Raw genomic sequence first — 72,089 nt, 5'->3', positions numbered from 1 at the left:
CTTTTTCAAAATGGGGGTTATATTTCCCTTTTTCCAGTCATCAGGAACTTCACCTGACTGCCATGAGTTTTCAAATATGATGGCCAGTGGCATAGCAACTTCATTCACCAGCTCCTTCAGGACCCATGGATGGATTTCATCAGGTCCCATGGACTTGTGTGCGTTCAGGTTATGAAGATGGTCTCGAACCAGATCCTCTCCTACAGTGGGCCTAGGGTCTTCATTCTCACAGTCCTGCGTTCACCTTCCAAGACCTGGGTGGTGCAGTCAGAGCCTTTGCCAGTGAAGACTGAGGCAAAGAAGTCATTAAGAACCTCAGCCTTCTCCAAATCCTGGGTAGCCAGTTCTCCTGATAGCTTCCGGAGGGGGCCTACGTTGCCCCTAGTCTGTCTTTTATTCGCTATGTGCCTATAGAATTCCTTCCTGTTATCCTTAACATCCCTAGCCAAGTTCAATTCTAACTGGGCCTTAGCCTTCCTCACTTGGTCCCTAGCTTCCCGGACAACAGCCCTGTATTCTTCCCAGGCCACCTGTCCTTGCTTCCACCTTCTATAAGCCTCTTTTTTCCTTTGAATTTTCCTCAGCAGCTCCTTATCCATCCAAGGAGGTCTCCTGGCCCTCTTGCTGCACTTCCTTCTAGTTGGGATGCAACACTCCTGAGCTTGGAGCAGGTGATCCTTGAATAACAACCAAGAGTCTTGGGCCCCCCTGCCCTCTAGGGCTCTATCCCATGGAACCTTACTAAGCAGGCTCCTGAAGAGGCCAAAGTCTGCTCTCTTGAAGTCCAGGGCAGTGAGCTTGCTGCATGCTCTTCTCACTGTCCTGAGGATCTCGAATTCGACCATCTCATGGTCACTGCCTCCAAGGCTGCCCTGGAGCATCACATTTCCAACCAGCCCTTCCCTGTTGGAGAGCACGAGGTCAAGCATGGCACCTCTCCTTGTCGGCTCCTCTATTACTTGCAGAAGGAAGTTGTCTTCCACACAATCGAGGAACCTCCTGGATTGCTTGTGCCGGGCCGTACCTTCACTCCAACAGATGTCAGGGTGGTTGAAGTCCCCCATGAGAACAAGGGCCTGTGAGCATGAGGCTTTTCCTATCTGTCTTTATGTTGCGTTTTGGTACCCTGTATGCCTGTACTTTTTAGGAAATAGTTAATTTTTGTTGTGCAGGGGACATCCAAGTTTTCCCCTCTGGCCTCTGAAGTGATTGCTTTTTGCTGCCTTTGCAGATTGCTGGGGGTGGCAACTTGGTAAAATATGGCTTGCAGCTGAACAGAGTCTGTTCTCTTTATGCCTGTCCCTCTGCTTCAGGTGCTGATAGCATCATTCAGTAATCTCATCTAGATTGCTCCAGTGTGAGTCTGAGTGTTTACTTGCATGATTATTTTCCGGTAGAAGAGCCAACCCAGCTTTCTCGTGGCAGAACATACCATTCCCATGTGGAATCAGAAAGTCCATGCATTATTGTTCAGTGACTGTCTGTGGCTGACTCAGGATCTCCCCTGTAACAGATTATAGAGTGATTTGCATCCAGCTTGTCTTTGCTGGGAGAACAGCTCAGGGCATTTAAAATAGGAAATAAAAGCTTGGTAAATAGGAAGCTGCTGAATTAACCTCTCTCTCTTGCCAGTTTTTTGGGGGCTTTGTTTTTTGGTTTGTTTTGTTTTTTATTTTATTTTATTTTATTTTGCGCAGCCAGAATTAAAGTAGAAATTAAATGTGCCCATTTCATTCCCTGCAATCAGTGTTTCTTTCTCTCTTTCTCTTGGACACATTTTCTCACAGAGACAGTGCTGTCAGTCTACATTTTTCATTTTATTTGTTTCCTCTCTTATTTTATTTGACTGCTGTGTGTTAGCTCAGAACAGCCTGTGCTGCAACATCATCCTGGATTCAATGCTAGGCTTTGGTATCACTGTTTTAGTCCCAATGACCGAGTTTGTTGCAAATGGGAGAAAATAATGAGGTGTTTTCAATGACTTCAAAATCCTGACTATCCTGTGGATATGTAGGATTTCTTTATTTTTAAAGCACCATGGAGACTGTTCGACAGTTGCTAAAATAACTATGCAATTACTTTAATGGCTAAAACAGATCCAAGCTTGGATTTTTACTGGGGACGTATATTGTACCAGTGAAACGTTTAAGTGCGGTTCTTTTTATAGGTTTTGAATACACTCTGCAGCCTCCTGATTTTTCTCTTTTGGTCTGAAATGCACTATTCACTTAAGAGTATCTGCCAGTGCACCCAAGAGCTCACAGTCATGATTCATCACCCTATGGGTAAATGTTGATAGCTGTGGTCTCCACACAAGTGGGTTAATTGCTTTGCCTTTTTAATCCACCGGAGCTGACTGTGCAGGCTGCTCCCTGGCCAGTGTATGCATGTATGCAGTGTAGGCTCCTGTGGTCCTGCACACTGTTACGTGGGATTCTGGTGGGGGTTTGTGTTGCCTTTCTGAGAAGCACACCAGAGTTCCCAACCCAAGGAACAAGGAGCCACCTTCCTGGACTTTCCCATCAGGACAGAGTGTCTGGGGTACGATTGCAGGGATACACATACAAATAGGCATTTTAGTCAAGTTGGATTAAGCAGTAGAAGCGCTGTGGACTTCAGCAAAGTGAAAGAGTTCCTACAAGAACTTGTGTGTTCATGTCCGTGCTGGAAATATATCCTTACACAGCTTGCTTAAATTAGAGCAACTTGTCCCTGGCTGCTCACAGGCAGCACTGCTTCCAAGAACTGGTGCAGACCATAACCAGTAAATACCCTAACATTCCTCCCTTATCTGTGGCAGACAAAATTTTTCCAACAGTGCTTCAAAGGACTGTCCAATGATAGCCTATGCCAGAAGAATCCACGCCAGCCTTCTTGCTTTTGCCTATTTGTTTGTACTCTGCAGAGTCAAAACCAGAAGGTAAATTCAAGACACATATGCATCTGTCTGGGGCTACTTGCTATTGTGGTAAGAAATGGTCACACTTTTTGTTAAACTGACATAAAGTGGCTTAACCTGACTTAAAGTGCAACGAATCTCCTGTAGGTATGAGGTACAGTAACACTTGTCTTCCAGGTTCTTGAATCAAGCAATGCATCTGTATGAAGTGACAGCAGTTATGCCCATTAATTTTGTGTTCTTCACCACCAGTGCCATCATCTCAGGTTTGTTTCTGGCCTTTTGCCTCTCCAGAATGATTTTCTAAGCAGCAGATTTTTAAGAGTTACTGCCTGTGAAGAGGAACACAAACCAGTCATATTTGACTTCACAAAAAGAAGTTTTTCCTATGTGCAGGTGTTTAAGTTCTGAAAAATCAGTAAGTTTACAACTTTTGAAGCAAAATAAAAACAATCAAATTCTAGCATTTCCAGAATTGGTATGTGTGGTTTACTGTGCCTTGCTGGCTTACTAGAAGTACCTGCATTTACCCCAGCCTCATCTTGTCATCCAGTAAATGCATTCACCATGTGCACACCAGCCTCTCTGCATTGGAACTGGTAGAGTAATTTTGACAGCCTGGCAAGCTACTCAAATGACAACCAGCTGTGTTTCATAGTAGTTAGTGTATATTCCATTTCAGAAGGTGGAATTCTAGGTTAAGTGAAGGAAATAAAATTACCCCAAAGACTTTTTGAGCATTTAACATTTTATTCTGGGTGAGAACTTTGAACTCAGCATTGTTAAAGAGGGGCTGCAAATCTTGGAAATGGTGCGCAGCGTAAGAACACGAGCAAGGAGGAGGACCAAGATGCTGTATCAGCAGTGAGCCAAAATGATCATGTTGTTAGAACATTTATGACTCATTTTAACACACACTTGGGGCTTTCCTGTCATTGCTGTGCAGGAGTTTCTCATGCAGAGCTGCCATTAATGAGAAGGAGAGTTAGCTTCACGCAGATTGCCTCAGCACCTGTGTTAGAAGAGACCTACACTTTGTGACTGAGACATGTGCCAAAAAGGGGTTGAGTTCTTGTGACCATATGGGGAATCTGGCCTTGTGCCTCCTTAAAAGATCAAGTACCTATTCAGGAATGGCTTAATAGCTTTGTGACTGGATACACATGCACTTGCACCAGGTTAGTTAAACCAGTGTTAAACCGGGGCTTAGAAGAACAACCTTTGCCGAATCTTACTGGGGTGATTGTAGAAGGTACCTCTCTCATGACACCCCATCCCCAGTTACAGCCTTTGAAGATACAGTCACGCTTCAGCTGTGCTGGTTCACACTTTGGTGTTTCTAAGCAGAAATATGCTCATCAGTGTTTTAAAGCTAATATACTTGGCTGTGAACTGGGGCAGCTGAGATCCAGATACACATCTGGTTCTGTCACCTCCACTGCAGAGGTGCTAATTCCTGGAAGAGAGGTGACCAGAAAGACCTAGTGTTCCCTTCAGCCAGAAAGACTTGGCAAATTTGTCTGCTGGAGCCCTTAACTTGGTGTAAACTTCAGGGACACAGCTAGTTACCGAAAACCTGTTCCTAATTGAAGTTCAGATGTCCACATGGTATGTTGGAGTGGCTTAACTAAATCCACGAAGACCCTGTTAGCTATATTGGTATGACTCTGCTTGGGAATAAGACCTTGAGTTTGACCTGCATAAAAACTGTTGCTGACAATGCAAAAAATTACCTGCATCTGTGCAGTTACTAACACAGCAGATGCTTCAACCTGATAGATTTAATCTTCTTCAGTCCCATGCAGTATCCTGACAAAGCCTAGTTAATGGAATACGGGAACAAAAAGTGAGCCGATCACAATGTGCATTAATACCTTATTTGGGATTTTTTTTGCTCCATTTGAGCATGACAATGCTCCTGACCCTCCCAGCTGTAATTCATATCGCTTGGAAGCCAGTCAAAATCTGCAATTCTTGTTTCTGTCACATTCCAGGGGTCATATTTTATCGGGAATTCCAAAGTGTAGCTTTTCTGAGCCTGTTCATGTTTCTGTTCGGGTAAGTGTATTGGCCTGAAATCTGCACTAATGTTTGTACTGAAACAGTATTGCCTTGTGGAATCCCTTCTTTTCTCAGTAAGAAGAAACCTGTCTTGTTATTAAAGTATTACGGAATAGCCATTATAGTAGGATAAAAAAACATTAAAGGAAAGATTGATGTCTGTGCTTTGGGAGTTTGGAGGCCTGGTTTTGAATTCAAATATGTAAAAATGTGAGACACTTATGAACTACTAATCTCATGATGGAATGAAAAATCAGCAGCATGTGTTCCTCCAGCAGGAAGTAAAAATCACTGTTCTTCACCGAAGATCGTGTTATAGGGAGTGCTTTTACAACTGAGAGAAATCTCCTCCGATGTTACCTTCCATTTGTGTGCCCAGCTGGTCTTTGCTGCCACTAGGCATGGGCGATTATATGAGCTGCTTGCCTATGAGGCTGTACTATAAGCTCTCTCCCCCCATCTTCCTGTGCAGAGAAAGACACAGAATGCCTGCAGAAAAGTTCAAAGCATACTAAAAATCTGTTAACAATAAATGTTTGAAGAAGGACCTAGGTGTTGTGAGAGCAGAAACCTTCTGCTGGCTACCAGCACCACAACAACCGTCCCTGGTGGGACAAGTAACAGTTAAGTGCTTGACAGTGGTGTGAGATGGTTAAAAGCATCTCCCAGAACTGATGGAGGTGTCTTCTTGCCACAGTGATGTCAAATAAATGGCACCGACAGCTACAGACATCTTTGTCCTCTGCAACTGGACTGGAGTAGGTGCACACAACTGCTATAGTGTCTGACTGCAGGAAAAGTGACTGAAAAATGGAGAGGAGCAAATTCAACCCATGTATTTGGCAGGCAGGAATTAGTGGTTGCGTGTCCAGCACAGAGCGGATAGAAGATTTATCCAAGCATAGCAGTTTTTCACTGCTTCTGGCTTATAGCTTGCCCCTGAGACACACAGTTAAGTGAGAAAAACAACAGAGATGTTGATTGTCTGTAGCTAGACTGAGTTGTTAATGAAATTGCAAATGCTAGAATGGTAGATTAGATGCTCTGTGAAGATTTGCTCAGGGATTCAAATATTGTGGTCTCACACAGGCATTTGGTTAGGTATATATTGCTGAAAATGTGATTTTGCTTGCGGAACCTTTGGAACTGATAATAAAGCTTCAGGAGACACAAACTAGACTGAGAGAGAGCCCAAGATGAGTATACAGAGCTGCCAGGAAGAAAAGTCTCTTTATAAACTGGGCAGGTTGGGTTTGGGAAGTCCTTGAAAGAAATACGGAAAGAAATTGTCATCTCATATGCAGTGAACTGTTTCTAATGACACTGTGCCACTATTATTTTGCAGGTGTCTCCTGTCTTTCCTCGGTGTATTTGTAATTGCAAGAAATAAAAAAGAGGAGCATTTACAAGTTCCTTTTATTGACTGTGGACATATTCCTGGTAAGTAGGGGTTTTTTTCTGTCTCTGTTAAAAGTGAGATATCAGATAATGGATGACTTAGGAGAGTTGAGTCACAAATGTGCTCTAGTCATATTGAATAAATATACTGTTCTCTTAATTTCTATTCCTGTTCCCAACAGATTTTTCAAAGAATTTTCCAGAGTTTTTCCAAGCTATTGTTACAACTGGTCAAATGAAAACAGTGATTTCTGGAGCAAAGAATGTTTAAATGATGGATTGGTGGGGGATTTGTTTGCTTGAAATTCTTCACAGAGTTGTTGTTTTCCCCTTCCCTCCCCCTGTTTCCTTAGGACAAAATTTGACAGGCAAAATACAACCAGATTCTCACAGTTCATACTATGGCACTTTGAATAATGAAGACAACCTGGTGAAAAGTCAAGGCTGAAAGAAGAAAGCGCAGTTAATAGGAGAAATGCCACTGGAACAAGGATCCGCAGCACCTTTTTGTTGGATATATTCAAGTGTGTGTTGAACTCCTATATGTCAGTGAGTCATGGAATCTCACTGAATGTATCCCGTGCCTGTCCCAAATGTGTTCTGAAGATAAAGGAAGCCTTAAGAAAAACTAAATAACAATTAATGAAACAGAACATTCTTCTAGTATCAATGCCTCTTGAGGATATTTTTAGAGTCTTAATTGTCTTGAAATGCAAAGAGGCACAGAACAGGTTTATAAAAGTTCCCTTTTGAAACCTCACAGATCTTTGTAGATGCTTAAAGTCAAAGGTAGGAAATGAGATGAAATTTCGTAAGTGACCTGAAATTATTCTGCTATACCTTTAATACCTTTAAAAATCTGATCCTTCCTGTTCAGGAGTCAAAGATGTGGACACACACATGGACACAAATATGTACATGCAGAGTATTTTATTTCACGTGTAGAGGAAAAATCCTGACTATCTTCTGCCATCAGACTGATTCTCTAATCTTCCAAGGAAATAGACACTTGCGTGAGGTAGGGGAAAGAAGAGAGCAGTTGCCATAAACATAGGCACATGCACACACTTGAGGTGCTCAGTCAAGGCAGAGCTAGGGAACCATACTTGACATTTTACATCCTCCCAGAAGAGTCCTGTGCTGGGCTGGGCTATACTATCTGCTGGTAGCTTAGCCTAAGCTTTAGTTTCTGTTTTCAGTAAAACAAGGTTGTAGTGAAGAAAGGGCAAAGTTTTCCAGTGCGAATGGGATAGCCAGGTTCCTTCGCTTGATGCGTCCTGGGAAAATATTCCTAAAAAAGAAAAGTAGGGCAATTCCTAAACCACTGGTAATGCTGCATGATGAAAGGCTGTAAAAACCGGGATCACAAAGAGTCACAGTAACAGTACAGTTTTTCCTCATTAAATGGTAATGTCTCTGAACACTAATCTGAAAAGCCAGCAGTGGTGGGAACCATGTCAATATTGTTCTGTATTTGGGTTTGCGGTGTCTCCATGCCCCTCATTCCCAGCCTCCTGGCAAGAAAGCTGCTTCTGGACATTCATCATGAGTCCACTTACCCCCCCGCCTGGTAGCACTGCTCTACCATAGCTGGCACAGTGTGGGTCTGACACCTCCTCTGCAGAAACAAGTGAAAGAGCTCTTGAAAAGCATTCGCTTCTTGGACAAGGTATTTAGTTTAGGTTTGAGTTAATCAGCAGTAATGGATAGGGGCCATAGGCTGTATTTCATTTCAGTGGGATATGAGGCAATGAGGTCTCCTTTTTTTCCCCAAATCATTATTTCAGTTAAAAAACACATACAGCTGAAGATCCATACGACAGTTTCACTTCAAACCCTACAAAGCACACACTGTGCTGCAGTTTTTCCTATATGGCAATGTCCCGGGAGCCAGGGAGCAGGGGGGCTTGTGAAGCTGTTTTCCAACATGGATCTTTTCCAGCTGGCACTGGACAAGACTCTGTGTCTGCACCTTACTTGTACCAGCTGCCTGGCTGTGGCCTTCCTTTCCCCTCTTACAGCTTGAGTTCAAGTTTCAAAAGCTTAAAGTAAAAAAAGCACATTCTTTTCATATGCTCTCTCCAAGGAACAGGGGCATGCCTCTATCTTTCTTTTGCAAGTCGAATTTAAGCCGCTCTCTAAGTCTCAAGTGAGAGTGTGTGCTAAAGATGGAAATAGGAGGCCTACAGCTTTTTGTTCTGTGACCTGGGAAAATAATGGGTGAAAGGATTTGGGTTTGTTCCTTTTTTAAAAAAATTACTGGCCTTGGGCATCTTTCTGAAATCTGTTTCCATGACTCAGGAGGTTTGGAGGAGGTAATAAGGGTTACCAGGTGTGGGATTTTCTCTTTAAAGCAAGAAATCAAATGTAAAAACCTGTGGCAAAAGTTATTACTTATTTTAAACTACTGTTTTTCTCTGGAACAAAAGGGATTTTTTCTTCCTATGGAATTGCACAAAAATTTTAAGGGTTAAAATGTTTTCTTTAAACTTGAATGCAATTAAAATGAATTTATGGTGCAAAACACTGGTAGGAATTACGTGCAATTAAAAGTTGTGATTTGACACGATTTTTGAGATGTGAGCACGTTCCAGCTAATTAATGTATTCCAAAATCAGAAAAACTCATTGATGAGAATTCATTACTGTCTGCCAAGAAAAGAACATGATTTGTTTCAAGAATCAGTTTCTAATCAATGTAATTTTCAGATTTGTGTGATATTTAAGTTGCAAACACCACAGACAAATGCCTGCTAAAAGAAAAGCCTTTTCACTGGAATACAAAAGAGTCTCTGGAGCCCTTCTCTTTAATAACGAGTTATTTTCTTGCAATGTTTTTCCTGACATCAAAAATGTGGGCCAGATATAAACTGCAAAACTTGCACCTGCAGACTGAACTTGAACAGATCCTCCATGGGATGTGAGGAAATCAAACTACGGAAGGCGTGGTGGGCAGGCAGTGGCTCATGTGGTCCCCCAGGCTCCAGCTTGGGATTCTGACAGACCAGAACCAGCAGGACTCATTTAGTGCTTGTTCCACTGCTGGTCACGCTGCAGTAAGAGATGAAGTATTAACTGGCTATGGGCCTGGAAATGGGAGCTCTGGAGTAGAGAGAGACCATTTAATTTTTGGCATAAAAAATCAGGATGCTGAAACCAAATGGTTTCAGCTGGCAAAAAATAAATGCATTTTGGGCTTGTATTTCTGCCCATGTTAGAGACCTGGCATTCACTTGGCAGGCTTATTGCCTGCTTCTCACGACAGCCCAGCTTTTGGTGACTTCATGTTTTGTGTATAAGGGCACTGGTCACCCGGAAGCAGAGGAGACAGGTTGGACATTGAGCTTCTGTGCTTTGAAGCTGTATTCTCCTGAACCTGGTAAGTTGCTTGAATGGTTGAGTGCTGATAAAAGTCTCATCCTCTTTTTCCCGTTCATGAGGTCCTGCATGGACTGTGGCTCTCTGTGACTCACTTCAGCTGCCTCAGATAGCACTGGAGCACAGATGATTAGACTGAACTTTCTTATAGTTTGCTCCTTTGTTACTTTTCTCTGAGGCTTGGCCTTTTTCTCTTTTAAATTTGTTTTTCGTTCCTTCTGGAGAAATCAGCTGGACTATGCTAGCAGCTACCCAAAGCTCACAGAGACAAATTACCGCAATTATTATTGGAGGGCCAAGCTGGAAGATTTACAACCTGAGACCACTGCAAGCAAAAGACAGAGAAATGTTTAGTGCTTTGGATTCTCAGGACTTTGAGAAACCCTTTGTAATGTTTATGGATTCTAGGTTAGAATTAGGGACATCAGTGAATAAATAGTGATTCCATATATTCATAGAATCATAGAATGATTAGAGTTGGAAGCAATCTCGATGATCATCTGGTTCCAACCCCCCTGCCATGGGTGTCACTACACCTTCCACTAGACCAGGTTTCTCAAAGTCCCATATATTTTTGTGTGTGGTTTTAGTTTGTCAGGGAATTTTGTTGTTTTGTTGCTTTTTTCTTACTGATTTGCAAGTGAAGGATGACTATTCTCTTCCTAGGGAAGAAGAGAGGAAACAAGGCATTCCTTTGGCAGATGGGAGATGTTTCAACCTTTTGAAGTTGGTAGATGTGTAGAAGCACCTTCCAAGTACTCTGGCTGAAGTAACCATTGAGTTACAACATACAAGGAAGCAGCACTGGCATATGCATCACTACATATAAACCATGAAAAGTCATTTCCCTTTAGAAAGGATCCTGTGCTTTTGTCATGTGTTAAATCTCTTCAGCGCACCTGTAGCTGATCTGGCCCCTTAGGCTGCACATAAACTTATTTTTTAAACATTCTACACAGGACACCTTGAGCATCCTGTCAGTGCCTCTATGGCATCAAGGCTCTTGTCAGGTCCTCCCTGTGTCCTCAGGGTCCTGAGACTGTGTGATGGGTACACACCACAGGCTTAACCCTTATAAAAAGGTACAGTGCTGCCAAGACATTCCCATGATATGGAAAGCATTTATAGAGTATTGCCCTACAAGGAAGTTTTGCAAACCTACAGTCTTAGATTATGTTCTCTTCACTTTGGGGTTCCCACCAGAGCAAGGAGGGGCAGTTTTAGGTACCCACAGATGTAGAATTATTGGCATCTTAGGAACTTCCAGGCACAGCAGATCAGATCCTAAATAGTTGGGTGGCTGCTGAGTAAGTTTCTTATTTAATCTAAATCCCAGTTTCACAGTTAGGCCCCTAAATTTTGTCCAAGTCTTTGAGGAAGAAAGTGTATAGTGTAAATAGTGTAACTCTTCAGTAGCACTTTAATTGTTCATGGACTCAGGCATTGGTGCCAGGGGAATTTCTTCCAGTTCACAAGGTAACGATGAGGGGAATGGTGTTTGGCAGCAGAATCACAAAGATATCGTGGTGGCAGGCGAGTTCTGCATGAACACAGAGGAATGACTCCAGGGGACCACTACCATATGGTGGTCTCTTGGACTCCTTGTTCACAGTGTCAACGGGGCATTTGTTGACAGTTTTCAAGGTAGAGCTACTGTAGAGGAATGATTAAACAGGTGATTCCAGCACTGACTGTTTTACATGAAGTCAATGTATCACTGTAGCCCATGGCACTAATAACTTAAGCATGAAAAGTGGCCTGTGGCCATCGATGAAGGAGCCAATTTCTGTACTCTGCTAGATCACACTGGGAAAAATAGAAATGATTGATTTAAGCCTCCAGCACAAACGCACACTTGCCAGCTCTCCAGTTAGAGATTTCCACTCTTGAAATAGGCATTGCCTTGCCTAGATGAAATCTCTGGAGTCTACTGCCAGGTCTTTTGCCAGAATCATTAAACTGGTTGAAAGAACAGCACTGTCATTTGTCTTCTGTTTGATAGCTGGTGGGCATTAATCCAGAGCAGCATGAACACAAGATCAGGACTTTTCTCTCCATTTAAAAAAAAAAGAATGTTGACTGTTTTTCTCAAGTTTCAATAGCATGTGCACGAGGCCAGAGCTTTATGCTGTCTAATGCTCTATAATGCTCTTAGCCAAGGGTAAGAGCAAAAGCTTGAATGGCACAGAGGCTTCTAAATAGACAGTTCTTACCTGTCACTGAACGTTACTGCTGGTAACACATCATTTGTCAGTAGAGTACAACAACAAAGTACTGGAGATTCTATTCAGTTTTCCAAGAACAGCTGTTCTGTGTTTTACAAGGGAAAGGAGCTGAGGAATATGATTTACCATTACTAAGCATCACAGTTATTCATGTATTTGTTTTTCCCAGACAGTATTTAACAGTTAACTAACAGGCCCATCCTGACAATACTGACTAGTTGCTGGGTGCGTGGATGTGCTGCAGGATTTGATGCAGCAATGTGGATAACAGCAGGTTGCTGTTATGAGAAGGCAGCTCTACGTCATCTGGCCTGGCCTCCTGTACAGCTCCAGTCAGGCAACCTCCTCCAAATGCTTCTGTGTGAACCCTTTGGCCCATCTACAGAAGAAGGGACCCCGTCCTCTCCTGCTAGTCAAAGTAGAGGATCCACCAATGCCATCAGTAATTTGTACTAGCAATGAGTCATTATTTGCTTTTGAACTGCCTTATGTCTATTTTAACTTGTTTGGATTTAACTTGCAGCTATTCGTTTTTTGCCAGTGATTTAAAGCACTTGGTAAGTCCCTCTAGTAAAATACAGTAAGATGACTTGGGCTTTTCCCTAAGCCAAACAGACGGACCTTTTCAGTCTCTCACCATCAGACACTTTAATCAGCCCTTATTTTCTGTGGTTGTTTTCTGCTCTCTCTTCATTTTTATGTTGTCTGCAATTGGTCAAACACAAAGTAAAACTCAGATCCTTGCAGCACTGAAGAAGTAGCACAGAACCAGAACAGACCCAACACGCTGTGACTGGATGCCTGGCTTCCCCCTCCCCATAGCTGCAGCCCTGACACCTCTCCCAGGAGGTGCCTACACTTTCTGTTCTGGCACTGTAATTTAACAGTGGCTGTTTTGCATGCCCAGAGATGCAACAACCTTGATTATTTTCCGTGTTCTGACTCATTGCTGAGTGCAGTGGCAGTCCAAAGAGTAGGACCTCTACTCAGGATAGCCCAGAAAGTAGGACCTCTATCCTGCTCAGAGGTCCCTGGGAGGCTCAGCACAGCAGGAGACCCCAAATCCCTCTGTCCCAAGGACTGGCACAGACATGGTGGCACCTGGTAGTGGTATTAACCAAAAGCTGCCCTTTCTCCGGTGCCTGAGAGACTTGAGAGCTCAGCCTGGATTTGAGAGAAGGGTGATTCATTCAGGGACAGTTTAAAGTGCAGTAAATAAATGGGCACTGGGAGGTGTACCTGGATGTGGAGAGACCCTGCCCAGGTCAGTTGGTCTCTCCGCAAGGATGGTGATGGTGCACCAGAGAGAAAAGATGCTGATATTTATCATATAAAACAGAAAGGCTTCTATGCCCTCTGCCCTTGCTGCTCCCAACCTCATGGCAAGGATGTGCTTTGTAAGCAGCAGTTTGGGCATCTCACATCCAAGAGGATGCAAGCACTTGGTATTGCTAAATGGGGCACCCAAACCTCAAAGAGCAGCAGATGTGTGTGCAGCTCTGGCCTCTTTGGCTCACTTAAGTGATCAGCCTGGGCTGTAGATGTCCCCAGTCTGAGATGCCCAAGGTTCACCTAGGGTCCTGCTTCTTCTCCCTGCATAAAGAATGAGTCTCTCCCACCCCTTTGGGGGAGCTAAGTTTTAAAATACATTTGTGCTGGAGAGAGCACTATGGTGCATTTACAGTCCAAGGTCCAGTGTTATACCACAGAGCAGGCACAGCTATTTTGCTGGTATCCTTGCATTGTGAATCATTTGAATTTGGTGCTTTGAGGTGTTTGGGGTGGTTTTTCTTCATAATTTCAAATGAACAGATCAGTAATGTCACCTCGATTAGCCTGAGGCAATTGGTGGAGGAACTCTTCTTTAAAAAGAATAAAAAAAGCTGCTTTTCCTGGTGAAGTCTTTGCAAATAAAAGGTTGTGCTGGAGCTGGAGCACTTTGAATGTGATTGCAGTGACTCACATTTTTAATGGCTTTTTTTTTTTATCTCAGAAATGGCTTTTTTCCAAGCAAAGTCCTACAAGGCCTCATATAATAAACAAGGGTTACTGGTCTTTTCCACACATAACATGAAAAATATCCTTGAGTGGAGCGAACTGCGGCCCATCTGCTGTAGCTTGGCCTGGTGCGCGGCGCAGCTCCCTGGCCATTACGCATGGCCCTTGGTAAAGCAAACCACCTGCTTCCTGCACGAGGTCCCGCCTCGAGACTCCCCAGCGCTTCTCTGAGGAGGAAATCCATCCAACCCACTGACGGAGTATGACAACCTTGGCATTCCCTTTTGCTGCATTTGTTCTGATGCCATTTGTTGTTCACTCAAGTGCTCCGTGGACTTTCGTCTTCTTTTCCATCCAGACTAGAAAAAGGCAGGCTGTGCCAGAGATAAATAGACTCGTACTTTCCTGTTTATTGCACTCCCTTGCTCTTCAGCTGCAGTCAGCAAAGTCTTCATTTGGGATGCCTCTTTTCTCCTACATTAAAGAGAAAAGAAAATCAGTGCTTTTGTTTTGCTAAGAAATAAACAGTTTTTACCACCTTTTTCTCTGAAGAAGTCACACTATATTGTTAAACCAACTGATCATAAATAACCATCAGTGGCACTCTGAAGTAAACACCTCATATGAAAAATTTCAGGTCAGATGGTATAAATTTGGCAGAATTTTAGGATCAGCTCAAAATGGGATCTCACAGAAGAGAACGAAGCAGTGCTGACAGCTGTGTTTGAGACCAGGATATCTGTCTTCTTGAAATAGTGTTATGTGGAGGAAGAAGCGTTTGTGGACATGTCTGGTTAACAGAGTACTTTTGTGGTATTCATTAGAATCTCACTGGTACCAGCTCTATCATGTGCATGTTAATGGGCAATGTGCTGTGCCACTCAGTACTCAGAGTGTACCTTTTTTTGTATCTTTCTTAGAGACTGAAGTTGTGCAACATGCAGTAAATACCATTAGAACTGGAAAAAATACTTATTTAGTATGCATAAATAAGTCTTCTAGTGTCAAATAAAATCACGGCTTTAATCATGTCCTTAACCATGGGCCAAAATAAAATCATAGATCAAAAAGGTATCATGTCTGGCTGGCCAAAATGCAAGCCTATGTTAACTTGTTTTGTTATGCCAAATGGTGGCTTTAGAAATACCAAGCCATGGGCAGAGCTAGGCTTCAGCTGGGGCTCTATGAAACAGGGTAAAATGTGCAACACCCATTGCAGTAAAGCATTGGTTAAGATGATCTCAACATCAATCTACAAGAATACAGTTGTGCTAAAACCTGATAGGAACAGCCCGAACTCTATTTCAGCAAATGTTGGTGCTCCTAGATTGCAGAAGCCACAGCGGATACCACAGTCCCTGTGTACTTTGCTTTGCCTCCTTAATAACTAACAACCAAACTGCTGGGGTTACTGGCAGGCGTTCAGACCCTTGTCTTGAGCCCACACGTACAACAGACCATGCCCCAGTGCAGGCAAGAGACAATCCTGAATTCCTGTGTGCTTGTGAGTGTGGCAGTGGTTTGGTTCCTTTTTGTAAAGAATTTACATGAGGTGTAATGAGATGAATGAGGTATAGAAATAAACCTGGCCTCCTCCTCTCTGGAGCAACCACACCTGTGATTCCCCATTACCTCAACCTGCCTTTCACAGCAGTACTCTAAGGTATCTTTATGTTCCCTGTGATGGAAGAGACACCAGGGCTGTCAGCAGTCAGGATACCAGTTTGACTCCTCTGCACACATTTGTGTTTGGCATCTTCTGCTCAGTCTTGTCCTGAATCCCTTTGGGTCAGCTCCATACACAGCATTTGTTGGGTGCTCAGCAGCATCTGAGTAGGGCCCCTGGATGTGACCGCAGTACAGATGATTCACTAAGATAAAAGGCAGCATGAACACATGAATAAATAGATTTACATGTACCATAAAAATGTTTCTGAATTACAAAGTTTCCAGCAAGCTCTGGTAGAAGCAAGCTCTAGAACAAGGCTCCAACAAGCTTGTAGAAATAGTGGGAGCAAGAAACCCAACCAGTCTTAAGATGGAGCATGCAAAATGTATGATTTGTTTGCAATAGCACAAGAGCTTCTGATATGGAGGTTTCTCCTTGTCTTACACTCCACAATCTGATGTACCTGCTACATTTAGTCTTGGCTTCCTGCAGATATAAAGCTGCAATGTAAGCTTCTGCATATAGCAGAAAGAATGTCCTTCCTGTGTAGAGGAGCTGTGAGGAAGGTAAAGGTTTGCACTTGAGATGAGGCTATGCAGTAGTGGGGATACTCCAGGAGCAATATTTATATTGGAAAAGCCAACCCAGACTACTGCAGCAGTGGTAGTAAGGGTAGTGAGGGCCACTGCAGCATCTGAGGTGGCGTCCAGGAGATGAAAGGAATGGAGTAAGATAACATAAAACTGCTGGGTTTTATTACTAACACTGTTGCACCTAGTATGCTGGTCCTGGTGGATGATGGAAGCCTGATGCAGCAGTCTGTCATTGACTGTAAAAAGTATAGACAATGCATGAGGCAGGTATTTTGTGTCTTCCCAAATAAATAACATAATGGACATACTTCTCCAAAGAAGTGTTTGTCCATGATTTTTAATCCAGTGATCCCTGAGGTTTTAGAGGACTAGGCTGCAGGCTGCTTGAGCAGTCTTCATGCAGTGGTCTTCATGAATAATCAAGTAAAAATTAGGCCTCCCCTTGAAAGTTGTGACGTCTGTATGGGTTATGGGCAGTTTTGGGATAGGGGAGATAGTGGGGGGAGTTGCTTTGTTTTAGAGTGATCTCACAAACCATTCTCTGAAGTCTTTCAGACCACGAGTGGTCCCCAGAGCACAGGTTGAGAAATACTCTCCCACAGACACAATAACATCTGAGAGCAGAACTGCATTGTTCTCTAACCGTTCAGAGTTCATGAAGTATTGCTCGGAGAGCAGGGGATGGTTAGACCTCTCCACTGCTATTTACAGCTCTAACTTACAGCAAAATAGAAAATAGCACTCTAATTGTTGTCACAGCAAACAAAATGTTTAAACCCCGGTGCAAATATAACCCATACTGTTCTGCAAGCATGTGTGGAAAGCCTGAGATGTAAGATCTCCCGGTATTCCCATGAGCTAGAGTATGAAGTCAGGGCTGATACATTCAACACCTTGTATGCTCTAGCTGATGTCAGTGACTATCAAAACATGCGAGAACGAAGAGTGAGTACAGGTTTTAAGGAAAGTTGTGTCAGCAGTCACAAGTTTAAGAGCATTCCAAGGAAGAAGGGTGGGTGAGCTCCAGAAGATACAGACAGTAAATGTACAGACTCCTCAAAAGAGCCCGGTCTTCTAATGGGTTCCTTTCATTTTCTGGGTTGAGAAGCAGCCTTTAAGAGTCTCAAATAATTTTCTCAGTGAATGAGAGGTGCCTCAGATATGAGACATAAAAGGACAGTCTGACTAGAATCAGTATCCCTCCCCCATCAAACTTCCTTTTGAATAATAATAAGATGTAAATAATGAGGCGTCTCCTTTTGGTACTTACAAAGGTCTTGCTTTTCTCTTCTTTTTGAGGAGCACTTAAGAAAGATACCTCATTTCCCTTTGTCAGTAGGAAAGCAATAAAATTACAGTCATCTGAAAAATACTGGCATTAGCTCTGAAAAGGGATAATGCAGAAGTATGTAAAAAAAAAATAAAGAAAATAATTTTTTTCTCATAGTCTGAGATAACTGGATTCCTCTAAGTGAGAAGCACATTTATCATTATGCATGTCACAATTTCCAAAGGTAACCTTCATTAAGTCTCTTAAAAAGTCAGCCATCAACACCCATGTGGCTCAGAGTCTGCACGGCAAAACCAATAATAAAACCAGTCAGTGTAATAATCACTGCTGTTCTCTCCCCCCATCGCTTGCTTTCTTTATATAAGAGTGCGTGCATGTGTGTGTGTAAAACAGACATAAATCTAGCAAAGGGCAGGACTCACTTGTCTCTGCACTTAATCATGCATGGGTGACTCAAAAATATGTAATTCTGAAAACTAAAGAAGTCTTCCTTCTCCCGTATCATCCTTCTACAGGAAGAACTTTCTTTTCCCTGCCCAAATCATCACTTAAAACATTTTAGGACTAAATCATGACTAAACCCGAGTACTTCCATTTGGAGCAAGCACTTTCCAGCAGGTTTGGGTGGTCAGCAGTGGAGATCATTTGGCTTCTATGAAGCCAACTGCAATGAAAAAGAAAAAAAAGGCTTGTTAGAAGTGATTTAATTTTTTCTCAAAGATTACTTTCTTGATAATGTTATACAATAAATCCCTAATAGCTGGTTTATAGGCCAGCTCTACAAGACAAGCAGATCAACTACACAAGAGAAACAGTGAACAAATTGGCCTGGCCAAGTAAAGCTTTCTTAAGATAATTGAAAACAACTCGTGCCTGCACTCTGAGAAAGAAGACAGCTTTCAAAATGTTTATCTTTGAGCTAAAATACAAGTCCCAAGCCTGAGTTTGAAAAGCAGATGAAAAATAGCTGGCCCCAGTAAAGAGCTGATGCACAGCCTGGGGTAGTTGAACTGAGCATCACAGAGGAGGGACTGGGATCAGCAGGTCAGCTGGGATGGCCCTGGGAGGAGATGGGCAGGGACCTCCTTCCTCTCATTTCTGTTCAGCTTCACATCTCAGAAAGGCACGTTCCCCTGGTCTCAGAGGCACAGCCTCTGCCAGCTACCTCACAGTCTCTCCTCATATGAAGCTTCCCATTAACCCACCCCACTACCTTTAGCCTCTCAGTTTGTTTCTCGCTTTTAGTCCTTCCATCCTTTGGCACCTATGGATGACCATCCAACACCACTGCACAGCTCCTCTGCCTCTCCTGTATTTTCTGAGGACTATCCTGCTGATAGAATACTCAAAACACTCCCTTTTCTCCAACACGTCCTTCTCCAGTTGGTTTTCTTCACATTGACTTCGTGTAAGTTATTTAGGCAATGGTTTATATGAAAACCTAGAGTGAGAACAGAGGTCAACACAGTAAAAAGGTTTGGTTGTAACGTCACTTTCATTCCCTAATTTTAGGAAACTGCTGCCTCCTGGTTCCAGGTTTCTCAGCACTGTGCGTGCTTGCAACTCAGTGCTTTTGTTTATTTTGGAACATTTCCTTCACAAGAAGAAAGGAAGCAAAGTTCAGCCATTACCACATGAGCAGGAAGTGAAGAAAAAACCCCTCTCCTCATTATAAAAATATACACAGACCTTTTCCCTGCCTTCCCCACCCTCCAAGCAAGACTTCAAAGCAAAACGCAGTGCTCAGGCAGTGACATTTGCTATGGAACTACATTCATAGAGTGCAGCTCTACAGGCTGAGTCCTGGAGGAAATTTTTGTTGTTGATTGATAGTCACAAGGATTTGGAAATCACATAACAAGCATATGGGGTAGCGTGCTATAGTGTCACTCGCCCCTTAAACCTGCACTTGGTGCATTTCTGTGCAGGGCTGCTGCCTCCAGAAATCAATGGCCAAGGGTCTGGAGAGAAGGACAACTCCCATGCCCAGGGTGAGCTCTTGCAGATAGCAAAGTAAGCCTCAGCCTGGCATGCCAGGCTGTCCATCAGCTGCAGATGAGAGCTTCACCAAAGCTTATGGGACAGCTCCTGCTCACCATGTAAGTTCTTCTTCTAGAGCTGCCTGCAGATGCTGTTGGGCTACAAAAACTGCAGTGTGCTCCAAAAATGCAGACAAGTTGGAAATCTAACTAGAGCATATGGTCACAGTGGAATTATGGTTTTGAAAACTCATTTCTCTGAGAACTAGGAATAATCCAGCTCAGTAAACAACACAAGGATGCAGTAAATGCCAGCCATCTCTTCAGAGAAACCTGCACAGATGAGTGACATCTTTGGACAGGGATCATCTATTTGTGTCTCTTACTTTCTTCTGGCTAAGAGTGACATCTCAGTAAATATCTGATCTCTCCTCATTGCACTTCATGCTACTAAATGGATTATTGAGCCAGGAGGTGGCATAGAAGCAGAGAAGCCCTAATCTCTTGCAGGCTGCTGAGACATCCCATCAGCTGTATCAGAAATACCACATAGCATGCAAGGGGGAAAGATTAAAACACCATACTTGTGAAAAAAGTTGTTGAGAAAAGGTTTCAGATCCAGAAGGGAGAGTTTCTGAGGCTGCGAACCATGTGTTGGATATCCTCCAACACCGAATGACTACGAAACTCACAAAAGATATGCAACATCAGGTAACAGCAGCGATGCATCCAGATCACTATCCCATCTCTGGGATAATAAGAACAACTAGGATGTGGCAAAGCAAAGGGCAAGACACCTGTATCTTGTAATTGCACAAGGTTAAAGTGTTGATGGTCTCCCTACCAAGAGTCCATGCTTCTAAGAACACTTTCTTCTAGGACAAATGCAACATTGCCTCAGTGAAACAAAGGGGGAAGGATGCACCTCCAACTTGTAAGGGTAAGCACCATGGCAATGTCTCCACGTGCTTATTGCTGACAAATTAATATTTCATTAAAGCCAGATTTAAGCCCTGAACACCCTGGACACATGAGTAACCTCACACACATCTGAAGCTGAGAGGCTACCTTGTTTGTTGCATGATGAACCACTAGGGCTTAGGCAGGTTCCTTACGGCTAGAGCAGTTCTGCAGCACTTACATGCACAGACAGAGGAAAAAACAAATGTGGACCTGATGATAACTTCAGCTATGTGTTAGAGCTCTGTAGCAATACAGAAATGGGCCAAAATGGATGGTGGCAAATAGTGGGGGAAAGGTCATGAGAAAAAAAATGAGGGAAGTAAATTGCCTTAGCAGAAACGAGGGCATGACCCCACCATTTGGCAAAGTTACAGAAATGTTAACCTTTGGAAATGCTATTAGTTCATTGCTGTTGGAAAGTTGGCGAGAAAGGCAACGCTCAGAACTGACTCAGTTCTAGGGTTTCTGCTGCGCTAAGCACAGTAACACGTGAACACACCTCCTGTCTCAGAGGCAAGCTCATAAGGAACAGTCCCTAAATACAGTGTTATTCCTAATATTTTGCTCCCCTAGGCAACCAACCACTGACTCCACTTGGCATGACACAGCCTGGAAGAACTAGATTGTCTAGAATCAATTTGCTACTCCAGTTGAGTTTGATTTTATGATCTTAACACTTGTCATTTTGGGAAGAAACAAAACATTCACTGTTCCCAGGGTATGTAATGCTACTGGGAAACCATAAATTTTAATTCACTGCTTTATTTCCCTTGCGAAGAGATGTTGTTCATATGTGCTGTCACAGTTGGGGGTTCCTCTTTTTTTTCTCCTTTTGGTTGCTTGTCCCTTCTTTAAGTTGGAACGCACTCAGAAGCACAACAGCTTTTGTTTCTATCAATGATGGATGTTATAGTGAGAGTTTTGGTCTGGCTTCCTTGGACCAGGAATTGTTACACTTGAGTTTTTGTGCTGGATGAGCTGGCACTCCTGGCTCCCTCTCCAAGCCCTGCCAATCACTGTTTTTCTTCCTTCAGCATCCGGCTTGAATTTGAGGTAGCAGGAAATAGAGACTGATGGTTTTATTCATTACAGGAAAGGAATCAATTCAGAGTGTATGCTGGTGCCTAGAAGAGAAAAGAAGTGTCCTGCAAGTTTATCTAAGAGTAGTTCAGAACTTGAAAGTGAAAACAGAAAAATTATTAAAGATACTTCTATTTGTTATTTAAATTAATATTTTAATTTATTGGAAAACCATACTCCTATAGTTTTCTGTATGATATATTGCTTCCTATTTGGGGAAAAAATACCCAGAGAAAATTGCTTTTCATTCTTACTGCTTGTATTTTCCACTCGAAAAAACTTTACCATGACAAAAACCAAAAGTACATACAGAAAAATGTCCAGTTAATTGCAGGATACCTGCTGCAGTCTGTGAAAGAAGATGGGTGATATCTTAAAGGAAGAATTTTAATGATAGCAATCAAAGTTTTAAGGGTTTTCTATAATTTCATGTTATGGGATTAAAAGTATATCCTATCCGTGAGGTCAGAATCCGTGTTTAGCTCCTGTTTGAGAAAGAGACTCAAACTTCAGACAGAAGGTTGGCTGAAGCTTTTAATATTTTTCAATACTCAGTGGTCTTAACATTTTGAGGACTGAAAAGGAGGAAACAGATACTGCAACTTGTATGTTTTTCTCCAAGTCCAGGTCCCTACAGACTAATTTATATTCTTGAAAGTATGCGAATCAATTTTACGAACAGATCTGGATAAGAATCAATTTTTAATGATCATCAATTTAATGACCTTGCGGATAGAAGAGGTCACCTCTTTTACTCCTTAATAAACTCTGAAATCTAGCTGACATGTGGAGTTCACTGTTTTCAGTGGTGAAAGGGAAGTTACTATTTTTGGTTAGGTTTTTTGTTCCCATCCCTGAAGACCACATGAAACCTGGCTACCGTCCTGGGACTTCTAGTTCAAGTTATTGTCTTTAGAGTCCCCTGGAGTTAACCTAATAGCCTGGGATCTTGTCTGTAGAAAACATTTGGACAAAAATGAATTTATGTTGTATTTCCTGCCTATTTTTGATAGCTGCTTGGCCAGACTAGCAGCATCCCTTCTTGTACTGTGGGACAGCAGTCTTTCAGCTTTTGATGGCCTTCTACAGAAGGAAATCTGAATGAAAAATACACAGTATTTCAAAATGAAGGCCAAGATTTACTCAGAGTAGAACCAACATGGAATCTGAAACACAGACACTGCATCAGCATGGTTGTCTCTATTACACTTTAACAGGAAAGTTTAAAACAAGTAAACTGTTCCACACCAAATGGTGAGGTCACTGAGTACAAACTCATCGGGGAAACTCAGCAGAGGATCTCGCAGAAAGGTCCTTGATGAGAACCAGAGCTCAGGGGCTGCATACCCAAACTCCCCACAGGGTTTGAAATACTTAGCTCTTAAAATCCAACTATTTTAACTCCTGAGAGAGATCTACTACTTGAGACACATGCTAATGCTGTGGACTTGTATCTAACTCTTCATTAGATGCATTTTAATGTATACCTTAAAGCATATATGCTATAGTGTATATGCTATGGAAAATAATCCCAAGGCTACAACATTACCAACATCAAAGGACTCCAGAGCTTCACCATCAGCACAGGAATGATGGGCTTCCCCAGCTTTTGACAGAGGGTGCTGGCACCTTGCTCCAGGAGCAATTTCTAGAGAAGCTGTTTCCTCACACCCCAGTGCTGTCTCAGCGGATGGCTCCTGGACACGTGCATCTAGGTTGGGCACTGCCCTGGAAACCTCCTCAGTCCCAGCACCAGGTCTGGGGACACTTTAGGGGCTTACAGAAACCTGGAGTTTTGGGGTTGCCATGTTAGAAGTTGTGCTACCTACAGGCATAAAAGTTCTTAAAGACAGTAATGGAAACTACAGCTAAGTTGTTAAAAAATAATTTACTCTAATGCTTGCAAAACATTAATGCCTCAAAATACAGTAGCTCAGTGAAAGTCTTGAAAGGACTAATGGAAACTATAATTAATTATTTTTAAGACTTTCCCCGGACTCCTATTTTATTGATGTGCTGATATTTATTCTTCATCTGCTTCTCTTTGAAAAAAAAAAAAAAAAAATCTGGTTACAGTTCGTAGCCAATTTCAGATGGTTTGTGACTTCATTTGGAACCCCCTTGATATATTTGCCAGCTAATTTACAAGAATTATTGCATTGTAAAAATATTCAGAAAAGCTGGATGCAATTGATTCCTGTAAGACATTTTGTCTTACAGGAAAATAAATTATCTATCATTAACCCTTTAATCCCTGCCAGCCTCTATCAAAACCATTTCCACATGCGTCTGAGACATCAGAAATTAAAACTCACTGCGCTCAGCAGCTGCCAATCTGGAGAGTGTATTTTTAATTGCAGATTTAAGAGTTGCTCGTCTGTGCACGTACTCTGGATTTTCTGGAGTGCTAAGGAAAAGTAACAGGCTGTGACAAGCCCAGTTCCTCTTTCTCACTCAACACAACACGTTCCAAGTGACTGGCTTCACCTGGGGGTGAGGCTGCCCTGGGTGACAGCTGGTACAACCTGGGTAAGGTTTTTCAGAAGTACATGTGTGATATTCGTAATTAATTACAACTGTAGACACATGAAATTCATCACTAGAGCCACAGTTGAAACAACTGGGGTGCCTCAAGTGAGGAGGAGGAGGTGGCTTATTTCTGAGGTAGCACTTAAACTCATTTTTTGGGTTATAAAGCCTAAACATCTCAGACTTTGCCTATCCAAGTTGGGTTGATACTACCCGATGTGAAAAAAGAAGAAAACCAGAAACTAAGATAAGGGATGCGTGACAGTGAGCCTTGATGGGTGCACAGGCTTACACATGAGTGAGATCTCCGATCCATCACAACCACTGTATTCTTTTTAAAATAAAACATTTTCTGGGATGAGAAACAGAATGCCGAGAGAAGAACCCAGCTGAAATGAACAGACTTCCTCATCCTGGTGATTTATTTGATCTTCTTGAGATGAAATCAGATATTGAATTGCACCCTCCTTTCTGGAAATTGCAGCAAATCCTCACATATTTGGATCATGAAATTTGAGCCTCTATCTTCCTTCAGACTGCTCTTCCATTCTCTGCTTTGCTCTTGCTGTGTCCTGGATGTCTTTTTGATTTCTGTTTCTTAAGAATTGGGCTTAGCTGTGCAAGGCTCTCAGATTAGCAGCACTGCTGTAAGCCCGTGATGAAAAGACAGCTGAAATGTGTCAACCAAGCTGATGCTGGTACATGTTATGCACATCTTGGAGTGTCAAAAAAAATAAAAGGAAAAAAATCATTCCGTGTAGGCATTTTTCCTGCTACAGCAGAAAATGTATTTCTTTAAGAGACTTACTGCAGTAAATGAAAGCTGTGTTTTGTCTATTCTGCTCTTTTGTCACCCCACCTACTTTTCAAACTACCTTGGACTCATTAACTTTATTTTGTCCAGGGTCAAGCAGGCTCTGACTTTCAAAGCTGCCACAAAATGGTTTCAGCCCATCTCCTCTGTCCTTGCCCAGAGTTCTCATTGTTCAGTACAAGTTTACTTGCTCTTGCAAGGATTTGATGAGACCTGTGCTCACAAAGAATTTTAGTACAGCTGAGTTGAATTTGCAAGAGGTAAACTGTGGGTGCTCTTTAAATTGTCAGCCTCTGGGAAAAGCATTTGGAATCCTTTGACTTTGGGTCTTCGGGTGGGGGTTTTCTGCATGTTTTATTTTTGGAAAATAAAACAATGCTATTGCTTTTCTCAGTCTCAGTGCTTCAGAAACCTGCTTTTGGTAGCCTACTCCCCTCAGCTCTGTTCCTACTACCTACCTCACATGGACATGTGAATAGATCAGGTTTGACATATTTGGCTCTTCCAGATTTAGAGTATTGAAAGAAAACTGTCATGCTGCATTTGACAACTCTCTGTCTACATGTGCCATGATCCCCCAAGGCTTCCACCTCCATTGAACAGCCTGTCACCCCGCCAATTCTTTTCCTAGATTTGTTTCAACAACCCCAGCTGCCTTTCTGCCAGGTAACTTCTTCCATTACTTACAGGCTGCTAAACAAACTGATTGCCCTGAATACCTTTAACTAACACACAACAATCTGGCCACAGTCCCACCTCACCTCATTCCACAGGGTAATAATCACCATTCTCTTCTGCAACCTCATTTTCTGGATTTGCCATAGTAAAGAATGCCTACCTCGGAGCCATGAGCCTCTCAGCTTGCCAGGTCCATTAGTCACTGCGCCTGTCTTAATGTAGCAGGCAACTACTATGTAAGTAATGGTTGAAGATGGGAAAAGATTCTTCACCAGGTGAGTCTCAAGTACAGCACTTACTCAGCTGGCTTGAGGGAGCCGCAGGAAGAGCTGCAGGAGCAGTGCCTTAGCATTTGAGAACCTCACAGTGTACAGATAGTGCCAGAATTGCCTTCTGTGCTTCATTTCAGGATCCAAAAGCTCTTGCCAAGCAAGGAACGAGAGCTATGGGTTCATGCTGGCATCCATTTTGAGAAAGTTATCTGGAGAACAGCATGTGAGCCAGAGAGCTTGTGAGTGCTTCTTTCACTGGGCAAGAGCTTCCTGTGTTCCCAAAATGCTCATGTATCAGTCTACAGGAATGGACCCAGATACTCTGGGGCAGTTAACCAACATAGTAACTGCAGTAAGATACAGGCCAAGAACAGACGTGTGCTACAGACTACACCTGATTCAACATAATGAACAGAGCCATTCTGTCCAGCGGATGCACAGATAACAGGTTTAATTATCCATAGTTTGATTATCTGGTGTTGACACAGTTTTTATGACTAAGTCACCCTTGAGATGCTCAGAATCTGGAAATCGCAACCACAGATAAAAATTTCCTTGCAGCTACATAAAATCACAGTATTTTTTTGACGAACTTTGGCTGAGAGCTTTGAGCATTTTTAGCTTATCAGGCGTGCAATGCATTTTACAAGGAGAGTGAAGTCTTAAGGCATAAATCATTGACTTAAAGGAAAACAACTGTGTAACAATATTACAAGATATACAGAACAGGATGCACTTGGATTCCAGTTTCTGTTCATTGGCTCACCAGAGACAAGGATCATAAATCAGAAATAGAGAATGGAAATCAAAGGAAAGTAACAGGAAGTGTCAAAATGAAAACCTGGCAGAAATTACCAACAGGAGGAAAAGAAAAAAGGCTCCAGATGTTTTTTTAAAAAAACTAAAAACCTGGGAAAGATTCAGTGAACAAAAGATCTACACGCAGAAAAGAAAAAACTGATAGCCTGGGGGGGGGGCTTGTCCTCTTTCTTTCCCACATATGAGCCAGGTCTAGTGAGGCAAGAAAATATGTATCTACCAAAAAGATGAGGGAGGCAAAGGGGGAGAAAGCCATATAAACATCACCTTCCCTTCTTTCTTCCCATGAAACACAGCTATGGAAACTCTGATCCGAGAAATATTTCAATTGGGCTCACAATTCAAAAGGTTCATTAAACCCAGGATTATTACCACGAGAGAACTTGATCAGAGCAGCCAGGCTGTAATGTTTAAGGGGCTCCTTATTCTCACATACCTACAGGCTGCAGCAGTCACACGGCGCTGAGCGTGTGAATCCGAGCCCTGTGCAGCACCAAGCGTTTTCCTCTGGGGCCATCTGCCGGCATTCGTGCAGATACCTCTCAGGACCCTTCCGGGGCGATGATTGCTTTATCAGGTGCATCAAAGGTGAACGATGCTGGAGCCATTCAGCACGACTTCTCATGGAGCTGCAGTCCAAGCTGTGCTGGAGGCTGCCTCTTTCCATCCCACCAGTGTACATTCTTAAATCGGTCTTCTGGAGACTAAAAAAAATAAATCCATCCCCACTTCAATACTTCCCTTGTGATCAGAGAGGTCCTCCCCCCTTCCCCATGTGTGTACCATATTTAATCCAACAATGGCTCTGAATTTTAATGATTGCGGGCAAAGCACTCGAAATCCTTCCTTCACCAAATAACTCCAGCCAACATTAATCTATTCACCTAGGCCTTTTTCAAAGAAAACTGTGAATGAGGGAATTAATTTGTATACCAATACTTAGAAAGACAAAGCTGTTAACTGATTCATACTTAATTTCTTAAAAAATCGAGCCTAGTCAAGTAGACTCCTCAATCAAGAATAATTACATTTTTATTGGTACATGATCATTTCAGGGTAATTTTACCAACTGGCATAAATTTGTATCATGCTGCTACTAAACTACAGGGTATTATTGTAAACTTGTGCTCAAGCTGCACAACTCAAGAACGGCTGGAAGCTTAAGACTATCATTAAAAAATCCCAACAAAACACCAAACCAAATCAAACCAACCCACACCATCCCAGTCAAATCAAGCATCTTCCTTCCCTTACCCCTCCAGCATAGAAGTTTTCTGACTGTTTAAACCACATTCATAAACCATACCATAACATGAAGAATCCTTCAATCCTAGCACATTCCATACAAAAATAATAATAATTTTTAAAGGAACCAAAATATCTCGCTTTTATTAAGACAAAATGTATGTTGACCCATCACCAGCAATATGCGTCTGAAAAGCTCATTAACTTTCAAGAACAGTTTTTTTCTCTCAGACTAGAGAGACTGATACACTTCCCTATTCAAGAATGCCAGTTGCTATAATTCAAGATTATATAGCTGGGCTATATTTTATTTGCATTTTATTTAAGCATAGAGCTTTTCCAAAACAGTAAGTACCCTTCTGCTTTCTGTGCTATGTAACTCTGTTCCACTGCAGCCACACGTATTCAGACACAAGGAATTGGGAAAAGCCACTGGCTATACACCCTAGTCCAGATTGCATGCAGTTACATGTGAAAGTGCACTGGAAAGTTCTTATCCACCTGAATGGAAGATTTCTAAAAGGAGAAGAATGATTTTCTGTGTATTGTTATAGTATCTGCTGCTCTGAGATGGAAACAATACACTTTAGAGATAAAGAAGATCATGATAATGGATCTGTTACTGTTAAAAATCCTTAGCAATGCAGACATCAAAGTAATACTAAGTCTGTTTATGCATTAGTTGTTTTCATTAATAATATTACAAAGATTTTAATTATTTCATAATCCTCAAGACATTGTTGGGGCTCAGAATCACCACAAATTTGAGACACAGCAGAAAGGCTACAAAAGACAAAACAGACGTTCTTTGGTATTCTTGGCATTCTACTGCATTGCAATGATAATTAAACCTCAATAGTAAGTCTTGCAAATCTGTACTGTAAAGATGCTGGAGTTCTTAACAAAACGAGCCCTTTTTTATCTGCTGGCTGGTTGTACAACATATAAACTAACCCTGTCAAGCTAACAAAACCCAGGGCTTCTCCACAGCCTGCAGCCAATGAAAAATCCCCTCGAGTAACATATCCCAAGAGAGTTCTGGAGCAGTGGGAAGTAACATCTGGGAGAGCATCTGACCAAAGACCAAGAATGCGGTCTTCATGCTCCTCAGCTGTTTCTTCTTCTGGAACACTTGGAGGGTCACCTTCTAGAGCCTTTACGTTATCCTTCTTTTTCTTCTTCTTCTTCTCCTCTTTTAATTTCTGTACCTTGTGCTTGAATATATCACAATGTTTGGTTTCTTCAGGACCACAGAAGAGTTTGTCTTTGCTTAGATGCAGCAAGTCATCTTCTGTTGGGATGCAAATCATGGCATGTAATTCAGGGTTCCCTTTTCTCAAGAGAGACAAGTTGACCCACACGAGAGCCCTTGGATAGCTCATCAAGATTGGCAAAAAGACATCTTCAGTCATTTCCTTCTGTCCCAGTCGATACACAAGGCGAATTCGCCGATCTTTTCCAGCAGTGGGATAGCACCAGGCTGATAACTGCATTAGTAGTTTTTCACTCCTATTACAAATTTTTAAGAACATCAAGGATAGTTATTAACAAGTAGTACAACAGAAACACAGTGCCTCACATATTTGCAAGAGCATGATTAGAAAAAGCCATGGGGCTTCCTGTAACTTTCCAAGGTAGTATTTGTATCTCTCTTAGCACATAAAAACACAGGTGAGTGGAATTCCTGTGTGAAGGTATTTCTTCAGAAGGACACATTACTTGTGAAAACCCGCAAAACTTGTTAAATCACAAATGCTCTAAAACCTTTAGTGGCATTAACACAGTCCAGAACTACCAATGTTTTCTTCCCCTGATAACTAAACAAAAAGGAAAGACTTGCATTCAGGCACTTTCCAAACACTGTTGCTGCCCTCATGCGTTGCATTGGAATGCAGGAGATTCTGTTTTCTCTATAGACCTTATGAAGCAGTTCAAAAACCACCTGTGATGATGTATTAAAAAAGCGAATGCAAGCTGATTTACACTTGCTGATTTAGCAAAGTTTTAAAATCAAAAACATGAGCTTCTAAAAGCCCTATCCCCCAGGAAGAAAGACAGAATATGCCAACTCCAAGAACACATTAAACTCAAGCGTTAAATTTAAGATAATTTAAGAAATTTACTTCATCAAGTTTGCTGGGGAAAAGCCAGAAAAGGACTTCTACTCAACTGCAAATTCTGATCCACAATGAAACTATTTAATCTCCTCACTGTATTTGGATCAAATAATTCTCTCATCTTAATAATCAAAGCCGAGTTCATCTTTTCCCCAGTTCAGTAATTCCCCATAAAACAATACCACCTCACACATGTGCATCATTTTGACATACCTGAGAACAATAAAATCACTTCTTGCCATAGTTACATCTCTTTCACTGACGTCTTGGGTGCCTGTAACATCCTCTGTCTTCAAGGCACCTTCAGAGCTTGTTATTTCCATGGTCCCCTCTACTTCACCAGTCTCAGGGGAAGCTTCTTTTATCTTTTCTGCTTTGGGGTTACAAAAACTATGCCCTTTAATTGCACAGTGCTCCGGGTGTGAGGAAGAAGGACGTACAAATTCTCCTGATGCTTTCATTCTTTCTTCCCAGTTCTTTGTCAGCTGCCCCCAAGGAATGATGAAAGGAGACAGAGTACCCAGCTTGATATAATTTGGCCTTTTTGCAGGTGGACGTCTAAATGATAAATTAAGTATGTAACAATATTTGTTTCCTGTGCTTTTATTCAGTCCCTAGCACTTCAAAAGGCTGTCTACTTTATCCTGTTGGTCTAATGATGTTTTGTGTTTTCAAGACCAAGTATTTAGAACAGAAAGTTAATTGGGCTTTCCTCTGTAATCTCATTCAACAAGAATTTTAAAGTTTTACTTCTAGACAACACCGCTGTATTTCTGACCACCATATCCTTTCAGACAAGCTGGATATTTCTATCTACCAGGACTGACACCATCACCTTTTCCTCTAAACTTCTACTTCCCGTCCTAGATGGAAGGAGAACCAACACCAGCTGGTGCAGAGGACACTTCCAGCCACCCCATACTCGTGATTAAGAGTTCTGTATTTATTGCAGTGAAAATCATAGAATCATAGAATAGTTAGGGGTGGAAAGGAAAATGAAGGCAAACTTCAGAATACCTGGTATTTAAGAAGTGGACACTGAAATATACCTCTTCATTCACTTTATTGTTTAGCACTTTGTACATACTTTGATATTCTGCCTTTGCCTTCTCCTATCTCCTCTCTCATTTGCTGCTAAGGGAGCCTGAAATAGCTTTATTTTATTGCTACACAGCCTTATTATAGCCTTATAACTGAGCGTATCTCTGGGAAGATAACGTTTTAGTTAATTTATATGTCCTGTTTAGCACAGCTTTTGTGTTAAATACATCCAGGTTTCTTTTCTTTTTTTATACTACTAGGATTTAAAATGCTAGTGAAAAATCTCAATAAAGTCTTAATGAACACAACAACATATAATCAAGGAGTATTTTAAGTAGTATTCTTTTTTGTTACTATTATTTCATTCTTGCAATCAACTTTTAAGTAAATATTACCGTTTGAATTTTTCAAGAAGACTGGTTTCCACTTCTTTGGCAAACTGCATTCCTGCCTGGCAGTCTGGGAAATCATTTGGAGTGTGAGGCGTTCTTTGATACTCAGAATGCTTTAAAGCCTCTTGCAAGCCACCGACTCGTACACCTCTGTATATCTGTTATGAAAACCAAAACAAAAAAAAAGCAATGTTTGCACTGATTCCAGGTTCCTAACTGAATCAAAACATTAATGCTCCAGAAGCTACTGCCTTAGAAAATGGAAAGTCTGTCACTTTAGCTTAAAAAAAATAAACTTAAGTATAGTTTTCACAGTTCTAGATGCCAATTTCAACAAAAATGTTAGTCATGATCTTTAAATTTAATTCTGAAAAACTATCAACAAAACCAGAGAGAATTTCACAGGTTCTGATCTGGTATGTTGCCAGGAATGTCATATTATTTTGACATAGTCACTGCTCAATTTCTTTTAACTGTACAATAGGTATCACTGCTATTGATCCTCTGCACATTTAGAAGCATAAATTTAACTGCAGAAAGACATTAAAACTTCCATCCAAACATTCAAAGCAGGATGCTCCAAACAGCATCAGAGGAGCATATTCATGCTTAACTCAAACTTTGTGTTTTACGCTCTCTCACAAATCAAGTTGTTGACAGAGGAGACAGCCAAGCTGGAAATGGATTAGCAGCAGGCACCAAACAATTTCTCTTTAGAGGCATATGCCTGCAGAAACACAAAACCAAACAGCTATAGCATCAGCCTTCTCTCCTTAGTCCCCACTCTGATTTCCTGCTTTAGACTGCCACGTGGGCACAGTTATACCAAACAAAATATATGCAAAGCTATTGTTTATTTTACCAAGCTTCTGTCATCAACCAGTTCATACACCCTTTCTCAAAGCGGGATTTTGATTTGTTAATTGGTTATGCAATGCAAAGTATACTCTCTAAAATCAATTATTTTGAAGCAAACTATGTAATTTCTCATATTTACTTGCAAGCTGCACAGTCACTTACAAAAGGAATCCAGAAAGCCATGCCCCAGCCCTTTGGGAGATAGATATCCCAGCCACTTCCCCATCCTGGTCGATCTTCTCCAGCCATTTTCCCTGGCTGCTGCACCAACAGTATGGGAATCTTAGATTCACAAGGACCCAAATCAAGGTGCGATCCAGGTACCAGTAATTGAGCTCTCATATGGTTTAAATCCTGAGAAGGAGGAGACATTTCCTGTAAGTTAGTAACCATTTTCCCCTCTTTCATATACCCTTCCAAGACACAGGAGGTAAGCTTGTAAGTAGGAAAAATATACTAGTAATATACTACATATTCGAACTGACCTTCATCAAGGCATAAAAAAATGTTTTTAGAAAAAAGTATTAAGCACTCTTTTTCTCCCCTTCTCATTTCCATAGACCTTGATGAAGAGCAGGTACTGAAACTCACAGCAAAAATGCACAGCATGGATGAAGGAAGACAAACAAGTATTCCAACTCGGTATTTACAGATTTGTGCACAAGACTAAACTGAACAGGTGCTTTCAGACAGTCTGTCAGTATGGGGAGCAAATCTGAACTATATCCAGTGAGATGGAAAGAACATTTGGTCACGAAACAGCTTCACATAAAGCATGCTGGCACCAAGGTATTGCCAATCACCAGTTGTTATATTTCATTGTATCCCATTAAGAAGGCATTTATAAAAATAAAAGAGACCATCAGACTGCTGCTTTAAATGTTCCTTCTGCATCAGCTGTTTTACAAGGTAAATACTTCATTTCATGACAGCACAAAGAATATTGCCATATACAAAAAGATTGTGGTAGTAACTGTTATGCACCAGTGTAGTATTTTGTAAGCACTCTGCTTTTTTTACACTACGTCAGCCAGTTTGAAAGAGCACAAGACTAATTTTTATAAAGAGATTTAGGGAGATGTTTCTGTCATACAAATATTGTCTCTTTGATTACAATGGTGCCGAGAATTTATCACCTCTTGTGACTAAATCACCTTTTTACCTATACATTTTATGGGTTACTTCTCCATTGTCAAAAGAAATGTCAAGACAGGAGATTTCAAACCTGTAGCAGCATATTTAAAGCTCTCTGCAAATCACAGGTTATCGCTCAGAACGCCCACAGCATAGCGTGGTGCAGTTCAGAACCAGAGGGATTTATTTCCTTCCAAATTCAGTGATTCATGTGTCAGGAGAATCATCCTGGCTATGACTGAGGAGTGAATGGCCAGAGGACTCTCTGTGCCACTTCATCCCTTTTACCTGCTGCACATGAGTCAAGGTGATGTAGGAAAATCCAATTCCAAACCCTTCTGATAAATAAATACACAACTATTTAGTCCTGTAGACAACCCAGTAAAGCTTTCTTTTAACTGAATCAGAAACAGTGGTTGTGCAAGAACAGTACACAAAGACTACAGAACTTCCAAGAACTTCAAAGACTTCAACACTGCAGCTGGATACTATGATAATAGCGAACTACTGCTCTTGGATTTAGACAAGTTTCAAGAGTCTCATTCTATGGACCATTAGCCATTTTCTCCATGGCAATTCACCTTCTTAGTTACCTGCTCTGAGATTTTATTTTCAGTGACGTTCTTACAGATGTCCTGGTCCCAGATAAAGCTGTGAGCACACTCTACAGGTACACCCTCCAGGTACAGCTGCCTAACTTTATCATTATCTACAAAAGAAGAAAACCTTCAAACAAAATTCAAACAATTTTCATGGCTTAAGTATCAAATTACCAAAACCACTTCACTATCATAAGTACAATGAGCAGACAACTAAAGAAACAGACTATTAAATGCTGAACAAGCATTACTGCTTGCGGACTATCTTATTATCACGTTTGTCCAAATACAAAATACGAAATAAACAGTTGTTAGAAGCATTAACCTAGCATTCTCTTACAGACATCTCTTATTACAAATGATACCACCTTTGGCAATGTAAGTTAAACCTTTATCATGCCACCTTTAATATTCTGGAATTTGACCTTTCAGGCAGAGTGTGAAGCTTAACAGGTTTGCTGAAAATCAGAAATAGCAACATTGCAAAGCCTGAAATATGTTCACCTAAGTAAACTTACAAGCGAAGCAAGGATTACCTTTAAGAAATGTACATACAGGAAATATTTTTAGGGGTATGACTAGTATGCAACTACTTATTTAGCACTAGCTTCCCACTCTGGATATTTCAGGATCTGCACTTCGAGGAAGGGATTATTCTTTGCCTATGTCAATGCAGACCAACAGCTGTGTGTGTTACTGAAGATAGATAACACTTTTAGCTTTAAAACTGACAGGTTATTTAATACTTAAAACAATCTCTTCTTCAGCTTCACAATCCAACCAAAGCAGAGAGAATGTATACTGGCATTTAGTGACCTATGGATCAAAAGCCTTCAGTATACAGTATGTAATTCATGCTGATCCATATTTTAAGTAATTCTTACCAATAAACAATACAACAAACCTAGTCATAGTCCTGTCATTGAAACTTACAGGGATTGCTGCTTATTTTGTCATCTACAAGGTCTTACATATTAAAAGAACATTATGTGTTGGGGTTTGTTTTGGTTTCTAACATCACTTTAAGCAGTCTTCCAAAAGACAATTCAACTGATCTTTCCTGTTAATGCTGATAAAGACTTTGAGGGCTCTCGATACAATAGGTACTGCCAAACATAATTGCAATGCTTATTTAAAATCTATAACCTTTAAGATGTCCCCATTACTAGGAGTTGCAAAATACTTCAAAATAAATAGTAAATATGGCAGCACTACTGACAGTTTGATGTTATTATTAAGCTAATACTTGCTATGCATTCTTGCTGATGAGTTACATTTACATGAGAGGAAGAAATACTAAAGAAATTACCAGATTGGGGTGGCACTCCTTCAAATTAAGAACAATACAACTAAAAAGAAAATCCTTGCCAATTCCCTGCCAGTGAGCAGAGAATAAGAATTCCTTCTCAGACCAAGAATTCAGGACAGCAACCTGAGCAAGAATCTACAACAGCTCAACACTCCTAGAGGCAAGGCATGTTCTGTCTGAAGATACAGCAAATATCAATGCCTCAAAAGAAGGAAAAGAAGACAGAAACAAAATGGTACGTAGTGGTGCTGGGGAATTCCTTCCAGACTCTTTAACAGATAACCAATGGGGAAAATTACACACTTATAGCTAACATAAGGTGACTTTTTCATTTTCTGTGCAGAAAGCCCTTGTGAACCCCAGAATCTCTTTATGTTAAATTATTTAAACACGTTCTAGTTTCTTCAACTGTAAATTATTCACTGTAACTTTCTCTGCTATTTTTTTTTTCCCTTTAACTACTTCTTTCTATTACAACAGTTCAGTTAGTCAATCCTTGTCATATTCTTGGAGTTCTTCACAATTCCTATACTCTATAATGGCACAAATTTTTTTCCACTTTAGAAAGCTCTTTTAAGTCAGCCTCCTTCCATCACCACAGCCCACCTAATATCCTCCTCACTATCTTAAAATACCCTTCTCTTACTGTGTTGTTTCTCCTCAATCCCCTTTGAAATTTAATCTCTCTACCAAGCATACTATAATTCAAACCATAATTCCAAATCCTCACACCAGTTCTCTTATTTCTTACCTCTCTCCTGTTTTCTTCAGTCCACATTTTAAGGTCGCCGTAGGGAAATAGTAGTAGGGAAATTACCCTACTGATGAATAAGTGTAGGAAATAGGCAGTTGCATAACTAAGTACACAAAGCTCAGTGACAATCAGCATGTTATGTACTTCTGCTGGTGTCACTGGTTGGTGCTTAGACAGGCAGAGAGATGAAGGCTTTGCTCTATTTCAAGCTGTCATTCTGATTTCTGTAGCTGGTTATCTCAACAGTCTTAGAAGACAGGTCTAAAAATAAGATTTCTTCTGTTTGAATTTTTTCCTTCCCTCTATGAGGAAATAGCAGGAAAAGCAAAAACATAAGCACTGCTAGGGAGCAGTTTCAGAGCCATATATACATAGGTGTGCATGGTACCAGGACAACTGATGCCAGATACCTAAACCTCTGCAAAAGGTGTATTTGCAAGCAAGGACTCTGTCTGCAGAAAGAACTTTACCCCACTCATCTTTCATGATGCATACTCCTACGCATCTCATTCACTGACTGTTTAAAAGCTCTGTCATACTCCATGTTGAGCAGTATTTAAGGCAGTGGAATTTGCATTCTCCAATAGAAGACAATAAAAGCATATAAAAATGTCAGAAGTGTTCTTTAAAATGGAGAAAAGAACAGCACTAATTTGCAGTCACGTAAGCGCTGACTGCTTACTCGGAGTCTTGACTTCCAGAAGGCATAAACCTGCTGAGAAGGCAGTGAAAAGTGATTTATTCACAAACTTTCTTTCCCCCAGCCTGAAGAAATGAGGACAGTTCCTTGATTAAATCCCATCAACACGTATCTGTAACACACAGCTTGCACACATAAATATGCATTCAGGAGTCTGAGTAACTGAAAAGGCAGGGGGAGATAGGGGAAGATGACAGATGCGTATCAGCTCATAGACTGCATGTATGACAATCCACAAGCAAAGAAGATGGCTAAACTACTCACTCATTTGATAAATAATGCATCTTTAAATTAGTAAAGATTTCCTAAGAAAATCAGTTAGCTCTTATACAACATAAAAGAAGAAGAGACGCTAAAGGTCATACAGAATCTGCTAATACATGCAGTGCCGTCTTAATCGTACTAATGCTAGCCATAATAGCATTTGAATGTCCAGGAAGCAAAAAAGGAAAAAAAGTGTGGAATACAGCAACAGCTCCTTTTTATTAGTCAATCAACATGACACATCACCAAAGCAAACGAATGATTACTAAAATTTCTTAAATAAGGATCAGCTCACAATATTACCACATCTAAGCAAGGTTACATCAAAGCCAAGGCTCAGAAAGTTTACGTAGTTCTAAGGCTCATAAAGAGATTTATTCCTACAGAAGGGCCAAATCAATACCATCCAAATGAATTACAGACCTTACAGAAGTCTGCCTTTTTTTAGGGTGGGGTTACTGTAGAAGTGTTGGTAACGCTATTGCTGTAGTGATGTATGCTATGTGCTATGATTAAATTCCTTCCTTTTTTGGTTAAACAAATTGCCATTCAATAATTTGAAGAGGAGGATGGTGTCCATTCCTGCGTTACTCTTGGCAAAGGAACTAGCAGAATGAAGGGACAGAACTGATTGGAAAAATGCTGGCAAAAATGCTAAATCAAACCAGAATAATCTTTGGGAGTATGCTGCTTTTGATGAAATTCTTGCTGGATATTTCAATAATCTCACTCCAAGGGTGGCTAGTAACAGGGCCCTGGGGAAGTAATTAAAAAAGTCACTTATCTGCTTTTACTTGAACAAGGAGGCCCATTAAGGCAGAGATAATAGCTGCCATACTCAACTATGAAATCAGGTCAGGATCAACAGTCTTTGGAGAGTAACAACAGCCTCTCTTTCCAACTAACACCTAGGAATACTTTATGAGGAAGACAGGAGAGTGGCAGTTAGACTTCAGTCTTGAGTTTCTCACACAGGAGAGATGAACTGCCATGCCATAGGATTTCCCCACCACATGTAATAAGTATGCAGGAGATCGTGAATGATCCTGTAACATTTCCAACACAACATTAGGAAGTCACTCAGCAGCCACTTTCCCTGCTGAACCATCAGTTCCTCCTATTCTCTGCTGAACTGGATCTTGTAAGAAGCGTGCCCCCTCTCCTTTTCTATTCACTATGATCTCCTTTTGATTTTCTACTAGAAGACAGCTGTATTGCCTGTCTTCTTTCATCCTTCTGCCTACTTAACTTACATAGTAGTGTGTAACAACTTCTTTAGCAGAACCTAAATTAGAAGGTATCATGCAGTTTAGCTTTCCTTGCTAGCTGAACAAGGACGTTCTTCCTTCTCCCGAATACAAATCGGAGAGGACAGATGCAGTTTTACGTTCAGGATCAAACAAACAAAAAAAACCCACTCAGAAAGAAACCAGAAAGCAACACCAGCTTTTCTGAATGTTAGTGATTTATAAGATTTTTTTTCAAGCAAAGGATAACCTCAAGAAGAAAGATCTTGAAGGTGGCCATCTTACATCACTACCTCTTTACCACAGCCCTGCTTCCTGAGGGACAACCAGCTCTGATAGTGGGAGAGAACTACTATGAGACATTTCCAATGCCTAGAAGCCTTCTGCCAATCTTGCCTTCTTGAACACATCTTCACAGACATGACAAGCAGAATGAAAGGAGACGAACTGTTTCTTGTAGTTGCCAACTCCTCTACCAACTCAAACCAGTATCTGCAAACAAGTGCTTTTATCACTGTAGGACTATAAACCAGAAACAGTAGATACATTCTTGTAGAGATAAACAGCATCAGGAAGACTAAACACCGAACAGCAACTTACTAAGTAGATTTTAGCACCTGGTTGGCCTTGCCAGGATTCGAACCTGGATCATCTGTATGGTCAGACAGAGGCTTCCACTGAGCACAAGACCAGCTTTGGTGCATATCCCTCCCTCACAATTGCTGTTCTAAAACCTACGCAACTTTCAAGCTGTTTCTGTTCAGCCAGGGGCCTTGGAAAGGGGAAGGAAACATTCTGAAATCAAATGTTAGAGGAAAGCAGCAAGGGACAATCAGTAGAAGATGACAGTCAATGAAAATGAAGTATATAGAGAAACTGCACCTCTTGCTTTTGGCAGTTCCACCAGAAGAATAATATAAGCAACGTATTTTACCTTGGTATTTTTCAAAGTCTGGCATAGCTTTTGTCTTCTTTTTTGGCATATTGACTCGAGGATCTCCAACAGTGAGGCCCAGTATTGCACCAGGTGGCAGTTGTGATGGTGAACTTATCCCTTTAAAAATACACAGATGAACATTGCCATGAAACCACCAATTAAGTTCTGATCTTTTTCTGCACTATTATTTTGTGTATTTTCACCTGCAGGGATGTGACACCACTGTAAGCCAGAGAAGCAATCCAGAGTACGCACTAAATTTAACATGCTTTTTAAACTCACCAATGCTAGTTAAATGTCCAATAACAAGACAACAATAGCAGCGTAAGACTTACTTTGCAATTATTTATGCTTAACTTAGAAATCAGATCACTCTCACACAACTTACAGACTCAATTTATCCTTTGCATTTGGCGCATCTCTTAAAGAACAACCAACCTTTGTTTTACATTTATCTTCCAGCTAAAGGAAATTCAAAACCGTGGTTTTTAAGTTTTACCTCATCTCTGCTTAACTACATTGGACAGCTCAAGTACATAGTACGAGATCCACCAAAGGCAGTTGCTTACCTTCTTCGGTGCTAGAAAGTGAGGAGGTGTTAACTTTATACTTTACAACTCAGTCAAATATACAACTGTTCATTACAAAAGAAATATATAAAGCAACGTATAATACTTTCACTTCAGGTAGGAGCCCACCACTTTATCTGTGGAGGTATTATACAACTTAGTGCCTTAATTTGGTGTGTATGGGGAGACTGAGAGTATATGTCAGACTATACCCCATCAGCAACCTCAAATCTAAATTCACAAAGAAACAAGATTCTATTACCTATTCATCTATTCAGTTTTATCTAATTTTATTCATTAACTTTATCTATTAAAAGTTTGGATTACACAGCAGATTAAAATTCCCTTACAAAAACTTTGTGTAACATTTCCCAAATCTTTGACATGCCACAGTAATTACCTATGCACACGCTCAACGGCATCACTCTCTTGATCAAGAAAAAAACAAGCATTTCCAAACTGATGTCCAGTTGACATGACTGTTTTGACCACCAGAGTTTAAGAGTCTCCCCATCCTCCCACAGCACCCAATGTCCGAATACCTTCTAATAGCTCAAAGATAGCACTTTGACGCTGATGAAGAGATACTTTTTCAGAGTCCTTGCAGTTTTCTACCCACCAGTTATTCAGTTCTGTTTCTGAATCTGCCATTTCCTGGAAAACAACACATCTAATTAAAGTCAAGCGGTTATTCAGTATTTTCTACAAGTATGAATTCACTCTCAGTTTGCCTTAACCGCTATTGCTGTTTTCCTCCTCTGCAAGTTTCAAACCAAAATAATTTTCTTTTGATGCAGCCGATTCCTATACTCCACTTTACAGTAATCCTCAACAAGCTGCTCAGTTTAACCTGTGTTCCAAAAAATAAACAAAGAAATCCACAATGCCTCCTAATTCTGTTTTTGAATTATTTCTTACAGAAAGCCAGAGATTTCATAGCCTCATAATGTTAGCTGCAAGAAACAAAAAGTCCCATTAAAACCACAGTGATGCTATGTGACACGAAGTGAACAAAATACTAAATCCAGTGAAATTGCATATTTGATTGAAAACACAAATGTTTTCCACACCTTACATCTTTTGCTTTTTAGATCTAGGTGCTCATTCTTAAGAAACATGACCTATGGTCTGTCATAGAGAATATGAATTATTCTGGACCTCTCAGCAGAATATATCACTAGAGCAGAAACTACATGCTCTACTCAACAGAACCACTGCTTCTATTTTCTTCCTACCCGCACTTAAAATCCAGATAGGAGTTCCTCCTGAGATCAGTGTTAGTCAAAAGGCTCAGTAAGTTAAGAGCAGAAACAAATAGATTAACCTTTATAATCAAGTAAGGCTAGATAGTTTATGATTCTTTCTAACAAAACCAAGCTTGCACATTCTAGAAACCTTATCAAAATTACAGTCACATCCAGACTGCCGATTTTCTTACTGTTTGTAGAGAAGCAGCTTTCAAGGTCTCTGTAAGGACAGAGTGTGACAATGGGCCAATCAGTCTATATCTGAGAATCTCCATGCTTCGATCACTGAAACAGAGGAAAATTTCAAATTAATGTACAATTGTACAACACATAATTTTTCCCCCAGTACTGTTAAGCCAGAATTCAGCTATATTAAAAGGTTATGGGCCACAGTTTCTAACTTCTACTATGAACAAACCTGATCACAACACCATTAGTCTGCGAAATCCAAGTGTAGGACTGGAATGGGTCTCTAGTGCCGTCACCAATTATTTTTTTCACTGGCACAGCTTCTTCTCCTTCTTTATCCTCCTTTTTTCTTTTCTTGCCAACACTCAGAACAACATCCATTTGTTTTTTCTCTTGAACTGATGATGTAGCAGGCTCAGGAATATAGGTTTCTTCAGGCTCTGAACACTGAAAAATTGCTTTTAACTCTCCCAGTATGTCCTTAAGAAAAATGAAAACTCTGAGTTAGAATGATAAGCAGTGCAGTGCAAAGCTTAAGCACAGTTTTTACAATTACACTTTACAATTTTCCTATATGGATTTAATGGAATAAACTTCATTCTGCTGAAGTCTACGTTATGCTACCAAAAGCTGAAAGCAATACTGAATGTTCCTAAGACTCTATTTTCACTCACTATAAGAAAACTTGTTAGTGCACAAAATTTTACCTTTTTTATTTTTATCTTTTTAAAGTTTGTAACTCAGATTATGATTTTCTGTGATGAGACTTAACAGCCTGTTGGGGGTGCCAGTGGGAAGGATATGAATCAAGCAACATCATATTACAAATGTATCCCAAAACAAGTGGCACTAGAAAACTTTTAACAAGCTCAAACATCAAAAAAACCTCAAATGCTTCTGTACAAACTCTGTAAAAACAAGCTGCAGAACACAAATATGATTACAACAGAAACAATCTTCCAACTTCTAATTCCTAAAGCAGTGTATTATATAGAATCATAGAATAGTTAGGGTTGGAAAGGACCTTAAGATCATCTAGTTCCAACCCCCCTGCCATGGGCAGGGACACCTCACACTAAACCATGTCACCCAAGGCTCTGTCCAACCTGGCCATGAACTCCGCCAGGGATGAAGCATTCACAACTTTCTCGGGCAACCCATTCCAGTGCCTCACCACCCTCTCAGTAAAGAACTTTTTCCTTATATCCAATCTAAACTTCCCCTGTTTAAGTTTTAACCCATTACCCCTTGTCCTATCACTACATTACCTAATGAAGAGTCCCTCCCCAGCAACCTTATAGGCCCCCTTCAGATACTGGAAGGCTGCTATGAGGTCTCCACACAGCCTTCTCTTCTCCAGGCTGAACAGCCCTAACTTTCAAAACAAAGATGTTGAACAAGGCTGGTCCCAACACCGATCCCTGAGGGACACCACTCATTACTGGTCTCCAGCCGGACATCGAGCCACTGACCACAACTCTTAGCATGCAGCCATCCAGCCAGTTCTTTATCCACTGAGTGGTCCACCCATCAAATTGATGTCTCTCCAATTTAGAGACAAGGATGTCATGTGGGACAGTGTCGAATGCTTTGTGCAAGTCCAGGTAGATGACATCAACTGCTCTACCCCTGTCCATCAGTTCTGTAGCCCCATCACAGAAGGCCACCAAATTGGTCAGGCAGGATTTCCCCTTAGTGAAGCCATGCTGGCTGTCACCAACCACCTCCTTGTTTTTCATGTGCTTAGCATGCCTTCCAGGAGAATCTGCTCCAAGAGTTTGCCAAGCACAGAGGTGAGACTGACTGGTCTGTAGTTCCCTGGGTCATTCATTTTCCTCTTCTTGAAAATGGGGGTTGTATTTCCCTTTTTCCAGTTGTTGGGAACTTCATTTGACTGCCATGAGTTTTCAAATATGATGGCCAGTGGCTTAGCAACTTCATTCACCAGCTCCTTCAGGACCTGCGGATGGATTTCATCAGGTCCCACGAACTTGTGCATGTTCAAGTTCTTAAGATGGTCTCGAACCAGATCTTCTGCACTTTTCAGAAGGTATCTTCAGCATTAAAAATGTACAATACATAAAGAAATCAGAGTTCAACTATATAGAAACAAAAAATACCTGTTTAAGAGCTGGATGCATCCAGATCCACAACTGTCTGTTTTCAGACCCATCCCTGGGTTTCCAAATAAATGTAACAGGACCAAGCATATCCTCAGGATAGCGATCTGCTCGGTAAAGATTCACAGAACCCTCAAATCTTCCAGATAGACAACCTGCCTCTCCAAACGTTAACCCTAAAGAAGAAGATCCTTACTTTCAAGCAAAATAATCTCATTTTAAAAAAATTAAAAAATTGAAATTTAATCTGGCTGCGGGCTAATCCTGCACCACAATTAGTTAAGCAACAAGCAACTGAAAATAAAAACATATAGTCCTAGTATGAGACATTTTAATTATGTTTTTCAACCAAAAATCACAACTCGGTATCAACTCTATTACTATGATTGAGATTGGTGAGATATTAAAAAAAAGGAAAAGGATGGGTCGTCCCTTAGTCTATTAAGAATCTTAACTTTATTTTGCACTAAGTAAGTTTTACCTGTGTCAATGCTACATATTTGAGTGAGTGGCTTCAGAAGCTCATTCTCTTTACCAGTCAACTCCACGCAACAATAATATGATAAATCCTGAAACAAAAGGATAGCGGTAAAGTAAGAATAACTCTTGAAAGTGAGCCTGGCAAGGAAGTACCAGACACAGCTTCACAATTTACACTGAAGTAGTAATCATTCCCTCACTAAAATTTGTGTCAGAGAGATTGGTTTTCTTTTTCTTTTTTTTTTTATTTACTTCAAATTGTTAGTTATAGGAGATCTATCAAACATTTCTCGTTTGAGGGACAACCTGCCTCTCAAACCAACAGACCAAACAGGACATGGAACAAAGCGCCTGTCTTCAATACCATCCTGATCAGGAAGACGATGCAGGGATTCACTTAATCTCTTAGCCCTTGAGAAGACTGAAGATGTAGTATTTCAGCTGTAGTTACTTTAAGACTCTTCCAAAGGTTCATGTTACTCTCTCTGATACTTTGGCCCTTCATTCATCATGGCTTGACTTCGCGAACAAAGATTTGGGAAGGGCTTTACCCACGCTTACTACAAGCAGGCTGATGACTAAAAAGGCCAATGTGGGATAGGCAAATCTGGTTGCAAAAAGCACAGTGAAAGGTCTCCTTGGTGGTATAGGCAGGGCACGATTCTTTCTATGTTGTCTTTTCTCCTTGAGACTAATTCTGTGTGCGCTCTCAAAGGAGACAACGGCATTAAGTACGGTGTGTCTCCAAGTCTCCTGATTGGAGGCCAAGGTGGACCACTGGTGGTAATCACTATGGCCAAGGCTGAGGTATTGTTTCAGGGAGTCCTTATATCTCTTCTTTGGGGCACTTCTCTTGTGGTAACCAGTGGCGAGTTCACTGTAAAACACAATCTTAGGGAGGTGGTGATCCTTCATCCTAGAGATGTGCCCTGCCCAGCGCAGCTGTGATTGCAGCAATAAGGCCTCGATACTGGTGACCCCTGCCTGTTCAAGGACAGTAACATTTGACACATAGTCAGTCCAATGGATGTTTAGAATTGTACGGAGGCAGCGCTGATGGAAGCGTTCAAGGAGTTGTAGGTGATGGCGGTAGATAACCCATGATTCAGACCCATATAAAAGAGTAGACAGTACAATGGCTCTATAGACACCAATCTTTGTACTTCAGGTGTTTATTGCACCAGACTCTTTTATGGAGTTTTCCGAAGGCTCTATACGCCTTTGCTATTCTGTTGTCTCTTTGTCGATCGTGGCATCCGAGGAAATAATGCTTCCCGGATAGCTGAACTGCTGAACTGACTTAAGCTCTGACTTGCCAATGGTAATGTGGGGATGATGATAATCTTCTTGTGGTGCAGGTTGGTAGAGAACTTCTGTCTTCTTCAAGCTGACTTCCAGCCCAAAAAGCTCAGCCACCTTTGCAAAGCAAGATGTTAAGCGCTGCAGAGCTGCTTCTGTGTGGGCAACAAGAGTGGCATCATCAGCAAAAAGCAGTTCATGGACAAGATGATTTAGGGTCTTAGTGTGGGTCTTCAGTCACCTTAGATTGAATAGGCTCCCACTGATACGGTATCGAATATAAATGCCGTTTTGTTCATCGAGGTCTACAGTAGCCCTTTGGAGCATCATGCTGAAGAAGATTGTGAATAAAGCTGCTGCAAGAACGCAACCTTGTTTCACACCATTGGTTATTGGGAAGGGCTCAGAGACTGCATCGCCATATCTGACTTGGCCTTGCTGATCCTCATGTAACAGAATAATCATTGTGAGGAACTTCGGGGGACAACCTAATCGTTCCAAGATCAGCCACAGGCCTTTTCTGCTCACAGTGTCAAAAGCTTTGGTGAGGTCAACGAAAGTTACATAGAGTCCCTTATTCTGTTCTCTACACTTCTCTTGCAGGTCTGAGAACAAATACCATGTCTGTGGTACTTCTGTTAGCTCTAAAACCACACTGACTTTCAGGTAGAAGTTCTTCTGTGATAGCAGGTACTAATCTGTTCAAAAGTATTCTTGCAAGAATTTTTCCAGCAATGGAGAGCAGAGTTATACCTCAGTAGCTTGAGCAGTCTGACTTTACACCTTTTTTCTTATACAGAGTGATGAAGATTGTGTCACGAAAATCTGATGGTGGTTTACCTTGTTCCCAACAGCGCACAACTCGCTCGTGAAATTTAGCATGAAGTGCTTGGCCTCCATGCTTCCAGATTTCGGGTGGGATTCCGTCAACCCCAGCTGCCTTGCCTGTTTTCACCTGCTGTATAGCTTTAAGAGTCTCTCCCATGATAGGGGCTATATCCAATTCGTTTTTCACTGGATGTTGTAAAATGTGTTGGATTCCTTCGCCTTGGACTACTCGGTTAGCACTAAAGACTGTTTGAAAATGTTCAGACCAACCATTCAGGATGGAGATTCTATCTGTAAGAAGAGTTTGGCCATCTGCACAGGCTTTGAACCTGAAATGTGGGTCCATACACTGCTTTCAGGGCCTCATAGAATCCTCTGTGGTCACCCAAATCTGCACATAATTGAGTCTTTTCTTCTAGGCTGAGCCACCACTTGCTCTGGATGTCTCGAAGTTTCTGTTGGAGTTCACTACATGCAAGATGAAAGGCTGTTTTTCTTACACGGCAAAATGGCTGAGCAAGGTGTGCTTGATGGGCAGATCTCTTCTTTGTCAGCAATTCCTGGACCTCCTGATTGTTATCGTCAAACCAGTCTTTGTTTTTCTTTAAGGAAAACCCAAAGAATTCTACGGAGGACTGCAGGATGCTATTTTTAATATGTTGCCAAAGCACTTCAGAAGAATAATCTGTAAGATGGTCTTCAAGCCTAGTTTGAAGGTTAGCCTGAAAGCTGTCCCTCACTGCAGCTATTTGAAGACTATTAACATTGAGCTGCCTCCTCGGAATGCCGCGCCTCTTAGGTTTGGGCTTGAAGTGGAGGTTAAGTTTGCAACGCAAAAGACAGTGGTCTGACATTCTGCACTAGGCATCACTCAGGTGTGACAGACATCACGAACATTTCTCTGGCGCACTAAGACATAATCAATAAGGTGCCAATGTTTAGCTCGAGGATGCATCCAGGCTGTCTTCAGGCTGTCTTTCTGCTGGAAAATAGTGCTGGTGATGGTAAGTTGCTGCTCTGCACAAAACTCTGGCAAGAGGTGACCATTATCATTGCAGCTACCAGCACCGTGCTTGCCTAGTACTCCTTTCCAGGCTTCAAAGTTCTTACCTAATCAGGCATTGAAGTCACCAAGAATTATGATCTTATCATCTACAGGAACCTTTTGAGTGAGGCAACGCAGGTCGGAGTAGAATTTGTCTTTCTCTGCAGGGTCACCTTGCAGAGTTGGAGCATATATGCTGAAAAGAACAACATGTTGCTTATTGTGTAGTGGAAGATGTAAGGAGATAATACGAGCGGAATGACCTATCGGCAAATTTTCAAGTTTAGAGAGGATGGAGTTTTTAATCATGAAGCCAGTTCCAGAAAGATGACTTTCAGTTTTGGATTTGCCTGACCAGTAGAGTGTAGAGCCGACACCATGTTCTTTAAGGCTACCTTCCTCATGAAGGCGAACTTCACTGAGAGCAGCAATATCAATGTTGAGTCGTGACAGTTCATGGGCAATTAGCGCAGAACAGCTCTCAGGACGCCCACTGTTCGCTGTATCAAACATGGTTCTGATGTTCCAACATGCGAGTGTTAGTCTGGACACACCTTTGGAGGATGCCTTTGTCTCTTTATCTTTAATCGACTGCAACAGAAGATGCCCATTGGCTGCGGCTAGCCAACCAGGTAGAGTGGGAGATTAGCTTTGGTTAGGCCACCTTTTCTAGGCCTCTCCCCATACAGAGCAAGCAGTGCTCTCCTTGAAAAAAGGCTGCTTGGTCATTCAGGGTGCTGCCGAACAAGACTGTCATCTCCTGGGTCAGTCTCGAGCAACCAATGTCCTGAACCGCCTGCATGCAGGGTTGGGTCTGTGACTTCCAGTGCACCTTACCACCTGCTGTTACATCCCTCACCTGTCATTACAGGGCTTTGCAAGTGTGGGTAAACCCTTCCAGCCTGCGCAATGGATTTTTTAGGTGAGGCACAGCTTGGGCGGAACTGGCCCCACCCTTTACACCTGAGGTTTATCTGCCAGGGCCTAGCAAGCTTGGATGGTGACAGCAAAGTCCTCAGGTCGTAGGTTTGGTTAGAGTATCCTTCTCTCAGATGGATGGCCTTACAGGGCTAAAAGAGCTCCATCTGCCAGGGTTTGACATTAGAGTTGTCCTTCTCCTAGGATGGTTGCCCGAAGGCTAGTGAGCCCATCCTGCCCATGGACACACTTTGTCTGACCCTTCAGTTGAGACCTGTCTGGCATGGGAGACCCTACCGGAGGCATGTGCCACCACCAGCATAGCTCCCAACCTCACAAGGGCACACAAGCTCTTTCCCCACAACAATGAAATCACTCATTTTATACTGAGCAGTTATAAATAGCTGACACAACAGTACTTCAAAGAGACAGAAATATTCATTGCAACTGAACAGTTGATTACTTCATCCTGGTAAAATAACAAAGAAAACAGATGTAAGGGTGGTACCTGAAGAAGGCAGTGTTTTGTCATGGCTCGGTAACAAGCCCTGTAGCACTTCTCCGTAGGGCTATTTCCTAAACAGTATCCCCATTTCTTCACCATGTGAAATCTCTTTGCATGCCAAATGTGTGTTTCCAGCCAAATATTCTTTCTTTGCCTGCGATTAAACTCTGCTACCAAATTTATGTGGCGCCTTCTAGCTTTGCGGCATTTAGTCTTTGACTGTTCTTTTTTCTGATGTACAGCTTTCTCTGCCTGTTTTTAAAAGAGAGGATATTGAAGTAAATCTCAAGAGGACAAATTTCTGCAGAAGAAAAAGGCTGACATACATAAAGATACAGGAAGCACTAGTATTAGGTTATAGTTTATTCTGATGTTAGTTCTCCATAATTCTTGAGGCTAAGACTTTGAAAATCTATGCACAAGCCCCATCCACACAAGTGTATCAAGGTACCCACAGATAAACCAAAATCCAGTTTCTGAATCATGAACAATTATTTTCAGGAACTTAAGGTGGAGTGGGTAAGGCCTCTAAAGAACTAATAAAAAAGTCAATGAAAGGAAAAAAAGAATGCAAGTCAACCTTCATACATAGAAAATTTACCAAGCAAACTCACTTGATCACTTTAAGAAGGGCACAGAGATAATAGTGATCAATACCAAACATCAGAGAGATCCTTTCACAATAAAATCCTACTGAATCAATTTTTTTATACCTTTTTTAAAAACACACAGGAAGGTCATAGTGGTTAAGGAGCAAGTAACTCCACAGCAGCATTGTGACACTGCCACAAAATGAGTTTCACGAGCAACCAGAAACAGACAGTTAGTAAGTCTTAAGGTGCACACAGCCTCCCAACAACTCCAGTATACCTCCCATGTTTGAACTGTAACACGTGAACCATCTTGCTGGTCATGAACAGGCCATGCTGGCTTGAGGCCATCAGGGTCACAGGCTACAGCTGTGGTGGGGTGCAAAGCAGACAGGTGTTTGCCTTGGGACCAATGTACTGTCTGAACAATCCCTCCTGCAGTGGGCCTTTTTGTCATCACTACTCTTAATAATTTTCAAGATGTTCAATAATCACAAAGCCAAACAATTACTGAGACTTGAGACCACCATCTAAAATGGAGGCATTCCTGCACTTTGAAGCCAAATGTCAAAGCCTGAGAACCTGTGTACTCACTCACTCTATAGTTTATCAATTACCATAAAACACACTTATACCTCTTTCTTGGCAATCTCTTGGAGCCGCCTGGGTAGGCGTTTAATATTGTGACTCATTGCTCGCCTTCGCATGTGCCTTGGGAGAGTCTGGAAAACCATAGAGTTTGAAGACTTCTGTGAAACTGCTTTCAACATGGCACTGATCTCAGCAGCACGAGCTTGAGCAAAAGTAGACACTGGAAAGAAAAGAATGCATCAGAGCATGACAAACGGCAAAAATCAAAGAAGGGGACACTGTACACTGTACATACATCACTGAATTCCAGCAGAGTATTCCCAGTACACCAGTCTTCTTGAGATAGAAGCAAATACTGTATACGATTACTGAAGAAATTTTGATTCTTTAGATACTCTGAAACTTACAGATAGGATTAAGCAAATATTTACACATGAATTAATCTGAAAGCTGTGGTATAACCAACATGTCCTATTTGGATTAAGTACTTCTTTATTAAATTAAGTGATTTTTTCAGATAGAATTCAGAGAGATGAAAAAAAATGGAAAAAGGAAAGCAGTAATCACATTACAGACTGGTTTAAAATGATCAAATAAGAATCCAAAGGTTGGTCTTGTTTTATGCTTATGTAACCGTATCTATTATCAGAGCACCTACACATTCTGAAAAGCTAATCTCTCTAAATAAACATTTTGTTAGATGGAAAGTTGTCTTTAACTCACATCATGTGCAAAATCAGTTTCACTGGCTACATTAAAAGCAAGTGACCATTAGTACTCATTTTGCTGGCAAAGAGAAGCCAAAATGCATATCCTTCATTACAAGTGCAACTTTTCAGCTCAGAAGTCTGAAAGGACTCATTAAACAACAGCTGGTCATTCCTTCCAGTACACAACTACTTGAGAAAATTAGGAAAAATAGAAGAATGTAGCATCAGTTCTGATTTTTGCTTTTGCACAAAAATAAACACAGCAAATTTAATCACCAGCAAGTTGTCCTGGACACACAAATTATGACTTTTTATTATATACAAACCTGTTATGTATCTTGGCATTTCCTCAGAAACACTCTGGTGTCCTCCTTGCCATCCTCCTCTTCCTCTGCCTCTCTGTCCTCTATTTTGCCCTTTTGGAAAATACTGGTCTTTCCTGCAAGAAGGCCCAGATGATCGATTCAAAAATCTCTGCTGCTGATACTGGTGCTCAGAAAGAACATTTCCTGGAGGGTTTAAGAGATGAAGAGAGGTAACAGAAATGCAAAACAGTTTAAGTAACTGGCAATTCTTTCCTCATAAGACTGCACTGCACATTCCTCCTACTATATATATATGTACCAAAACCAGCCATCAGAAATCATAATTCTTTTTTTATAGGAAGAAATAAAAATTTTGCACTGTCCTGCAGCAAGCCTGCAGTAGCTTAAGTAACTTTTCCACAGTCTGAAAATGGTACCCAATACTCTACCAGATTTAGTCAGGAAAGACATAACTAAAAATCGGTCTACATAATATCAGTAGCAATTTTTATTATTGTCTAGTCAGGGTTTTAGTACCAAACCAGTAAAGTTAATATTTTGCTTCTTGCCTTTTGATTTACGGCCCCCACCCCCCCAATCCAATACATTCTTGTCTCACGTATACTTCCGTTACAGCAATAAATAAGGTAAGCAGGATAGATGTATGCTGCCACAATAAGCTACTTCTCTGGTAGAGGCATTTTAATCAATATTGAAATTAAATAACTAAAAGTCTACAGTAAGCTTCTAAAAGTACACACATACCTTTCAAGAGTGACAAGTACCTAACATTACTTCAAGTTTAACAGGGCCTTGAAGTCTGTATTTAAAGATTAATTTATATTCAACCTATTCAGTTAAATCTTGATTAGGATCTCTAGTATGACTTGAGATACGGTTCTCAGGCAGTTTGTGCTGGACAACTGGAAAGCCATTCCCATCACCCCACCCACTGCATCAAGACACAGGAACATGAGGCCATACTGTTCAGGGAGCTTCTCTAGTGAAAACCAACCTGTGTATAAAAAGAAATGGGGTAAGAGATTAAAAAAATCATTTTTCAGGTTGATCAGCTTTTGAAACAAGCCTACACCATTGTCCTGTTGGCATGAGGAACAGCCAAGAGCAGATTCACCTCCAGCAGCATCAATTGCTGCAGGCAAATGATCTTAAAATGACAAAGAACTTCCTCTTTCCATTTCAAATAAGCATGAAGCTGAAGTTTTATATTCAGCAGAAATGCCATTGCAGCCCTGATACAATCACACATCATACAGAACTGCAGTAATTCAGATGAAAAAATAATTTGGGGTGGAAAAAGAAGTTAGTTTTTATGTGGAGTAACTCCCTGATCTGGGTTCTCCACATGGCTGAGAGCAGCACTGTTCAGATAGTGAAGGCGAGAAAGAGGGACTGCTGAAGCCAGCAAATCTGTGTAGAACTACAGCCTAAGTCAATCATGGGAGGGTAACTTGCAGTAAATAATTCATATCACAAACACACCATTCACTATCAAATTTGCCCAAGAATGAACTAAATATTTTAATCAGAAGATGGAAGAGTATTTCAAAAGGCAGTGACTGACTTAATCTAGAGAAAAATTAAATTATTCCAGGTACTATGCAGATCCACAGTTTTATAACTCCCATTTAAATTTTTTTCTCCTGTTTCCATAAAATAGGCCCATAAACCCAAAATAGACTACAGAAAAATGTTATAGTGATGAACATGCATGCTATTTGACAGGACAGAAAACACATAACCACGTTATCTTAGAAGTTACCTGCTATATATAAAGCTAGAAAAATGTGTTTAATCTGGCTGCACTCCTGTAATGATATTGTAAAATCTTCAGACAGGGCTGACCATAATTTGCTATGTCATTCTGTATGCTTAGAAACTCTTCAGTCACCTAAATATACTGTGACACATCCTTTTGCTCAATCACAAAGACGCAATTTGTCAACTTCTGAAGGCCTCACAGCCCTGCTCTTATGTATACTTTCTTTCACAGAAACATATATAAGAAAATAAAAACATGAAGAGGAAGGGATGTGGAAATCAAAGTCCAACTGATGCATAAAGGATGCAGGTGAAAACAAAGATGAAAAAAGCAGGTGGCATACACGTTGACAGGATCTTCAGATGCAGAAGTCACCTGTGTACCAAATGCTCCAGCAATGACCTAGCAACACTGCTATTTTAGGTGAATGCCTTTCTACCTCATGACAATACTATTCCACAGATACAGCACCAAAAAGCGAATTGGTTGGGCACGCTGATCTATGGAAAAGCAGCGCATTTACCGCTAGGCCAGCACGCTAAACCGGCTCCTCCAGCGCCTCCCAGGTCTGACAGAAAGAGAAGGGAAGTCACCGGATGGGGTGTAGCACTGAATTCATTTTAAGGCTAGAAAGTGCAGTAGGCGGTAAGAGACCTGTCATGTAACCAAAGGGATGACACCGAGAAGCGCATATTAATGACATTTGTGGCAAAATCAGGGTTAAAGGAGTCAGCGGCAGTGGACGAAACCCTGGGACGCCCCCACACCAAGCACGCCTAGCCGGCCGCAGGGGACGGGGACACTCGGTCCTGAGAGAGGGGGCTGGAGAACATTCCCTCCGCGACCACCCACCCCGGCCGTACCTGGGGTCGGGCAGGCTCTGCTCCCGCCGCCGGGAAAGGACCCCGGCTCTGCAGGAAAGGTGACACTGGCCGGCTGGTTCCTCATCTTCTTGGCCCGCTTTTTCTCCTTCGCCCCAGACATCTCCAGCAGGGCCCGCGGGGCGCTGGGAGAGAAGAGTCACACCAACACACACCGCAGACGGCCCTGAAGGCGCCCGGCGGAGGCGGAGGAGAGGGGCTGACAGGAGGTCCAGCCGCAAGCGGAATATCCACCGGCACCAACCCGCTACTCACTCACGGCGTAACCTCCGCACGCTGCCTCCGCACGCTGCCGCCACACGCCACCACCACAACCACCGCACCGCGCATGCGCGCAGTGCACACCACCTCTCCAAGGTCTACATTTCCCAGAGGCCCCTGCGGGGCGGCGGTGGAGTCAGGAGGTGGGTGCGGCAGGGTAGGCGGTAGTGGTGGAGTGCTGAGGGGAAGGTGGTAGTAGTAGTAGTAGTGGTGGTAGAGGTAGTTATGGCTTCGATCGTGAAGAAAATAATCAGCACCGCTAAGGCTCCCGCTGCGCTGGGTCCCTACAGGTATGCCTTAGCGAGAGAGAGCTCTTGGTAAAAGCAGGAGTGAGCGGGAGCAGGTTTTGCCGGTGGGTTTCGAGCAGGTCCTTGGAGGGGGCTCTGTCAGGCAGTCCTGGGACTGTGGCGGGGGTGAGCTCTCCCTACAGCAGCCACCGGTCCCCTCCCTGGTAGCCCCCAGGGACACCGGTGGTCCGACGGCACGGGCGGGTCCGCAGTGCTAGCGGCGGGCTGCAGCCTGGCTGGGGCAAGGGGGTCCTGATCGTGTTAGATGAGGCTTTAAAATGTCTCAGAAAGTCAGTTTGGGAAAATAATTCTGAAATTAGTGAAAAGCAGTAACTTAGGAAAAAAGCATCAGAAAGAATGATTTCACTTAATGAAAATTGTTTGCGTAGAAAAAAAAAGGGGCCCCGGGAAGTTATCTGTGAATGCTGATTTAGGAGGTGATGGAAAGCGAAGGCTGAGCCAAATCCAGGATGTGCTTTGCAGTTGGAGATTTCACTGCCTGGGAATTGCAAATCTTTTCTTATTTTGATTATGACTGCTAGCAGGTTATAAATGCTTTTCAGTCTAAAACTAGCTGCAGTAAAAATAGGTAAGATGTTGCTCGATGTTTTCACAAGTAAGTTGTTGCAATGGTTACAAATATAAGAAAAAAAATCCCAGTTTTAATTGGAGAAAGATTTCTCTTTGCTATTTGGATGTGAAAAAATATTCAGCAGCTATAGTAGACTCCTACAGCTTAAAGTATCAAGCAATCTTTGCCAGGGCATTTTCTAAGAATTTTTATTTATGCTTTCAGGCTTTGTTTTCCCAGTACAAATACAGACTCTTTTGGTTTAAACTTTTCCACATGTAACACCTTACTGCCTTTCAGGTGCATTTTCATCCCCATTACTTTGAAACTGAGTTTTCTGAGCTTCGAACTGTGTGTACTCTATAGGAATTATGAATTTAGAGAAACACAAAGTCTAGAAGCAGAGAGGCATGACATGAAGGTTAAATTCTGTTAACAATGAATTGTTCATGGATTGCAGCCAGGGGCCTGGCACCACTCATAGAACCTCTAAGACATGAGAAGGCAACAGTTCTTTGGCTGTACTGGCCTAGCCTTCAACATAGCTCTCCCTTTCTGTGTGGATTAACAGTACTCCAACATTTTGTGCTTATTGGGGGTTCTAGATGAAATACTGCATGTTATGCAGCCTGTCAATTGTATGATGGGTCTAATGTCAATAAGTTTATCACTAACTTAGCTTACCAGTTTTCAGTAAACCTGTCAAAGTCCAGTGAGCAAAAGTTGCACAAGAACTAACTGCTATGTCTCTGCTGTGGAGTCTGAACATGGTAACAAAGGAATGAGGGCTTAATATGGAATGAAGAACTGAGATGTATGAGCGGCATTCCTAGTTCTGCTGCAGCAGATGCTTTTTGGTGACCCGTTTTTACTGTATTTTTGTATTTCCTTTACTGCATCCAATTTCCAGTACCTTGAGATCAATGGGTAGATAGATATATGAAGAGACACATATGTGCATATATGTTTATCATTAATGTTATTAAACTTTTAAAAGACACAACAGAGATACTGTTCTTGTATTAATCAGCAATCATTCTTGTAAAGATCTGATTGACTTTGCAGTCCTTGGCTTTAAAGAGCATGATTCTTAACACCATCTCTCATGGATGATGTTCTAATGTAGTTAATCCAGTTATACACTTAGGCACACCGAAACCTGAAGCACTTTAGGGACACTCTCAGATCTGTGCTGAATTGGAGGTTAATGAGTAGCTACGATTGGCTGTACTTACGGGATACCTCTGCAGTTAAAGTGTGATTGGGATTTGTGTAGATGAAGTTTCTCTGAGCTTTGCTCATGCATTTGACTGCAGTAAATGTATACCCTTTAGTTGATGAATTGTTATTAGTCTTCGTGAATGAAGGATTCCACTGGGAAGTGTACCAAGAGAAGGAAATTGAGGAGCAAAGAAGGGGCCCCAATACAAGTGCTGCAGATGGTGATCTGGCAGTCGTATCAGAAGGCTTCAGCTTTTTTCCCCCCAGTTATTTATGATTCCTTTGTCAGTATTTATTTATTTATTCGAGAGCTCGTACCTTCTTGTTGCATGGTTCTCTGTGCTCCAAACAGAAGTTTGTGGCCCCTGGGCCTGTGCCACAATCAAAGCAGGACATGGTAGGAAAGAAAATAAAGAAGCATGTGTTTGGTTCTTACACACATTTTCTATCAACAAGAATTTCTGTCAGCTAGAAAACGATTTGCTACTTTATCTTCTTTAAATGGTGTAGTTTTGTGATTTACTCCAGTTTTGTTAGTCAGTGATAGAGAAAATATCATGTAAGATATTTACCATATCAGCTAATTTACTGGCTATTTTTTTCCCCTCATGAAATTACAGAAGAATGTAAGACAGGGATAAAAGGAAAGATGTGAGAGATGGCACTGTTTGGATTGCCTAACCACGATCATTTTAGTGAGTCCCAAAATTAGGGTGGTCCCTTGTGAAGTCAAGGGATTAGAACAACCCAGCTGAGTCAACCTCAATTAAGAGGTGTAGTAAAAATGTTCTCTGGAAGAGTCCCCTTTCTTACCCATTGACATTAAAGTGAAGCTAACTTCCTAATTTAGATACTTCAGAGAGGTGCCTAACTCTAGTTTTTTTACCTTTTTTTACCCATTTTTTACCCATTGACATTAAAGTGAAGCTAAGTTCCTAATTTAGATACTTCAGAGAGGTGCGTAACTCTAGTTTGTGTAACTTGAGAGACTCATTAGTGCATTTTCTTGTGGAATAGGAAGTGATAAGAAAAAATGGTGCTGACACACCACAGATGCTTTCAAAAGAATCTTTTTCTAACTTCTTTGTAAAATATTTTTAATTGCCAGCTGAAGAGAAGTAAATTATGTTGTTTGCATAATATTTGCTAGGTAGCTTAAATCTTTGCTTTGATCTTTTAATCTCTTTGTGGTAATTAGAGACATTATTAATTGCCAACTCTACTTCAGCAAAAACACACCTGACATTTATATCTGTATGTTTTGCAAATAGCTTGAATTCTGCATTCTTCTGAATTAACCCAGCCAACAGGTCACTTGGGTTATTTAATGAGAGGGGAGTGACTGTTCCAGGAATGGAATGATAAAGGTGTTGTGCTGCCTGGCCAAATTCATGACTTTGGAGGAATACTGCAGCTCACCTCACAGCTGTAGCTCACTATCATGGTGCCTGTTTGAGAAGAAAAACATTTAATTTTTTAATTGGCCCTCCTTTGCTTTTTCTTTCTTTTTTTCTTTTTTCCATTGCTCTGCAGCTGAGATGTGAATGAAAGGTATTGTTTACTTCTCAAACTAGGATGGAGTATTTAACTAGGAGGTGCAAAACCTGTGTTTATTTACTCTGCCTTCCCTCTGTGCTATCTGCAGTGTGGAAGCTATGTAGCTGAATTTAGTGTTGTGTTGCTGCACTTGTAACTTGTGCTTTTGCAAGAAATGGGGTTTATTTCCTCAAAATCAGAGCTACGCACTTCCATGGATCCCTGCTTTCCCAAAGGCATAAACAGATTGAAAGTATGAATTTGTGTACAGACGTGTGTGCATAACCTCTGTTTTTCTGAGATTATTATGAACTACTGAAGATGATGTGTAATGTCCTTTCAGGTAGTTAAATGTTTTGATGGGGAAACATTAAACCTAAGATGTCACTTGTGTTTTCAGCCAAGCAGTGCTGGTAGACCGCACGATGTACATTGCGGGACAGATAGGTATAGAACCTTCCACTGGGCAGCTTGTCTCTGGAGGGGCAAAGGAAGAAGCTAAGCAGGTAAGATGTCTTCTAGCAAGGAACTTGTAATGGAGTTGACATGTACTTAGTTAAACATGGACTTATGAGAAATTGAAGAGACCTGGAGAGCATATTTCACACACTGCAGGATGAGGGAAAAGCAGGAGGAAGTAATTCCATCCTAACTCTATCATATTCTACCCAAACCACCTGGAGGTCAGGGGATGAATCTATTTCATGTAGGAAAATAGGAAAGAATGATGTTCTTGTTCAGACCTCAATAAAAACCCTGGCTTGAGTCAGGGAAACATCTGTTCCTGCAGCAGCAAAGAGGTGGTGTGAGGTAAAAGGATGAGATGGTTGTAAGCTTATGATGCAGCTCCAATGAATGGATGTTTTAATATTTGTGTATTATTGGAAGCTCGCTTTTATTAATTTCTGATTTTGCTTACCCACTGAGGACTGTTGGTGAACTTATACTATAACATAGATGTAGCCAAATTACAACTCACATTTACATATTTACCTAAATACAACCCAGCTGATAGTTAAAAGATTTTTGTCTTATTTTTCACTAGGCTCTAAAAAACATGGGAGAAATCCTGAAAGCTGCAGGCTGTAACTACAGCAATGGTAAGTGCTGCTGTGATGGTGGCAAACAAGTGGTTTGATCTGGATTAAAAGAAAAAAAATTAAGTGACCTTAAAAAAAAAAAAAAGAAGAAAAAAAAAGAAAAAGGCTGTTTGCTAAACATTCAGTTGTTCTCATGAGTTTGGGTTAAAAAATAAAAGAAATAAATCAACATGAAAGTCTTTGTGATGGGTATCAATGGAAAGCTGCCTTTCACCTAAAGATTTTGCCCATGGTACTAATATTTTAACTCTAACTGGGGAAGCTCAGGTATAGACAGGTGTGCAACTGACTAAAGAATCTATGGTGTTAATATTCTAGGTGCTTTCAGTAATTTTTTGGGGGAGGACACTAATAATGGAGCCAAACCAGGATTAATGGTGGCTTGTAGAGTCATGGATAAAAAAAAAAAATCTATATTTTCAGGCCTTTTATGGACTTCTTTTGGCAACAGATATTATATGATGCAATTTATTGCCAACAGTTGGCTTACAACAGCTTTTTTTAATTGATCTGCTTATCAGTTCTGTGACTCTTAGAAGAAATTTAGACTCTTAGAATGAAATTTAAACCAGATATTTTCAGAGCTGGTCAGGAAGGTCTAGTTCTCTCAAGTTTTGTTGTACACTATGTATTCAGACTTCTTAGGTGGTTCTCTAGATGGTAGCTCTAAAGGTCAATACCTGTTTGCAAAAATATTCGAATTGTTTAGAATATGTGAAAGAAATTTATGAAATAACAGTAAGAGATTTTCAACTTCTGTAGACAAGTCAGAGGAGTAAAATAATTGGAATTATGTAATTTCTAGTTGTGAAGACTACAGTTTTGATGGCAGATATGAAGGACTTCAATGATATTAATGATATTTACAAGCAGTGTAAGTAACTCTTTTGTTTCTTTTCTACCAGTATGGCTTGTGGAACAAATTATACTCACATTAGGCAAAGTATATTAATGACTCACATGATATAGTTCCAGATTCTTTGAGATTCCAGTAGGAATATAACATTAAAAAAAAATAATAATCTGCAAACACCAGATCAAGCACAGCCTCACTTCTTGTGGATTTGTGTCCTACCATCCCACTAACTTGGTGTCATGTGAAGATCAACTCCGGCTATCCCTACAGGTTGATCTTCCATACCTCTTGCCTCTACTTCATTGTCCCCAGTATGGTTAGTATTCAGGGATGCAAGCTTAGGACTGATGCAGCCTGACAAAGAAGAAGCCAGGCAAAAATGCCAGGAGGCCTGTGTGAATGAACAAGGAGCTCCAGGTCAGAATCAAAGACAAAAAGAAAGCCTGCAGAGGGTGGAAGCAAGGACAGGTTGCCTGGGGGAATGCAAAGAAATTGTCCAAGCAGCCAAAGGTAGGGTTAGAAAAACTAAAGCCCTGAGAGAATTAAATTAAACATAGTCAGGGACACCAAGGGCAACCATAAAAAACTTCTATAGGTACCTGGATGGTAAAAGGAAGACCAGGGAAAACGTGGGCCCTCTCTAGAAGGAAAGAGAAGACTTGGTTATGTTCCATGAGTAAGGTTGGCCCCCTGTTGACTTCATGCACATTGGGGATCTTTGCTCATGACTTTTTTGGAAGGGACCTGTTTCTCTTGCTTCTTCTGTGAGAGAGCCCTCACCCACTCCCTAGTATTTGTAATTGGATGATCACATTCTGATTTAATCTTTCTTTTCAGCCAAGTTGGTGTTAAGACCATGCAGCGACAGCAGTGCAGGTTAGCACTGGCCGCTAGATCACAACTGTAGCTGGTTTCTGATGAGTGGTGGTAGCTTGCTGAGATGTTAGAGAAGTCAGTGACCAGAAAAAAATAAAAACCAAGGGGAACCAGTAGCTGCCACAGAAGATTATTTGTCTTGTAGCCTTGAACCTGAAACTGTTCTGATGTCTGCATTTTATACAGATAACTTTGGACTGTGTTTCATCAGGTAAAGTTAAGTGATTGATGGATGTTTCTATTTAAATTACAGTTTTCAAGACAAACTTCCCAGCCAGAGCAGCCTATCAGGTTGCTGCTTTGCCCAAAGTAAGTGCCTTTTCTGCCTACAAAAAAATTGATTTTTCTGAAATGCCTTACATCTGAAACATTCTGACAGTTGTTCTGGAACAGCTTCAATTGTCATTATTTTAATGGAAACTCTTTAAGTCTTTAGTTTTTTTTCTAAGTATACCAGTCTTATTCCTACACATTATATGAGATCTGAATATGAGAGATACATTTCTTTATGAAGATGGCTACAATACTAGAAGTCCAGAGGAGGGCCACGAGGATGATCAGGGGGCTGGAGCACCTCCCCTATGAAGACAGGCTGAGAAAGTTGGGGCTGTTCAGCCTGGAGAAGAGATGTGTGGAGACCTCATAGCAGCCTTCCAGTATCTGAAGGGGGCCTACAAGGATGCTGGGGAGGGATTCTTCCTTAGGGACTGTAGTGACAGGACAAGGGGTAACGGGTTAAAACTTAAACAGGGGAAGTTTAGACTGGATCTAAGGAAGAAATTCTTTACTGAGATGGTGGTGAGGCACTGGAATGGGTTGCCTGGGGAGGTTGTGAATGCTCCATCCTTGGTGGTGTTCAAGGCCAGGTTGGATGAGGCCTTGGGTGACATGGTTTAGTGGGAGGTGTCCCTGCCCATGGCAGGGGTGTTGGAACTAGATGATCTTAAGATCCTTTCCAACCCTATTCTATGATTCTATTATACTTGAGAGTAAAGTGTGTTTTCAAAATTACCTAACATTGCTAAATTAGTAATACCACTGTCAGCAGTATAACCTCCCTTAAATAGCACTCTGTTGGTACAAGGTTGTGTTATACATCCAGTTGCTTCATAAAATAGATATATTAAATTTTTAATATGTTTCTTCATTGTTTTCTCATAGGGTGCCCGAGTTGAGATTGAAGCTGTTGCCATTCAGGGACCTCTCCAAGATGCTTCAGCCTGACTATAATAGAGACTGATTATTCTACAAAGGCAGCATTAGATTTAATACTTTTCCCTTACATCGTATTTTTACAGTTGACTATCAGCGGTTACAAAATTGAAATCAGTAAACTTCATAGAATCACGAAGATTGGAAAAGACCTTTAAGATCATTCAGTCCAAAACATTATCCTAGGACTGCCAAGTTCACTACTAAACCATGTCACTGAAGGCCTCATCTAAGCATTTTTTGAATACTTCCAGCGATGGTGATTCCACCACTGCCCTGGGCAGCCTGTTCCAATGCCCAATCACCCTCTCTGTGAAGAAATTTTTCCTAATATCCAGTCTAAACCTCCCCTGGTGCAGCTTGAGGCTGTTGCCTCTTGTCTTATCGTATCTTACTTGAGGGAAGAGACCAGCCACCTCCTCTCCATCCTCCTTTCAGGTAGTTGTAGAGAGCAATAAGGTCCCCTCTGAGCCTTCCCTTTTCCAGATTAAACAACCCCAGTTCCCTCAGCCTTTCCTTATAAGACTTAGTCTCCAGACCCTTCACCAGCTTCGTTGCCCTTCTCTGGACTTGCTCCAGCATCTAAATGTCTGTCTTCTAGTGAGGGGCCCAGAACTGAACACCGGATTTGAGATGCAGCCTTGCCAGTGCCAAGTACAGGGTGACAATCATTTTCTGGTCCTGCTGGCCACACTATTGCTGATAGAGGCCAGGATGCCTTTGGCCTTGTTGGCTGCCTAGGCACACTGATGGCTCATGTTCAGCAGCCATCAGTCAGCACCCCCCAGGTCCTTTACTGCTGAGTTTTCCAGCCACTCTTCCCCAGGCCTGTAGCGTTGCATGGGCTTGTTGTGGCCCAAGTGCAGGACCCAGCACTTTGCCTTGTTGAAAGTCATACAATAGCCCATTGATGCAGCCTATCCAGAACTTACCAAGGAAAGGTGCTTTCCTCTGGACTGTGGCCTTGGATCCTGTAAAATATGAGCTTACAGTGATTTGTCTGCCAGCAAACCCTGAAACCTCCAGGAGTCCTGCTAAAATGAGCTGAGCTTGATTGCAGGACAGGGCCCTTACTTTATGATGGTCACTGGATATTCAGGTATTAAAATGCACATCTGAGTGAATGTATGACAGTTATAGTATGACTGATCTGAACATGGGAAACTGTAATGATTTGTAATAGTAGGTTTTCAGTAACAATTTTAAATAGGAAAGAAAATTACAGAAATGGGAAAACAACACTTGAATTGCTCAGCGTACATCTTCACTTTTGGGGAATTTTTCTGTATTTGTTTCTCAACTGTCTTCAACTCTTTACAGAATAGATTACTATTGAGACTTTTTCTTCATACGGAAGCAATTGGTTAAATTGGTTAAAGTTAATAACAGCTTCAGAAAAGAAGGCAATTAAGCTTTTCTGAAGTGCTAACTTTATAAATCAGCTGTAATTATCTGCCTGTAACCTTTTTTCATAACAGTTCAACTTCGACCAGCTTTTGATTTAAAACAAAACACTAAAAAAAAAGTTGTTTAATGAGGATAAATTACAATCACATCTCAAAACTGTGCTGGTCTATTCTGGGAACAAACTTTTCCTGATTGCGCTTTGATACGCACTACAAAAAAATCCTTATCTATCTTGCTTATCCAATAAGAAATAATTCATACCAAAAGAATAGGCAATTATCTATCTCCTAATGCCTAAGGATTAAAATAATCCTCCAAGACGGGAAGCTTTCAGCTACCTCGGAAAAACTGGAAGAATCCCAATTATGGTTCCTTACCTTCCTGCTTGTCTGCTATGCTTTCTAGCTCCCTTTACTTCAGTTGCACTATTACAGTAAGTATATTTTGTATTTGTCATGCATTCCTGTTATTGCTTTAGCATACATCAGAAGACCACTTGAAAAGTTGTGAGAAGAAGCAGCCCTATTTACCCCTTATAGATGTGATGTGAGTGACCATTTCTCCTGCTTTTTACTGAGCTTGTAAATTGTATCTATATAAAAGATTAACAATGAAGTTGTCACAGCAAGTATGTACAAATGTATGGATTTTTTTATAGTATTATCTTGCTTTCTCTTGACAAAATGGCAGATACTTTTATTAGAAGCAGAGTAATGCTTTTGGTATTTCAAACAGTGAACTTAAAAGCAACAACCTTTGAAAGGTACCTGACTTTTCTGCATATAAACTTCTTACACGTAAACTTTATCAGCCTTGGCTTCTGCTCTCTTCTCTCTCCTTGGCTATACTATTAATGTTGTTCATGTTCTACAACTCTGACTCAAGGAGTAAGAAAAACCATGATCAGTGCTAACATGGCTATGACTTTCTAGAAAACACAAAGCAAATGTTGCTTCATTTTGTCAGCTAAAAATAATTAGGAATAATGAAATTAAATGGGGTTACATTTAAACAGATTCCTGATTTGTATTTGTGTTTCTCTGTTACAGCTTTGCGCACATACTTTGTGGAATGCATTTCACTTATTATAGCGGATTTAGTTAAAGTTCACCTTAGGCAGATTTCAACAGTGTTGAACACGAGCCAAGTTTGGCCTTGTGTGATCTCTATGGCTATCCCTTCACCCCTCGCATTAGTCTCCACTGCCTTACTTGTGCTGTGGTGCCTCTCTGCCAACCTTGAACCTGACACTAGGTGGCAGTTTTGTATTTTTTATTTTTGTGCTGTCTTGTTCATTTGCTGGTAGAAGTCCTGTCTAGAACTCTCGTGGGTGACTTCACTGGTACAAAGTGATGTAAATACACTATTGCCTTTTACAGTAAGGGACAGTCTGACACTGAAATGTAAGTGAAACACCTGAAAAACATGCATGCTAACAAGATGCAACACATATTTCCATTGAAAATGTTTGTATCAGTAAGTCGATGCCATTCTGCAAAAGGTCAGGAACTAAAATCCACTTTTGGCTCATTGATTTTTTAGCTTTTAGGTGGAGACCAGTTGCACAGTTTCTTGGATGGCTCGGATCTAAATATGTATTCTTCAGTTACAGGAATTCTAGAATAACTGAAATAAACTCTCTTATTTACAGCTATAGCATAGAAGTTCTCAACTAAACCATGAGCCTTCCATAGAGATGTTTAAAACTTTTATTATTTTTTTAGCAGAGTGATATTATTTGATTCTATTCTTTAAAACAACAAGGTTAAGCCCCATCATTCTCCCCTATAAAAAGCAAGGATTGTGGCTATCTCTTAGGTCTTAGTTCACCGAAGTACACAAATGTTTAATAAATGCTGTTTTAACCAGAGCTAAGTTACACTTTGTTCTTTTTGTTTGCTAGACTGAACAGCTAGCATGCAAAATATGAAGTTGTAATTCAGCACGGGGCATCCTAATTTCACCACTTAAAGTTTGTTTCAATCATGTCACTTAAAAAACCCCAACAAAACAAGTCCCCTATTTGTGTGAAAGTAAAGCAATACTTCAGCATGTTCTGCTAGGTTTCTTTTAGTAGTTTTTATTTCTTTAATTTACTGTATTCCCAACAGATTAAACAATGCAAAAATTAATTTCAGTACCTACTTTCCATAAAAGTTTGTTCTCTAAGAAAGCATATAATCAAACTGCCCCAATCTTCTGCTACAAGCACTTTGCTCTTGTCGCAGTTTGTACCTGGAAGCAGTTCCATTGAATGAAAGAGCCAATCGCAGCCAGCCAGATTGCCATGTATCTTCTGGGATCCTGTGAGTGCGTTCCTGCCTACAGCTGACAGCCTGCAAATGTAACCTCTTCTAGGTCTATCTTTATTGTAACTGAAACAAAATTCCTACCAGAACTTTCCTGTTAGCTTGGAAATTAAGTTTGTTCTTTCTAAATGTCTTGCCCAGCGCTCCCTGTGGCATGGAATGATTACTTCTGCCTTGGATGAAGTGAAGGGCTGAAGATTGTCTAGCTTTTGATAAACATTTTTGAAGATTGTTTTGTATTTTGATTACGTTTAAAACCAAACCAACAACTAAGGTATATTGCCATATCTCTGGAGATATATCTTGTAAACACAGACATTGGAGCATATCCTCTTCTCAGCCTTTAATATGAGAAAGCTGTTTGATCCACAGACCAATTTCTGCCCTTGGCAACCTCTCTGATTTCCCAAGTTTGCAGAGGCAGATAACTGCATGTGTTTTTGGCCCTTTATGCCTTTGAGAGCACACAAACCATGATTACTAGACCCAAATATATTTCTCGAGGCAAGGATGTTCAGCATACATCCATCAGCTGCATTTGATCTTGTAGTAATTTAGGGGATTTAACACCTCCCATTCAAGACAGCATCAAACATATTTCATATTTGAGAAAGGAAAAGGAAAAATAGCTTTCATCTGTTGTAATTGTAGAATATGTAAGGACTGAAGATGACCAAGAAGAGATGATACTGTTGAATCATTGAGTGGCTTATATTTCTTCCAGGCTTAATGACCTGAAGAAGCTGGACAGTGAGGTAAGAATGTGTGTTGTCACTTGTCTTCCTTGTAACAACAGTGGTAGAAAGAGTGACTTTGAGGTGAGCAAGTTTTCTTGACTCCCTTGTATATTCATAGTCTATTTCCAAGTGCAGCCTCCTCTGTTGCTATTACTGCTGCTGTTCTCTACCACTGAACTCCTCTTGGTTTCTGCTTTAAAATTGTTCAATATAACTGCTGCAACTCATCATCTAACACACAGGTAGGCAGCATGGCTCCCATGCTGATTTAATCTCCTGTGTTTGGGAGCAGGGCTGTGCTGGCATAGGTGCTGTTGGAATCCCCAGCTTGCAGGAGGAAACCAACCATGAGATGCAGCTGAAGGTGCAAGTTCTTGAGGCGTCCTGGGTTCCTCCACTCCTCAGCTCTTCAAGGTGCATAGTACATCTCTCGTGGCTTTTTGTCATGAGATGATTTGCATATATGGACAAAAAGTCTGACTACCTCTGTCTGAATTTTTAATTCCTGCTGTAATATCAATAGGTTTTACTAGAAGAAGCTGCTCGTTTTAAAGTCTCTATTATAGGAAGCTAATAAAAATAAAAAACCCCACAACATCCACCTAGCAAAAAAAAACCCTAAAAAAATAAAAGTATGTGTTTTGGTCCTAAAATTTATGGTGTTGCCTGTTGTTCACAGCTGACAAGTTCAGAAGGGTGCGGATCAGCACAAAACCTTGGATTTAGTGATAAAGCCAAGAAATATCAGCATACACAAAAGGCTGATAGGCCAAGGATATGAATCCGATTATTTAAAACAACCCTAAGTCAGCTGGAGTCAGATGTGCACAGGCATCACAAAATGTAGGACTTTGAGGGGATTTGTAGAATTTTGTGGGGAGAGTAAAGATTTCTGTGAGGTTCTTTTGTACAGTAAAGCTAATAAAGAGCAACACGTGCTTGCCCTTGTTAGCTAACTGACCTTTTCTCCATGTTCTACTTTCTTATGCCAGTGAATCCTGTAAACAGTCCCCAATAACATATAACAGATAGTCCCTTTGCAATATTTACCATCAGAACACATTTCTATTCTCTGTCTGATCCATATCACCAATTATATTGAGGGCCTGTTTTTACAGGAAATTTGTTTGAAAGCTTTGCTGTTCAGCTTCAGCTCCAAAATGATTATTTAGCATTTTGGAAAATACCCCAGGCAGTCCCTGGAAGCATATTGCTCCTGAGAACTGCACTGCAGGGAAATATAATAGATGACCTTTCTTTTGGGAACAGGCTTATATATGTCTTTGTTTAGAAAATTGTTTTAGAAACCAAAAATGTGTATTAGGAGCTGCACAGCTAAAGACAGGTTATTAATCACCAGCAGTGCTGTGAAGTTGTGTTTTAAGTGTGCTAGGATTTGTAAAATTAAAACATCCCTCTCAGATAAAAGGCCTTTTCTCCCTGCTTCTGCAGAAGTCATCACACATATTGTACTACTGGCTTTTCAATTCACCTATTTTTAAAAATGGGAGAGTGAGCAGCAGACACCCCCTTGGGTCCTGGACACTGCACCCTGTGGATCTTCCATTTGCTGGAAAACTAACTTCTGCATTTAGTTACAGCCTGGTAAATGGGCACTTTCATCTTCTGCTCCTCTTTATGCTATGCGCTTCAGCAGCTCCATATGCTGGTAGTCCAGGCATTAAGAGAAATTGCATACTACTATGGCGAAAAAAAAATGAGCTAGAGTGTATTCTTTATGCTGTAGAATGCTGGTTGGAGGTTTCAAAGGTTTGAAGCCTTACTGAAAGCTGAACGGTTGTTCTGCTGTTGGAAAATTATCCCACTGTGCTGGCTGTGTACCGATGGCACTCTGTGGCAGGGAGGTGACAGCTCAGGTATTCCAAATGCTTGAAGTCTTGGCAGCTTGACTTCAAAAAACGTATATCATGTAAAGCTTTTTCTGATGCCTCTTACTGATGTCTGTGGCTTAATCCATAAAAGCTTTTTTATTTTCCCAGCCCAATAACATTAGAAAGTGTTCATGCTGACAGAAGAGCAGGCCCAAGAAGAGCATGTTCATAGAGACATAACTTCTATTCCTTGTTACTAGCTGTCTCTGAAACACATGGAAAAAGTACAGGGTATTACATTTAAATGTAAGAAACTTTTTTTTTTTTAACTGTAAGAGCAACTGACTGCTTTGAACAGGCTGCCCTGTTGTGGAGTCTCCATCCTTGGGGATGTTCACAACCCAACAGGACAACCTGCTCCCGCTGACCCTGCTTTGAGCAGGACTAGCAAAAACTCCAGAGATGCCTTCTTACCTCAACTATTCCATGATAAAGGATGGTTGAGGAACCTCTGCCAGCCCCTGAAGCTACAAATGTTGACCACCAGCAGCTGAGAAACGATAAGTCTTGGTGGCTTCCTCAATAGCTAAAAGATGGTGCCCGAGGGGATGACTGCCAGAAATCATAGTGTCAGACCATCCCAGCTCTAAGTACTTGTTTTCCAACGAGAAGACCCTTCAAGAATAGGTTGGGAACATGAGACTTTCTTATAGTGAATGGTAGTCCACAAGGCTGGATAGGGAACACAGGGAAAACGGAAATTTTGCATGAAGCTGCAGGTGACAGACATCCAGCTGCAGCGATTCTCTGTGACAGAGTCTGACAGTAAATTTGCATGAACATTGCTAATACAGAGTGAAAAAAATAAATCTCTCTAGTGGTTTTGAATTCACCGCTCTTAGTGTGTCACTGAGCATTCCCCTGTTCAGAGACAGACCTCAGCTACCTTCAGAGCAGTATTTATTTTGCACTAGGATCAGCTCACTTCCTCTTAGTCATACGCTCTCAAGGGGAAGGCTCTGAGTGGTTTTGATCTCTCTCAAAGTAAGATTTTTTTTCCATTCCCTTCAGCGATCTTGCTTCCCTGCCCAGAATCGTGTTTCAGTTGTTCAATATCCTTTCAAGATGGAAGAATGTCTCCTTTACACAACAGTATCCAGATTTAAATGGCCACTGTTCCGTTTCAGTCATTGCAGTAACATTCACTGGGGGAAGGAAAGAGGCATTGCCTGCTCATCCTTTTCCACATTCCAGCACTGCCATGGGCTAAGCTCTGCCTTCTGTGGCAAGCAAATACCTATGTGATGGGCTCAGAAAAAAATAAGTGCAAAAATGAGAAAAAAATGATAGTTCACCTTCTAACACCCTCAGTGAATGTGGGGGAAGAAAAAACAACTTTTGCAGAAAGACTGATGACAGAATTGTGAGCATAATTTTCAAGACTGCCAGACAGATGATCCTATCCCCTCAAATCCTTCTCTTCATTGGTGTGATGATTTTCCAAAGGTACTTTATTTGGCCTGTGATTTCTCCTTCCCACCATGTGACTGCATTTGCTGTGCATTGTGCTTTCATCCCAGCACTACACTGCAGATTTCAGCTGATAAGGAGAACAAGAGGATCTAAAACAACTGTCTGTCATAAAATGGAAATCACAAAGCACCATTAAGGCATTAGCTCATAAAAACAAGCCTGCAAATAATAATGATCAGAGTCATGATTTTAACATGGGTTTTAATTTTCAAAGACTGTATGTTCCAGCCTGGCATTTTCCCAACAGAGGGATAATTTATCACCAGTAAGATTCCTGTATTATATAAAGACGACCCATGTAACAAACGTGACTTCCAGTTGAGTGCTTCCAATATCTCTTAATGCAAATAAAAGTATTGATGACTCCCTCCTTTGTGTTGAAATGCAGACAGCAGCTTCGTGCCAGCAGGGGTATGACAAGATGTGCTCATTAAGAGCAGCACAGTCTTTTTTGTCTCCTAAACAATAGCCCACATGGTCCTTCCCTCCTCTGTCAACATACCTATCTCTGTTGCTGCTGCACTATCCACAGCTTCTCCTGTTTCTTCTTTTGTTTCAGACCCCCTGCTTACTGTCTCACTGAGCAGCTCAGTTTCCACCTGTTCTCCCATCTCACCTGGGAACAGTAACCAAAGAGATCAAATTAAGAACACTAAGAAAAGCACCAAGTGCCCCAGCTCATTTCTGTAAACCTGGTTTTGCTTTGTCAGCTCTGCAACGCCCCTAACTAAGGTACCCCCTGAATGAATCCATAGAATGGTTCCAGTTCCAACCCCCTGCCATGGACAGGAACACCTTCCACTAGACCAGGTTGTTCCAAGCCCCATCCAACCTGGCCTTCAACACTGCCAGGGATGGGGCAGCCACAGCTTCTCTGGGTAACCTGTACCAGCACCTCAGCACCCTCACACGGAAGAATTTCTTCCTAAAATCTAGACTAAATATATTTCTCAACTTAAGAAGGACATGGAGCTGTAGGAGCAAGTCCAGAGGAGGGCCACAATCAGGGGCTGGAGCACTTCCCGTATGAAGATAGGCTGAGAAAGTTGGGGCTGTTCAGTCTGGAGAAGAAAAGGCTGCGTGGAGACCTCATAGCAGCCTTCCAGTATCTGAAGGGGGCCTACAAGGATGCTGGGGAGGGACTCTTCATTAGGGACTGTAGCGATAGGACAAGGGGTAATGGGTTAAAACTTAAACAGGGGAAGTTTAGATTGGATATAAGGAAGAAATTCTTTACTGAGAGGGTGGTGAGGCACTGGAATGGGTTGCCCAGGGAAGCTGTGAATGCTCTGTCCCTGGTGGTGTTCAAAGTCAGGTTGGACAGAGCCTTGGGTGACATGGTTTAGTGGGAGGTGTCCCTGCCCATGGCAGGGGGGTTGGAACTAGATGATCTTAAGGCCCTTTCCAACCCAAACCATTCTATGATTCTATAAATCTCTCCTCCCTCAGGTTAAAGCTGATCCTTAAAGCTTAAAGGATACTTCTAGTCACCTTCCATCACCCAGCTACAGGCATGCCTCATGCCTGTAAAGTTCTGATGCTTTCACAAAATCCCCTTGATGTTCTATTCAATACATATAATGAATGTTTTATCTGTTCAAATAATTTTTCCTGGATTTTATTATATATGTGTGCAGTTTTATTTGCAATTGGAACAAAACAGCAATAGAAAACACAGTAGTGTGCCAGTCTGGCTGAAGCTGTGCTGTCCCTGGGAAGCTCCTACCCAATTAATTTTCTCGCACAGCTGCTGAAAAATAAAGGAAAGCAAAGCAAACGCTAAGTATCATATGCATCACAACATAAAACTGGAAGGTCCGTTCTTCCTCATATGTCTCATGGAAAGATAACGCACACAAGATGTTACTTCTAGCTTGGAACAAATAGGAGCAAAGCTCTTTTTCCCCAAAAGCCTTGTTCATTTGCCCTGCAAGCAGCATGAATCATTTGGTGGTCAAAGCCCCGTAACTGATCTTCAGGCAAACAGTCTATTGTAAATGTGTTTCCATGGACATGAGGTCATACCACAACACTCAGGGCATGCTGCCCTGCCTCCAGCACTATGCCCTCCAGTTCAGGAATGGTGATAAATGAAACTGGAGTTTTCAGCTGGGCAAGACTCTGTGTTTTACAGGTGAGCACCCAGTCACTGCTTACATAAATGAGACTTTATTCCAAAGGATAGATGCCCTTTTTATGTAGAGGAAACCTCAAAATTCTTTTGTGAAGAGACATAGGAGGACAAGCCAATCACCATGCTCAGCTACTGGGATACAAAGAGTCAGATTTTATATAGCCAGCTCAGAGACACGCACAGCAAAGCCACACGGTTAGTGGTAGTGCATGTAATTGGCTCTGAGCTTCACAGAGATCAGCCCTTCTCCTACATCTTGACTTCTTCAAGGCAAATGTGGAGTGAGTAAGGCTGCAGATACCACATTTTCTCTGCACAGAAATACTTCTGATGTGCCTCACCTGCTTATTCCCTGAGCAAATGCTCTCCCAGGGAGTATCTGATTCCGCACCAAGCTGCTTTGTACTATTTAGGAGAAATCCTATTCCTTCTGAAGTGTTCACCTTCTGCATGTGCAGTCCATGGAAGACATGTCTTCTGGGCACTAACCCAAAGATGAGCACACCTCCTGCTAAAGGTCCCTCTCACAGCACATGGAAACAGCTGAGTCTCAGACACCAGTGCTTCCTCATGCAGCCTTCTCCCCAGCTAGTCATCTCCAGACCCTATGTCACAGAATCATAGAATGGCTTGGGTTGGAAGGGACCTTAAACATCAGTTAGTTCCAATCCCCTGCCATGGGCAGGGACACTTTACACTAGCCCAGGTTGCTCAAAGCCCCCTCCAACCTGGTGCTGAACACTGCCAGGGATGGGGTAGCCACAGCTTTCTTGGGTAGCCTGTTCCACTGCCTCACCACCCTCATAGTGAAGAACTTCTTAATACTGAATCTATATCTCCCCTCTTTCAGTTTAAAGCCATTACCCCTGGTCTTGTCACTACTACTATCTGCTGGTAGAATAGCCAAGCTTCTAG

General features: G+C 41.3%; 3 protein-coding genes across 3 annotated transcripts in view; 2 read left to right on the top strand and 1 right to left on the bottom strand.

Moving 5' to 3' along the window:
- Positions 1-6,806, top strand: part of NIPAL2 (NIPA like domain containing 2) — a gene marked incomplete at both ends in the record, with an annotated part of 48,682 nt that extends 41,876 nt beyond the window's left edge. Inside the window, 4 exons of the mRNA XM_080609723.1 lie at positions 3,077-3,165; positions 4,894-4,957; positions 6,306-6,400; positions 6,712-6,806. Of these exons, the coding sequence (XP_080465849.1) occupies positions 3,077-3,165; positions 4,894-4,957; positions 6,306-6,400; positions 6,712-6,806 (343 nt within the window). The remainder of the gene's footprint in view (positions 1-3,076; positions 3,166-4,893; positions 4,958-6,305; positions 6,401-6,711) is intronic.
- A 21,929-nt stretch (positions 6,807-28,735) lies between these two features.
- Positions 28,736-53,405, bottom strand: POP1 (POP1 homolog, ribonuclease P/MRP subunit; the record flags this gene model as incomplete). The annotated part of the gene is made up of 15 exons (XM_080611936.1): positions 28,736-29,399; positions 30,221-30,565; positions 31,444-31,598; positions 32,461-32,652; positions 34,026-34,141; positions 39,240-39,359; positions 40,354-40,465; positions 41,250-41,343; positions 41,477-41,727; positions 43,368-43,543; positions 43,849-43,936; positions 48,446-48,694; positions 49,668-49,843; positions 50,660-50,842; positions 53,285-53,405. 15 exons carry the CDS (start codon positions 53,403-53,405, stop codon positions 28,736-28,738), a joined length of 3,042 nt encoding a protein of 1,013 aa, XP_080468062.1.
- A 339-nt stretch (positions 53,406-53,744) lies between these two features.
- On the top strand, positions 53,745-61,443 carry RIDA (reactive intermediate imine deaminase A). The gene is made up of 6 exons (XM_080611138.1): positions 53,745-53,853; positions 57,579-57,684; positions 58,224-58,278; positions 59,084-59,152; positions 60,264-60,319; positions 61,172-61,443. Exons 1-6 carry the CDS (start codon positions 53,789-53,791, stop codon positions 61,232-61,234), a joined length of 414 nt encoding a protein of 137 aa, XP_080467264.1. The 5' UTR covers positions 53,745-53,788; the 3' UTR covers positions 61,235-61,443.
- The last annotated feature ends 10,646 nt before the right edge of the window (positions 61,444-72,089 follow it).

The sequence above is a fragment of the Psittacula echo genome (assembly GCF_963264785.1).
Source record: "Psittacula echo genome assembly, chromosome: 2".
NCBI lineage: Eukaryota > Metazoa > Chordata > Aves > Psittaciformes > Psittacidae > Psittacula > Psittacula echo.
This window is presented reverse-complemented; position numbering and strand designations above follow the sequence as displayed.

Coding starts and splice junctions, on each gene's coding strand:
- RIDA (XM_080611138.1), top strand. CDS start 53,789: ATGGCTTCGATCGTGAAGAAAATAATCAGCACCGCTAAGGCTCCCGCT. Junction 57,685..58,223: donor CAAAGGAAGAAGCTAAGCAG/GTAAGATGTCTT, acceptor ATTTTTCACTAG/GCTCTAAAAAACATGGGAGA. Junction 60,320..61,171: donor AGGTTGCTGCTTTGCCCAAA/GTAAGTGCCTTT, acceptor GTTTTCTCATAG/GGTGCCCGAGTTGAGATTGA.